The 72,089-nt window shown below is 41.1% G+C and overlaps 1 protein-coding gene across 2 annotated transcripts; it reads left to right on the forward strand.

Annotated features, from left to right (window-relative positions):
• The first annotated feature begins 28,791 nt into the window (after window positions 1-28,791).
• CGRRF1 (cell growth regulator with ring finger domain 1) lies at window positions 28,792-56,775 on the forward strand. Of its 2 annotated transcripts, none has more exons than XM_005561294.5 (6): window positions 28,792-28,982; window positions 41,518-41,657; window positions 48,127-48,304; window positions 48,444-48,591; window positions 55,888-55,995; window positions 56,225-56,775. In XM_005561294.5, exons 1-6 carry the CDS (start codon window positions 28,879-28,881, stop codon window positions 56,543-56,545), a joined length of 999 nt encoding a protein of 332 aa, XP_005561351.1. In that variant the 5' UTR covers window positions 28,792-28,878; the 3' UTR covers window positions 56,546-56,775. The 2 variants fall into 2 exon arrangements, with proteins under 2 accessions (XP_005561351.1, XP_073853522.1); XM_073997421.1 differs by having other exon boundaries at window positions 56,280-56,775.
• Window positions 56,776-72,089: the final 15,314 nt, after the last annotated feature.

The raw sequence follows: 72,089 nt of genomic DNA on the forward strand, positions 1-72,089 counted from the left end.
GCTCTCTTTTAAATTGACTTTGTTGGAACTTTTTCCATGAGGAATCTCAGATGAGACTTTTTAAAGCCTTGAGCAGGCTGGGCTGCAAATACCTGTATAAACTGGGTGCATTCCTCTCCTCTGGACATCCTAAGATTACTTGGAGCTTCTGGGCCTGTTAGAAAGTGACATTATTGGATGGGTGCAGTGGCTCACACTTGTAATCCCAGCACTTTGGGAGGCCGAAGCAGACAGATCACTTGAGCCCAGGAATTCGGGACCAGCATGGGCAACATGGTGAAACCCTGTCTCTACAAAAATTACAAAAAAAAAATAGTGGAGCATGGTGGTGTGCACCTGTGGTCCCAGCTACTCAGGAGACTGAAGTGGGAGAATTGCATGAGCCTGGGATGCAGAGGTTGCAGTAACTGGGTGACAGAGTAAGATCCCCTGTCTCAAAATAAATATAATAAAAAATAAAAAGAAGGTGACATTCTGTACATACCACAGATTGGGAACTCTGTATAGGGACTGCATAGACTATGAGGCCAGTTTTCCTAACGGACTCCTATGGGCTCTATACGTCAACTTTGATTCCCTAGTCTATTTATATTTGAAAGCATGTCATTTCAGTGAAAACCTTGGTAAAACAACCAGTGTTTCCAATTGTGTTCTGTTATCAAAGAAACAGATTCTTATTGCAATTATGCAAATAACTATATTGCCATAAGTTAAGAATACTCAGGAATAGTTTCCAAATTCTGGAGAAGTCAGATAGAAAGAAATATGCTTGGGCGTGGTGGCGGGTGCCTGTAGTCCCAGCTACTGGGGAGGCTGAGGCAGGAGAATGGCGTGAACCCGGGAGGCGGAGCTTGCAGTGAGCCAAGATTGTGCCATTGCACTCCAGCCTGGGCGACAGAGTGAGACTCCATCTCCAAAAAAAAAAAAAAAAAAAAAAGTGCTCCAATTTTTGTTCACAGGATTATACCTTACTCAATTGTTAAAAGCCGTAAAAAGCTCAAAAGAAAAAAAAAGTTTTCTTGACTCCACAAAACAAAAAGGATCAGCAACAGTTCAAGCAAAAACTCATAAAATGATTGTTTTAATCTTTTATTAGTTCCGTCCACGTAATTAACTTCTGTTCTTGATATTTGACACCTTAGCTCTCCATGAGAGCCTTGGAAGTTTTTCCCTCTATTCTAATGACCCAGTCTCCAAAGTTATCGGAGAACCATATTTAAGAGTATCCATCAGTCTTATAGCTGATTATAAACTGCCTTTTGAAAAGGATCAAAACAAGATAACAGGCCAAGTGAGGTGGCTCAAGCCTGTACTTGCAGCACTTTGGGAGGCCAAGACGAGAAGAAAGAATTCAACTGAGGGGCAGAGGCAGAAGTAGAGACCAAGGCAAGTTTCAGAGCAGGAGTGAAATTTTATTAAAAACCTTTAGAACAGTGAGAAAAGGAAAGAAAAGAAGGCACGTACAACTTGGAAAAGGGCCAAGCAGGCACCCTGAGAAACCAAGGGCAGCATCTAACCTTGATCCTAGGGCCTTTATAGGCTGGCTCCTTTCCCACGATTCTTCCTTTAGGGTGGGCTGTCTACACCCGCAGTGTTCCCCTTACCCCGGGAAGTGCACACACATGGTGTGTTTAGGATGTTGTATGCATGCCCATCTGAGGCTTTCTTCTTTTTTCCGGTGGAGTCCCCCCTCCTCCCAAAGTAATACAAAGTAATACTCTAACATTTTGTCTCGTTTTTCTTTTTTTTTTTTTTTTTGAGATGGAGTCTGGCTCTGTTGCCAGGCAGAAGTGCAGTGGCGCCATCTCAGCTCACTGCAACCTCCAACTGCCTGGTTCAAGCAGTTCTCCTGCCTCAGCCTCTGGAGTAGTTATGATTACGGCATGCACCACCACACCCAGTTAATTTTTGTACTTTTAGTAGAGACAGGGTTCCACCATGTTGGCGAGGATGGTCTCAATCTCCTGACCTCCTGATCCGCCTGCCTTGGCCTCCCAAAGTGCTGGGATTACCGGCGTGAGCTGCCCGCGCCGGGCCGCCATTTTGTCTTGTAATGGGCATGCCTAAGAAGTTGTTTCTCCCTGGCGCCTGCATTCAATTAACACTTTAGTGGAACAGTGTGGACCATTAGGAAATAGTCTCTCCCTGGCATCAGCGCCCAATTTATCACTTTTAAGAGGCAATGTGATAATTGTCAAACCATCACTCCAAGTTCCTAGTGGGTGGGGGAGAGCCCTCTCCTGCCCCACCCATGCCAGTCTAACTACCTGTAACAATAGAAGGAGTTCATGACTTTAAAGCATCTAGTAAAGACAGTGTCTGATCTGCCTAATTTAGACCAAATGCCTAAATTTTGAAGATGTTTTTATTTTATTAATAATTTGTAAAACTGTCTGTATTTACCATCGATTACTAAAATAATGTGGACTAAAATGCATTAAAGCTTTTATTTTTTTGACCAAACATTTTATTTAAGCACTAAATTTTCTTTAAGCCAATTGATTAGAGCTCTTTTATATAAACATTACACACACCACATATAAGCACAGACACAGACAGACGCAGGTCTAGTAGGGTTATACATTTTTCATTTGCCAGTTTAAGTTTTTCTTTCCCATTTTAGACTATCAGTCTCTTGATTACCTGTTTTCTGCCTTAAACAATTGTCAGCTAGGCAACCCTAAATTTGCATTTTTCAAAAGACAACTCTTAGGTGAAACAAGATACAGAATTCACCTTTTACTCAAACCAAGAAAAAATGGCATGAGTAAAAGTTAAGATGGCCAAGAAAAGCAGACATTCTTACACATCGAGATTTCCTTAAAGATGTAAATTTTGAAAGTTGGATTACTGGATTTAGAGTGGAGCCTTTTAAGGAACAGGGCCAAGAAAGCATGCAGTTTCTAAGACTAATAGGTGAGCACAGCTGAAAGGCAGAACAGAACCCCAGAAACCAAGGAGCTCATTTTTATACCAAATTTTGGGTTCTCAAAAAGAAGAAACCACTACAGGATGCGATAGTGTAATGCTTTCACAGCGTATTTCATTGTTTTTTGTTTTGTTTTGTTTTGTTTGTTTGTTTTGAGATGGAGTCTCCCTCTGTTCCCAGGCTGGAGTGCAGTGGCACAATCTTGGATCACTGCAACCTCCACTTCCCAGGTTCAAGCAATTCTCCTGCCTCAACCTCCCTAGTAACTGGGATTACAGGCACATACCACCATGCTCGGCTAACTTTTTTGTATTTTTAGTAGAGGTGAGGTTTCACCATGTAGGCTAGGCTCGTCAACTCCTGACCTCAAGTGATCCACCCACCTCAGCCTCCCAAAGTGCTGGGATTACAGGCGTAAGCCACCATACCCAGCCCACAGTGTATTTCATTGTAAGGACATTTTCTGAAGCTGCTGGACAACCAAATACCTATCAGCCAGCTCTGCAATCAGCCCATGTCACATTCCATACCTTCCAGGTGCACAAGAGCCTGTTTTTCTCATCGAAATGTGCAAAGAAAGGGGTATTACCCTGTAATAATAACTGTTCACTGTAAGCAACTGTCATTAGCCATCCCTAAAAGTGTATTTCCTACCTATTACATACAAAAGTTTTCTCATAAAGCAAAATAATTTTTGATGCCCCCAACGGTAAAACAGATCAGGTAACACAATGCAAAACAGAGCAAAGCCTTCGATTTTAAGAGGAACCTGTCTGTTTACAATTCTTGAGGTTCCACGAAGACAAAAAATTTTCTCCCAAAACAGGGTCTGTGGCACCTCTCATGTTTTTCCCAAGGAGTCCCAGGCTGTCAGAAATTACCTTAGGTCCTCTCATGTGGATATACAGGGTGGCAAGAAGACAGAAGTAAATGGAGAAACGATTCAGTCAACTGAGAAGAAAAACTACATTGTTTTTTCCAAAAACAAGACCCAAGAAGAGAAAAAAGCCTAAAAGCCTTATAAAATTAAGCTGACTTTTAACCATAGAACTCTTAAGAACAAAACAAAACAAAAAACTTGGCCAGGTGTGGTGGCTGATGACTGTAATCCCAGCACTTTGGGAAGCCCAGACGGGCAGATCACTTGAGCCCAGGAGTTGGAGACCAGCCTGGCCAACGTGGCAACACCCTGTCTCTACTAAAAATACAAAAATTACCTGGACATGGTGGCGTGCACCTTTAGTCCCAGCTACTCAGGAAAATGAGGCAGAAGAATCACTTGAACCCAGGAGACTTAGATTGCAGTGAGCAGAGATCATGCTATTGCATTCCAGACTGGGTGACAGAGTGAGACTCTGTCTTAAAAAACAAAACAAAACAAAACAAAATAAAAAATGCCAGAGGTATCAGCTGTTTGTCCTAGATAACAAAGATTTAAAAATATACTTATATTTTTTTTTTTTTTTTTTTGAGACGGAGTCTCACGCTGTTGCCCAGGCTGGAGTGCAGTGGCGCGATCTCGGCTCACTGCAAGCTCCGCCTCCTGGGTTCACGCCATTCTCCTGCCTCAGCCTCCTGAGTAGCTGGGACTACAGGCGCCCGCCACCACGCCCAGCTAATTTTTTGTATTTTTAGTAGAGACGGGGTTTCACTGTGGTCTCGATCTCCTGACCTTGTGATCCGCCCGCCTCGGCCTCCCAAAGTGCTGGGATTACAGGCTTGAGCCACCGCGCCCGGCCTAAAAATATACTTATATTTTTTGAGAAGGAGTCTCACTCTGTCGCCCAGGCTGGAGTACAGTGGCGTGATCTTGGCTCACTGCAATCTCTGCCGCCTGGGTTCAAGCGATTCTCCTGCCTCAGCCTCCTGAGTAGCTGAGATTACAGGTGCACATCACCACACCCGGCTAAGTTTCTGTATTTTTGTAGAGATGGGGTTTTGCCATGTTGGTCAGGCTGGTCTGGAACTCCTGGCCTCAAGTGATCCACCCGCCTTGGCCTCCCAAAGTGCTGGGATTACAGGTGTGAGCCACTGTGCCCGGTCATCTCTGTCTTTTAAACCTTTTATATATATGTATATGTCTCCCAGCCCCTACTCCCCCTTCTCCAGTCCCTGCAAAGGTATTTTCCCTAGTGAAACCAATAAGCCTTAACTAAAGCTATGACTTAACCATGAGTGTATGAGGAGTCTTCAAAGAGATGTCAAGTGGTTTTTTACATTATCTAGAATCACCCCAAAGGTAGCTTAGAGAAAGGAAAATTCAAGACACAAAGTCAGAAGTTGTTTATGGAGGGGAAAAGAATCAATAAATAGCAAAGATCAGACAAATAACAAACCAGAAAGGACTCATTCCCTGGGAATTGAGCCCAAGCGGCCCCTGTGAAGGGGGAAAGCCTTAGCTACTGAGCTAACGCATGGGGTAGTTACCATGCTCTTCTCTGAAGGAGCCTAGAGCAATCATTTTCAAGCCTACATAGGATTTTAACTGCTTGACAGGATTTTTTGTTGTTGTTGTTTTTGAACAGAGTCTTGCTCTGTCCCCCAGGCTGGAGTGCAGTGGCACGATCTCGGCTTACGGCAAGCTCCGCCTCCCTGGTTCACGCCATTCTCCTGCCTCAGCCTCCCCAGTAGCTGGGACTACAGGCACCCGCCACCACGCCCAGCTAATATTTTTGTATTTTTTAGTAGAGACGGGGTTTCACCATATTAGCCAGGATGGTCTCGATCTCCTGACCTCGTGATCCGTCCCCCTCAGCCTCCCAAAGTGCTGGGATTACAGGCGTGAGTCACCGTGCCCGGCCACTGCTTGACATGATTTTTAAGGCTAATCATGACATTATTATGTATTCTTCTTTTAATTTAAATCTTTTTGAAAAATTGTTAAGAATACGCGATCTCTGAAGTCCTTTTTCTCTGAATGGTATACTTAGTTCCGATAGAGACTCAATCCAAAAGCCTTTTAGAGCCCAGATGGTAATCTTTCAGTTTTTGTTTGTTTTTTTTTTTTTAAATCATATAAGCAAAAGGTATTTCTAGAGAGACGGTAAAGGAGGCATCTTCATGGTCCCCAACAATTCACTCTCAGAAATGAGCTTAAGATAGCAAAAGATGACAAAAGTCCCATATGGATGGGACATTTTAAGACAAAACTCACCCCAGGGCTTGACACTTTTGGACCAAGAGTGTGCTGACTCATCTCAAACTCCCGGTCCTTTCAGACTGGCCTCCTGACATGAACCCAAAAATTCCTGCCCTCTGGATGGAAGAGACCACAAGAGAGTACCCCCACATGGTCACAAGGTCATGCTCCCAAGGACATAAAACGAGATGAGAGAGAAACTTCATCCGCTTTTTGGTTCAGGGATCCACAGCAAAGTTTGTAACTAACCAGTTTGCCAGGGTGCTGAAAGCAGCGGGCTTTTCTAAGTTCTAAGCCTGCGTTCTATCCTGTGGTATCCTTCTCCTTGACAGAATGACATAGAAAGACAAATTCATAGCACAAAGAACACCAGATTCACTACAATCTAAAACTTGTCACACAAATCCCTGTTCCCATTAATTAAAACCTTGCAGAGAAGACAAATGGTGATTTTCACTATTCACTTAACTGGTTTGCACAGAGAGAGGGAGGCCAGAGGCCTGGCTAGTCAGGAATCCTTACCCTTCAGAGGTTTGGGTTATCTTTCTCTGAATGACTCAGGTGACCCTGCTCTCTGTGCCATACCTGTGGGGGCCAAGGTGCCTATGAAAGAAAATCATCTTTTCTGTTTTATGGAACCATAGGCAAAAGCCTCTTGAATTTAAATTTATGGAGTTAATTTTACTTATCTCTATAGTTGCAGGTTAACCATTTGAGCTCTGAACTTTTCCTATTATGCAGAGAATCAATACTGGCAGTTGCACCCAGGCATCCCTGGTGCCTTCCTGAAGGCTAGATAGGTGTCCCCAGCACTGTTTCAGGCAGTGTCCCCAAACCAGTAGGACTACACATTTGTACAGGCAGACATTCTAAAAGATAACAGGCCTAGGGAAGTGACATAATGAGGGGTTTCAAATAGTTACAAGATCAAAGTTCAGGATGCCAGAGAGGGAGAGAGGAAAACAGAGAAAGAGAATTTTTTTCTTGGGATTTGAACTCACAACAACTTAGGCCAGGGGAGAGGTGTGACCTGTCCCAGTGCCTGCTGAGTTGATCAGACCTGGATAGTCAACTGTTTTTATCCTTCCTGCATGGATGTCTATTCAGGTGACCCAGACCAGTAAAATAGGGAGGCCGTTTCAACCTGTCCCTCACAGATGTTTATTCAAGCAACCCAAACCACTAAGGATTAGGAGAGGAGAGGCAAAGCACCCTGAGTGACAGAAAAGACAGGAAGAGGAAAGAAGATAGAGGGAGAAAAGGTAAGGGAGAAAGGCATTGTCTGTGTGGGGAAGGCAAGGAGTTCCAGGAGGCAGGAGAAAGACTCACCCATCGTGGTGACACTGAATCAAAACTTCAGGCAGCCGCTTGTCAGCCATAAGGGGATCTTTTTTTTTTTTTTTTTTTTTTTTTTTTTTTTTTTTTTTTTTGAGACGGAGTCTCGCTCTGTCGCCCAGCCCAGGCTGGAGTGCAGTGGCGCGATCTCGGCTCACTGCAAGCTCCGCCTCCCGGGTTCCCGCCATTCTCCTGCCTCAGCCTCCCGAGTAGCTGGGACTACAGGCGCCCACAACCGCGCCCGGCTAATTTTTTGTATTTTTAGTAGAGACGGGGTTTCACCGTGGTCTCGATCTCCTGACCTTGTGATCCGCCCGCCTCGGCCTCCCAAAGTGCTGGGATTACAGGCGTGAGCCACCGCGCCCGGCCATAAGGGGATCTTTTCCAGCAGTCCTGTCACCTCACAAGTCACCCTCTCAGATAGAGAAAGGCTCTCCACATCCTGTGATCTTGGATGAGTCCCCAAAGAATATGTTACTGACCACGAGTTTTGGGGCTTTCAATGCAATAGGAATTGACATGAGGCCAAAATAGTTTCCTCAGACAAGGCTTCATTGGAGTTTATGCTCAGGCATAATAGAGGCAGCACAAGACAGAGAATTCCCTGACTCAACCTCTGAAAAGAGCTGGTAGAGTTTTTTTACTAGGCAATACTAAATACATTTATATAGCCTATCTCCAATTAATTTGCCTTTTGTCAGTTGATTTTTCAGCAAAACTTCAGAGGGCAAAGGGGAAGTTTCCCCTTGGCTCAAACACCCTTTTCCTTCAGTTTTTTGGTTGTTTTTTTTCTTTTTTTTTTTTAAATGTTTTCCAGGCCAGGTGCCGTGGCTCATGCCTGTAATCCCAATACTTTGGGAGGCCGAGGTGGGCGGATCATGAGGTCAGGAGATCAAGACCATCCTGGCTAATACAGTGAAACCCCATCTCTACTAAAAATACAAAAAATTAGCCAGGTGCAGTAGCGGGCGCCTGTAGTCCCAGCTACTCAGGAGGCTAAAGTAGGAGAATGGCATGAACCCAGGAGGTGGAGCTTGCAGTGAGCCGAGATCGCACCACTGTACCCCAACCTGGGCGACAGAGCAATACTCCATCTCAAAAAAAAAAAAAAGTTTTCCTAACAGTATAAGCTATAAAATGTCTGGTCTCATACAGACCCGAAACAGGTTTCAGAGACTGATATACTGACAAGGAGGCCAAATTGATGAAAATGTGATTTAGTGTATGAGAGGTGTGAAATGAATATAGACTATTTGAACTCAGTCTATAGAATATATTTAATCAGAAAAACAATATTTCTATTTACAATGAGGTTAGGGAATGTCATTCTGGCTTGGGTTATTGTAGGGTAAGGAGCAAGTTCCAGAATGTTTTCCAGCACTTTTCTGCCATGGAAATAGCCCTAGGTCACCTCTATAACAAACTCAAGAATCCAACAGTATTAAGCTACGTCAAGGTCACCGAAATGTGCTTTATCTACGAAAAGATTTGATGTAAGACAAGATCAGGGTAGAAAGAAAGGAGTATTCTCATTAAAAACTGGGGAAAGATCAGAATTAGATTAATCATTTCTGGCTTGGATTTTTCTAAGTTCTTCATTCTCTGAATTAGCAGCCTTGCTTGTATGTTTGTATTATCAACCTAAAATAATTTGAAAGATCAGGATCCGGTTAAGAGTTTATTCAAGCGCAAGATGTGAGGGTAGCAGGCTGGCCATGGGCACACAGACACCGAAGAATGGTGATTAGTGCTCCTATGTGGGGGAAAGTGAAGATTGTTTGCTTAGGCAAAAAAGGATGTGCTGAACAGAATTATAACATGTTCCATAAAAAGGCTAGCATACAGACATAAGATTTGATTGGCTACTACTGATTACTCTCTAAAGGGGTTCCTTAACATTCTATTGGAAAGAGGTAACAATCACAAAGGTGTCTATCTCCAACGTCATTTAGTCTAGGTTTGAATGCAGAATAGGGATTCTGGTTAATATATAACAATCCAACACAAAGGTTAGGAAGCAACAGTCATGCACTAAAGAAGAAAAACAGCATGTTATGTGACTCAGTTTCCAGGGCTGAGTTTTTCCCTTTGGCATAATAAATTTGGAAAGTCCTGAAATTTTCTTTTCTTTTCAGTTTTCTTTACATATTCCCACACATTCATTAGTTCAACAAATAGTTTTTTTGTTTTGTTTTGTTTTTGATTTTGATTTTGTTTTGTTTTGAGACAAGGTCTGGCTTTGTTGCACAGGCTGGAGTGCAGTGGCGTGATCTCAGCTCACTGCAACCTTCGCCTCCTGGACTCAAGTGATCCTCCCACCTCAACCTCCTGAGTAGCTGAGATTATAGGTGTGTGCCACCACTCCCGGCTAATTTTTTTGTATTTTTAGTAGAGACAGGGTTTCACCATGTTGCTCAGGCTGGTCTCTAACTCGTGAGCTCAAGTGATCAACTTGCCTTGGCCTCCCAAAGTGCTGGGATTGCAGGCATGAGCCACCGCGCCTGGCCAACAAATAGTTTTTGAGGGCCCATTATGTATCCATCCTGGATGCTAAGGTCCAAAGTCCTTTTCTCCTGGAAGTAACATTCTAGTGGAAATGAAGAAGTGATAGACAAGAGCATAGTAAACAATATTGTATGTTAGAAGGTGATTAGTGCTATGGGAGAAAAAATAGGAAAAGGGAGGTTGGGAGTGCAAAGAAGGAGGGATTTGTGATTTTAAATAGGATAGTTGTAGTCCTCACCAGGAAGGTTATGTCTGAGCAAATATTTGAAACTGAGAATAAAAAAGGGGGGACTGGGTGCAATGGTTCATACCTGTAATCCCAGCACTTAGGGAGGCCAGGGCAGCAGGATCCCTTGAGTCCAGGTGTTTGAGATCAGCCTGGGCAACATTGTTAGACTCTGTCCCTACAAAAAAAGAACAGAATTATCTGAGCATAGTAGTTCCAGCTACTCAGAAGGCTGAGGTGGGAGAACTGCTTGGCCCCAGGAGGTCGAGGCTGCTTGCAGTGAGCCAAGACTGTGCCACTGCACTCCAGCCTGAGTGACAGAGAAAGATCCTGTCTCAGAAATTTAAAAAAAAAATTTTTAAAAAGAGAGAGATTTTGAAACTGGGGTAATTAGCCATGTGGATATCTGGAGGAACGTCCTATGCAGAGGGAACTGCACTGCAAAGGCCATGAGGCAGAAGCATGTATATTTTAGAGAATAAGAAGGTAGTCAAATGACTGGAGCGGAATGAGCTGGAGATGAGCTGTAGGACATGAGGTCATATTGGGATTGGAGGGCTGGATCATGTAGGGCCTCCTTAAGTGATCACAAGGACTTTGCCCATCCTATGGTTATGGGGATGGCTGAACACACCCTACCTGACACTGGACAGGTGAGATCAACAGCAGTTTATTGGTCTTATGTACTTCCAGCACAGGGGACGAGGACACAGCATGGTCCAAGAGTGCTGCACTTGGGAACAGAATGAACAATCAGGAGCTGTGGAAGGCAGGCTTTGAAGTGTATGGGATACTCAAGAGGGCGGGATACTCCAAAGGAGTTCAGGGAATGCCACCCCCAAATATGATGCCTTGGTATGCTGATTACTTTGAACTGAGGACACGTGGGGAACAAGCGTTGCAGGCAGAGGCTTTCTCTGAGCATCCCCCAATCTGCCTGAAGATGAATCCTCCAAAGGGAATTTGATTGTCATGAATCCCCTTTCTGGGAATCTTATTAACCATATCAACCAGGGAAGATAAACTTGGATTACAGGGGAGGAGACTAGAGGTTGACCCATGCTCAGACAGATTATCACCTATTTTTTTGAAGGCTGCTTTAAGACAACTTTTATTGCGCAAGGGACTTTTTATCTGTATAACAAGACAACTTTTATTCAGCAAAATTTCCTCCCCTCACTTTTCCATAACTTATATCAACATCACCCCTCAGAAGCCCCAACCCACTATTCCTTTCTGTAGTTCAGGACGCTATATAAGCTTCAATCATCTGACTCTTCTTCGAGTCTCATATTTTGTGGGATTCCATGCATACATCCATTATTAAATATGATATTTAATAATGTCATATTAATCTGTTAACCTGTTAATCTGTTGCATGTCAATTTAATTTGAGGCCAGCTAAAGAACCTAGAAGGTAAAGGGAAGCTATTTTTCCCTCCCCTGCAGCTCTTTGGTTCCTGCAGTAGGATGTGATGGGCTTGTTTGAATAATCCCGTGGGCTGGCAGGGAACTGAAACCCACTACTCAGGGATAAGCAGGCACTGTGCCTGGTCCTCCTGATAAGGATGGCTGTTTGGCTAGGGACTTTATCCGTGGGAGCAGAGTAGGGAAAGGAACTTGAGGTTAAGCCTTTCCCAATTTTACCAGATATGAAGATAGCACATAATATTAGATCTTAACTTCAGGACTTGCACCACAGGAAGTAAAAACTTGCAGAATGACTAGAATGACACCCAAATTTTCTAGTTATTTTTTTCTCCTTTACTGTCTGATTCTGACCTAAGCAGGCTGAATCAGAGAAGCTGACTCAGCAGAGTAGAGACTGAAAACTGAGCTGCCCTTCTGTATCTTGATTGTGATTACAGTTACACGACCTCTATACATCTGTGAAAACTCATAGATCTGTACACCAAACATGGTGAACATTACTGTATATAAATGAAAAATTAAATTTTAAATAAGTGTTTTTTGTTGTTTTTTTGAGACGGAGTCTTGCTCTGTCACCCAGGCTGGAGTGCAGTGGCGTGATCTCAGCTCACTGCGAGCTCCGCCTCCCAGGTTCAAGCGATTCTCTGGCTTGAGCCTCCTGAGTAGCTGGGATTACAGGCACGCACCACCACGACTGGCTAATTTTTGTATTTTTAGTAGAGACGGGGTTTCACCATATTGTCCCGGCTGGTCTCGAACTCCTGACCTCATGATCCACCCACCTCATGATCCACCCACCTCGGCCTCCCAAAGTGCTGTGATTACAGGCATGAGCCACCATGCCTGGCCTTAAATAAGTACTTTTTAGAAAGAAAAAGAATAGACTGTGGAGAGCAGAGGCGAAAGAGGGACACTATTCAGGAGGCTACTGTGGTAACCCAGGAAAAGACATGGCCTGGACCAAGGTGGAAACAGTGATTTGGTGAGAAGTGCCCAGGGTCAATAGAATTTTCTGTACCAGGGTTTCTCAACCTCAGCAACATTGACGTTGGATAATTGGATAATTTTTTGTTGTGAGTAGGCGGCACTGTGCATTGTAGAATGTTTAGCAGCATTCCTGACCTCTACCCACTAGAGGCCAGTAGCAACTTCTTGGTTGTGACAAACAAAAATGTCTCCAGACATTGCCAAATGTTGAAGTGGTAGGGAGGAACACTTCCAGTTGAGAACCACTGTTCTAGATGAATGTCCTAAGCTTTGGGCCATAGACTAAATACCACATTAATCATCAGTGTCAGCTCAGTTGGAGCAGGCTTCAGGTAGCCTCCTACCACTTAGTATGTATACACAATAGAAGCCCAACATCTGAAATCATGAGAGTTTCAGGAACTTGGAAGTTCAATGGGCTATAAAGAGTTAAGCTGTTAGGTTCTGCCAAAGTACTATAAGATTTTTCACAATTCCTGTTATCTATGACCTCATATCAAAATTGCACATTCAATTCCGTTTGCCAGTTTCTCAAGTTTGAAACTCAAAATTAGGACACTTATTATTTATATTCCTACCTATTTATATTTCCAAATTGAGATAAATCTGACCTTCCAGGAAAGCATATGGACTATAGAAAGACAATATGAATGAAAGGGTTGGCAGCTCCAAGACAAATACATAAGGCGGATTATAACTTTCAAAAACATGTTAATATTTTTGCATTTCTTAGCTGGGCCTGGTGACTCACACCTGTAATCCCAGCATTTTGGAAGGCCAAGGCGGGTGGATCACCTGAGGTCAGGAGTTTGACACCAGCCTGGCCAACATGGTAAAACCCCACCTCTACAAAAAATACAAAAATTAGCCGGGCATGGTGGCTCGCACCTGTAGCCCCAGCTACTTGGGAAGCTGAGGCAGGAGAATCGCTTGAACCTGAGAGGCAGAAGTTGTGGTGAGCCGAGATCGTACCACTGCACTCCAGCCTGGGTGACAGAGAGAGACTCCGTCTCAAAAAATATATATATATATATATTTGTATTTCTCTTATGAGACCTTCTCCTTGGTCAGTCAGAAGTATCTATCAGCATCAAAGGATAAATAGAACTGTGATGTCAGAAATTAAAAAGAAAAAGCTAGGCTGGGGGCGGTGTTTCATCACTGTAATCCCAGCACTTTGGGAGGCTGAGGTGGGCGGGTCACAAGGTTAGGAGTTCCAGACCAGCCTGGTCAATATGGTGAAACCCCGTCTCTACTAAAAATACAAAAATTAGCTGGACATGGTGGCGGGCGCCTGTAGTCCCAGCTACTTGGGAGGCTGAGGGAGGAGAATCTCTTGAACCCAGGAGGCAGAGATTGCAGTGAGCTGAGATCATGCCACTGTACTCCAGCCTGGGTGACAGAGCAAGACTGTCTCAAAAAAAAAAAAAAAAAAAAAAGCGGCTTTTGACTTCTAAAATAAGATGTTTGGATCTCGAGAAACACAGTCATCTTGAAAAAGCCCGACACTACCAAGAAGGAAAGGCTTTATAAACTTTTAAAGTTCAGTTAACATTTCAAAATCGAGACCTTGGCAACAGTAAGAGTGGTATTTAATGTATGCCATACGGCAGGGAAAGTGAGGCTATGACACAAGGAAAGTACCTGCTGGGTGGGAGGGAAGGAAAGTCTTCTGCTTGTGATCTGCTGAGTGTGGGGAGGAGAAAGGGCTAGAGCAGGTGCTGCATCATATCCACCCATTCTGGTTTCTGCCTTGTTCCGTGAAATGGCCGTATAGGTAAAGCAGCTCCCAAAAGCCGAAGGAGCAGAGAAACCAAAGGAGGCAGACAAATCGAGTTTGTTTGTTTTGTGTGATTTATTAGGGAAACTTACAGATAGAAATGTTGTCTTGGGCAGCCGCAAGACAATTAGATCTCTGCACTACAACACCCCAGACCCAGGGCTTATATCTTGGGAAAAGAGCATATGTGTTCTTGAAGGAATGTATAGGTGGCTATGGGTGTCAGAGCAGAGCCTGTGATATCTGCAACAACGCGGGTTGTTTTGGAGGAAACTTACAATGAATAGGTGTTCCTGTTAGAGAAACCCCTGCTTTTCAGGCCTCTGGTTTAATAAAGCATGAACAGAGGGACTCCATCTTGAGTGAGTAACTAAGCACTCACAAGGCACCTATAAGGTTAATACTTCTGGTCTGAAAATAGTCACATCCCAAGCGACCACCACTTATAAATGCAGAGTATTTATAACCATACATCTCCCACCAACCCTTCCAAATGTCCAGATGTCCTAAGAGTGCAGCCCACTTTATTTAAAGATACCATTAACTAGGAGCCTTAGGTTGAAGGATTAATGGTCATCTGTAACACCAATAGCCCCTACTTTAGTGAGCATATCTGCATGTTTCAAGTTTATTATTGATCCTTGTAGTTTGGTATAAGTATAGAGGCACTAACAAAGGATGGAATGTTCCTTCTGCTGAAGACTCCTACTTTGTAACAGAGTAGTTTCCAAAAAACTTGCTTATTTCACTGTTCTCTCTGACTCACCTCAAAATCTTTCCTACACGAGATCCAAGAACTCGCTCTTGGGGTCTGGATTTTCCAGCAATGTTTCTACATAAAGAGTAATACATCAACCAGACCCATTTGGAAGGCATTCCTGACTCAGGGTTAGTCAGAAGTTACATGGCAGATTAGCATTTAAAATAAAGTCACTTGGCTGGGCGTGGTAATCACCTCTGTAATCCCAGCACTTTGAGAGGCAGTGGCAGGAGAATCACTTGAGCCCAGAAGGTTGAGGCTGCAGTGAGCCATGATCACGCCACTGTATCCAGCCTGGGTGACAGAGTGAGACCTGGCCGGGCGCGGTGGCTCACGCCTGTAATCCCAGCACTTTGGGAGGCCGAGGCGGGCGGATCACGAGGTCAGGAGATCGAGACCATCCTGGCTAACACGGTGAAACCCCGTCTCTACTAAAAATGCAAAAAATTAGCCGGGCGAGGCGGCGGGCGCCTGTAGTCCCAGCTACTCGGGAGGCTGAGGCAGGAGAATGGCGTGAACCCGGGAGGCGGAGCTTGCAGTGAGCCGAGATCGCGCCATTGCACTCCAGCCTGGGCGACTAAACGAGACTCTGTCTCAAAAAAAAAAAAAAAAAAGAGGCCGGGCGCGGTGGCTCAAGCCTGTAATCCCAGCACTTCGGGAGGCCGAGACGGGCGGATCACGAGGTCAGGAGATAGAGACCATCCTGGCTAACACCGTGAAATCCCGTCTCTACTAAAAATACAAAAAACTAGCCGGGCGAGGTGGCGGGCGCCTGTAGTCCCAGCTACTCCGGAGGCTGAGGCAGGAGAATGGCCTAAACCCGGGAGGCGGAGCTTGCAGTGAGCTGAGATCCGGCCACTGCACTCCAGCCCGGGCTACAGAGCAAGACTCCGTCTCAAAAAAAAAAAAAAAAGAAAAGAAAGAGTGAGACCTTGTCTCAAAAATTAAAATAAAATAAAGACAGTTTTGTCCCCACATCCCTCCAAGCTAGAATCTCAGGGAAGCAGGTGGTTGTAGTGGAAGCATCCAAATAGGTGGGGTATTGGGGGCCCACCTATTTGGCTGAGGCAGGAGAATCACTTGAACCCAGGAGGTGGAGGTTGCAGTGAGCCAAGATTGCCCCACTGCACACCAGCCTGGGTGACAGAACGAGCCTCCATCTCCAAAAAAAGAAAAAAAGAAAAAAAGAAATAGGTAGGGTACTGGAGAAACTGAAGAGATTGGAGCTGGTAGTCCACTTTCCCTCTAGGAAAGGAGGAAAGGCCTTGCATTTGGCTTCGCACCACCTTCACCATGGTGCTAGAGCAATGGCCTTCAGTAGAAGAGGTAGCCTGATTGGGCATCCTGAGATCACTGCTTCTCAGTAGCCTGCATGTGACGTATGCGAGAATCTACATGTTTACATATTGCCCCTGTAAGTAACACTGGAGATGGTGAGCAGTCTGGTGAACTAGTAGAGCTAAGGAGCCATAGCTTATGAGGGTTTTACAACCAGAGGTACATGGCTGGAACCCTGGATCTCTGCATCGAGGGCTGGCCTGGTACCATAAAAAGCCAGATGAAACCCGCTTCACCTTAGTGAGAACCTACAGGTGTCATGCAGAGCTGAGGTCTCATTTTCCTGACCTCCACCATCAGGTCATATGAACACCTTGTACAATCAGATATTGTCTTGGGAAGAATCATAAGAGAGAGAAGAGACTAAACATTTTCCTAAAGGAGACCAGCTTCCTAAAAGGCACAATTAAACTTGAAGAGTCTAAGATAGTTTTTTTTTTTTTTTTTTGAGCCGGAATCTCACTCTATTGACCAGGCTGGAGAGCAGTTACATAATTTCAGCCCACTGCAATCTCCACCTCCCAGGTTCAAGCAATTCTCCTGCCTCAGCCTCCCAAATAGCTAGGATTACAGGCGCCCGCCATCACGCTGGACTAATTTTTGTATTTTTAGTAGAGACAGGGTTTTGCCATGTTGGCCAGGCTGGTCTCGAACTCCTGACCTCAGTTCTCTGCCCGCCTCGGCCTCCCAAAGTGCTGGGATTACAGATGTGAGCCACCATGCCAGGCGTAAGATACTTTTTATTGATAAATTTAAGCTCACATTGTCTTCTCTTTTTACCCCATCTAATAGTAGGGTGGGGCTTCTTTCTTTTACTTCTTTTTTGAGACAGGGTCTTGCTTTGCTTTTTTTTTTTTTCTTCTTTTTGAGACAGCATCTTGCTGTGTCACTCAGGCTGGAGTGTAGCAGCACAATCATGGCTCACTGCAGCCTCAACCTCCCTTGCTCAAGCAATCCTCCTGCCTCACCCAGTTAACTTTTTAATTTTTTTTTTTTTTTTTTTTTTGAGACGGAGTCTCGCTCTGTCGCCCGGGCTGGAGTGCAGTGGCCGGATCTCAGCTCACTGCAAGCTCCGCCTCCCGGGTTTACGCCATTCTCCTGCCTCAGCCTCCCAAGTAACTGGGACTACAGGCTTTTTAATTTTTTGTAGAGACAGGGTCCCACTATGTTGCTCACGCTGATCTCAATTGCTGGGCTCAAGCCATCTCCCTGCCTTGATCTCACAAAGTGTTGGCATTACAGGCATGAGCCACCGTGCTGGGTCTAGAGTGGGGTTTCAAGCTAAATTAGATCAGTTATAGATAACAAAGAACAGCCATTCTTCCTGTTCATCTGAGTCAAACTTTAAAAAAAAAAAAACAAAAAAAAACAACCTAATATAGATACTTTGTGCTTCCAAGTAATCTCATGGAGAAAAGCTTATTTCATTTATTAATTCGGTAATGTGACTACCCAACATATGCTAGGTACCGGTGGCACAAACATCAATTAGGTGTCATTCCTGTGCTCATAGAGCTGGGTACCTAGCAGGCTAAATACACTAATGAGCAGATGCTCACCCAGAAATAAGAGGGCTCCCATACAGTTACATACTGGGTCCTTTGGGAGAGGCATCTCCCCAAGGGTTTGGAAGCATCCAGGAAGGCTTGCTGGAGAAGGGAGCTTCAGAACTGAGTCCTTAAAGGTAACTAAAAGGTAGCCAGGAGAAGGAAGGGGAGGAAAGAAGAAGGGCTTTCCAGACATGGGAAGAAATATGCATGGCCAATTCTGGGATCCACAAATGGCTTAATTCACTAAGTTAAAGATTGGTGTCCTCTTCCCATCCCCACCCCCCAAATTTTAACTTCTCTGAAGTCAGGATGCACCTAAAAATCCATCTTAAAATGTTTAATCTTGGTGATAAAGTAAAGATGCAGCTTAAAATATCCTAGTGTGAATGAAGTTTATTTAAGTTTGGGGGCCCCTCATTTGCCTGGGGCCTTTCCAAGGCCTTATGCTTAATTTTGTAATTGTAATTTTATGTTCACCTTCTTGGAATGGGTCCCCCAAATGGTATGAGTTTCAGGCCTTGAAAATCTACATCTGCAATATCTCTAGTGTTTTAGAAGACTGGTAATTCAGTTGGGCTAAAGTTAGTGTTTGTAATAAGGAGGAGAGGATGCAGGAAGGGGAACAAGGATGAATGGTGAGAGACTGGAGATTTAGAATCCAGTTTTAGTGAAAGATAGACATCCATTGGGACATCTTGGGAAAGAAGCCAGAAACCTCAACTCCTGCCTCTATCCCATATGCCATGTCCAATCAAGCATGAAATCTTATATACTTCTATGACAGAGACTCCTATTTCCCTTTTAAATTTTTTCCTCCATCTATCAGTAATAGGACTCTCTAGTGTAGCCACGCACATGACCATCTTGAACAAAGACTGTGTTTTCCAGCCTCGCTTGCAGTTAAATGCGGGCAAGATGTGGAGTTCAGATATACGGTGTGTCCCTAGAGTATCATCCTTAAATGGAAATGGTGTCTTATTTTCCCTCCCCTTCCACCTCCCTGCTAACAGGAATATGAACCTGATGGCTGGAGCTGGAGCAGCCATCTTGGATCATGAGGTGATCTTAGGAATGGGAGCTGCGCGTGGTAGAGCAAAATAGAAGCCTGGGTCCCTTGCACTGTGGAGCACTACACTGGCCCTGTATTGCCTACTTGTGGACTTTCACTTGAGAGAGAAACACACTTTTATCTTCATTAAGATACTATTATTGTTTTCTGTAACTCACAAATGAAACCATTTCTAATTAATAATTCACTTTGCTGCAAGTCCTGATGACTTTGCCAATCAGAGTTAGTAATATTTCTTGCCTGACCTTTTGAAAGAATCTATTAATTGATGTCCCTATATTCACTCATATCTGCCTCAGCCTCTTTCCAATTAGTTTTTTATACAATAGCCAAAGTGATTGCTACAAAATGCAAATAAATTGCCACACATGAACCCTTCAATCTTGTCACTGGATTCTCATTGTTCTTAGTATAAATTTATGTAGTCAAAATGGCATGACTCCTGTATGGTCTGGGCCCTACCTATCTCTCCATCTTCATCACATACCCTGTTCCTTCTCACTCCCTATGCTTTAGCCATACTAGTCTTTCAGTTTCTCACCTCAGGACCTTTGCATGTGCTGCAGCTTTTGCCCTAAATGCTCTTCCTCCCCTCCTGTTCCTTTGCCTCTCTCCATCAGACCTCATCTCAACTATCTGTTCTTCAGGGAAGGTTTCCTTGTTCTACATTACATCCTCCTCATTCTCCCCATTATATGCTCTCAGAGCTCCATATTTCTCTCTCTCTCTCTCTGAGACAGAGTCTCACTCTGTCGCCCAGGCTGGAGTGCAGTGGTGCAGCGAGTCTCAGCTCACTCCAACCTCCACCTCCCAGGTTCAAGCAGTTCTTGAGCCTCAGCCACCCAAGTAGTTGTAACTACAGGTGTGCACCACCACACCCAGCTAATTTTTGTATTTTTAGTAGAGACAGGGTTTTGCCATGTTCCCCAGGCTGGTCTCGAACTCCGGCTTCAAGTGATCAGCCTGCCTCAGTGTCGCAAAGTGCTGGGATTACTGGCGTGAGCCATCATGCCTGGCTGCCCATGTTTCTCTTTTAAAAAACACTTGTCATAATTCTGTCTTTATATTTTGTTCACGATTCTTTGGTTAACATTTATCTCTTCCCTCAGATACTAAGCTCCATAAAAACAGGGATATGTCATTTTCTGATTATTATTGTATCCCTAATTGTATTCTAGAGTGTCTGGCACATATCTGACACTCAAACATTTTCTGAGTAAATGAGGGAAAATTAGAAGTTGAGTCACGAAGAAGCAAGTATACCAAACAAGGACCTTGGGAACTTTGTCCTCAAGGAAATAAAACATGACAATCAGGGGTTTGGGGAATGGAGTAAAGTACATGCTGTGGAAAAATCATTTTTGTGTATCACTGTGAAGAATACATTGGAAAATCTATGCTGGAACTAGAGAGACAAATTTCAGTGGCCATAGCAGATATCCCAGTGGGAAATGATAAAGACTCTAGTTAAGTTTGTATTAGGTCTTGTTCTTTTTGAGAATTATTCAAAGTAAATCAGTTTGGGTCTCAGTTTTCTCCACAGAGGGTTTGGGATTTGGCTTTCATGTATTGGTTAGTGAATTATCCCTATTCATCATCCCAATATGTTGCTATATTTCCTGTTCTTGTTTTTGTAGATTTATGTTTTTAATCTCTTTACTGTAGTTTTAGTGGACTTGAGGAGGAAGAAAAATTAAATGTATGTGTTTAATGCCACTTTAACTTGGAAATTCCTACATTTTCATTTCATTATAAAAACTTTGGGTATTTTTCTTCATTGTTATCATAAAACTACCTTTCAGATTGGCCAATATTTTTGTTAAGTGATAATATCAAATGATGGCAAAACTGTGGATGAAAGAGTGGAATACAAATTGGTACATTTCTGGAGAGCAGTATCTCTACAAAGTCTTTAAAACACACATTTTTTTTTTAAAACCATAGTTCTGTGTCCAGAATTGGTTCTTTCCGGTGGGTTCTTGGTCTCACTGACTTCAAGAATGAAGCCGCAGACCCTTGTGGTGTTACAGTTCTAAAAGATGGTGTGTCTGGCGTTTGTTCCTTCAGATGTTCAGATGCATCCAGAGTTTCTTCATTCTGATGGGGGTTCATGGTCTTGCTGACTTCAGGAGTGAAGCCACAGACCTTCGCAGTTAGTGTTACAGCTCTTAAAGGTGGCGTGTCTGGAGTTGTTTGTTCCTCCCGGTGGGTTCATGGTCTCACTGACTTCAGGAATGAATCTGCAGACCCTCACTGTGAATGTTACAGCTCATAAAGGTAGTACAGACACAAAAAGTGAGCAGCTGCAAGATTTACTGTGAAGAGCAAAAGAACAAAGCCTCCACAGTGTGGAAGGGGACAAGAGCGGGTTGTCGCTGCTGGCTTGGGTGGCCAGCTTTTATTCCCTTATTTGGCCCCGCCCACATCCTGCCGATTGGTCCATTTTACAGAGTGCCGATTGGTATGTTTACAAACCTTTAGCTAGACACAGAGTGCTGATTGGTACGTTTACAATCCTCTAGCTAGACAGCAAAGTTCTCCAAGTCCCCACCCGACCCAGAAGTCCAGCCTGCTTCACCTCTCAATCCCCCCTCTAAACAGGACAACCCAACTGCTGTTAGGAATTGGGCAATGACTGCTCTAGCTACATCCTGCTGGATGGGGTGAAAAAGGGCCACTGCTGTTATAGTGTCCTCCAGAGGGGAACTCTTTAGGCCAGTGAAAGGGCCAGCGGGTGGGTCCAGGGGTCCTCGGTAGAAGTTGTTAGTTGAGCTCATTTGGGGTTCCATTTGTAAGACCATCTGTAGCTTGATGGCCTCGATTCTAGAATAAACAAATTTGACAAGGAGGTTAAAAATACAGGGCCCAAAGGTGAGTAATAGCAAAATGGCTGTTACGGGACTTAGAAAGGGGAGAAGCCATGTTGCCCAACTCCAGAGGTTTGTATAAGAGTTTGAGACGGGCGGATCACAAGGTCAGGAGATCGAGACCATCCTGGCTAACATGGTGAAACCCCGTCTCTACTAAAAATACAAAAAACTAGCCGGGCGAGGTGGCGGGCGCCTGTAGTCCCAGCTACTTGGGAGGCTGAGGCAGGAGAATGGCATAAACCCGGGAGGCGGAGCTTGCAGTGAGCTGAGATCCGGCCACTGCACTCCAGCCTGGGCGACAGAGCGAGACTCTGTCTCAAAAAAAAAAAAAAAAAGAGTTTGAAAGGCGTTGTCTGATTTCAGAAGGCTTTTCCTGTAAATGCTGGGCGGCATCTCGTACTATCCCTGACTGGTTAGTGTAAAAGCAACCTTCCCCTAAGAAGGTGCAAAATCCTCCTTTTTCAGCAGTGAGGAGGTCTAGGCCTAGGTGGTTTTGGAGAGTCACTCCTTCCAAAGAGTCTATGTTACTATCCTTACTGGATACATTTTGTTATTTCTTGCAAACTGAGAAACCCTTTGAGAGTGTGTGGTAGTGTGATAATATATGTTACACTGTTAACTTTTAGCAAACTTTACTTTAGTTGAAAACCTTGTAAGTTTGGGATTTTAATTTTTCTTTGCTATTAATAAAACTTCATTCAGTACATATTAACTTAGAATTGGTATAGATGGCTCCTTCCTGATTCTGTAAGTACTTTAAGATTTGGCTGAGTGCAAACAACTCCCACATTTGAGCAGACCAATTATTAGGCAATTTTCCTAACTGCTTCTACAAGTGCTCCCTTATCACTTACTAAATACCCATTGTGTCTTGTTTTTTTTTCTCCTTAATCACCTAGGAGGAAGCATCTATCGTCCTGTCCTGAAGGGAGTTCCTCCTAGAAGTGGTCAAACCTTTATATGGTAATTAAGATTTAGATCCCCTGTTAGGAAACATGCTGGGTTAAGGATTTTTGGTAAGAAGGCTATGGGTTGTCAGTGGCCTCAGTGCTTCTGGGCTATGCCCTTGTTCACACTGACAAGGGGGTATTGGAGTGTTATAGGGTCATGTAGAAGATCTTCAATGATCAATTATAGGTTTTAAATTTACCCTGGCTTTTAAGGGAATAGGGTATACTTTTTTCTTTACTACTTCCATCTCTTTCTCTGACTTCTTTGCCTCCCTCTTTCTGACTCCCTCTTTGTCTCTGTCTCTTTCCTTTCTGCTGGTCTTTCCCTGCCTCTGCTAGCTGCTTATGCTGCTGTTCTCCCCTCTCCTTCCCCTTTCTGATGGCTTTGGCAGTGTAAGACTGCCACCTCCTTGGGTTTTTGCACCGAGTGCAATAACTCCGTGATTTCCTTGTGGTATTTAGTGGGGGTTCCCCCAGAGGTTAGGAACTCCCTTTCTTTCCATACTGCAGCATGGGCATGTAGGACAAGATAAGTACACACATTTATTCTTTTTCCTTTTCCCAGTTCTAAGGCTTGGGTAAGCACCACTAGTTCTGGTAACTGGGCACTTGGCCCTGGGGAAAGAAGCTTACTTTCAAGTACGGTTACATCACTAACTACGGCATAACCTGCCCTTTGTATCCCATTCTCCACAAATCAACTTCCATCGGTAGATAGGTTAAGGTCAGGATTAGCTAAGGGGACTTCTAAGAGATCATCTCAAGTGGCATAAGTCTGCTATAATTTGTTGGCAGACATGCTTGATTGGTTCCCCATCCTCTGGGAGAAAAGTGGCAGGGTTGAGGGCCATGCACATGCATATTTGAAGCACCAGTCCCCTAAACTTCCTTTGGCACCTAGTATGCCATTTACATCATGAGTAGTCCAGAGATCGAGATCATTTCCTTGTACTATTTTGATTGCCTCTGACAGTAAGACGGACACTGTCACAACTACCCTTAAACAGTGAGGCCAGCCTTTTGCTACCACATCAGTTTCCTTGCTTATGTATGCCACTGGTTGTGGGGTTGTCCTGCGAGTCTGAGTAAGGACTCCAAGAGCTATCCCTGCTCTCTCTGTGACATACAAAGAAAAGTTTCATCCTATGGGAAGGCTTAAGGCCGGAGCTTGAGTTTGTTCCCTCCAGTGCCCAGACTTCACGGTTGATTCCCTCTTCCAGTAGGGGACAACAAATGGGTAACTTGTTCCCCATATTCATGTAGATAATAGCTCAAGCTTTGGCTAATATGTCCCTCCCTAATAAGGGTGTGGGACTTTCAGGCATAACAAGAAAGGCATGTGGAAAGAGCAAAGTCTCCCAATTACAACTGAGGTGGTGGGAGAAATACCTGGTTACAGGCTGTCCCAGGATTCCTCAGATGGTAATAGACCTTGAGGACAGTCGTCCGGGACAGGAGATTAACACTGAGAAGGCCGCGCCAGTGTCCAGGAGGAAGTCAATTTCCTGGCCTTCAATGGTTAAACGTACTCGGGGCTCAGTGAGGGTGATGACATGAGCTGGCGCTTGCCCCGGGCACCCTCAGTCCTGTTGTTGGATCATCTGGTTGGGGGTTTCTGACCCAGAGAACCATTGCACTGTAGGGCAGTGCACCTTCCAGTGATTGCCTCGGCATAGCAGACATGGACAAGGGGGCAGCTTGTATCTTGTCTTTTTAAAAGTGTCCTTGCAAACCACACTGATAACAAGCCCGACCCGGTGATTGGCCTGCTCCATTTTCTGTCCTCTCTGAACCACCAAGGTTTGTTCGTCTGAGTGCCATGACTAAGGCTGCGGCCTTTTCCTGATCTTGCCTTTCCTTTTGGGCCTGTTCCTCTTGGTCCCTATTATAGAACACCGAGGTTGCTAGGTTTAATAATGCCTCCAGATTTTGTTCAGGGCCCAGGGCTTGCTTTTGGAGCTTTCTCCTGATATCTGCGGCTGCTTGGGTAATAAACTTATCTTTTAGGATCAATTGACCCTCTAGTGAGTTGGGTGACAGGGGAGTATGTTTTCTTAAGGCCTCCCATAGCTGCTCAAGGAAGGCAGAAGGATTTTCTTCCTTTCCCTGAGTTATGACAGATATCATTGAATAATTCATGGGCTTTTTCCTAATTCTCCTTAGTCCTTCTAGAACACAGGTTAACAGCCGTTTACGACTCCAGTCCCCATGATCTGAGTTGAGGTCCCAGTGAGTATCCATACTGGGGACGGCTTGCTGACTGGTAGGGAATTTGTCCCTTTCTTCAGCTGTCATTCTATCATTTACTTAAGACACCAGGTATCTCCAAACTCTCGGGCTGCAGCTAAAACCACATTCTTTTCATTAAAGGCCAGGGTTTGACTTAACAATAGCATAACATCTCTCCAAGTGAGATCGAAGGTTTGCCCTAGACCCTGCAGGACATCTATGTACCTATCAGGATCATCTGAAAACTTCCCCAGGTCTGCCTTGATCTGCTTTAAATCAGAGAGGGAGAAAGGGACACGTACCGGGTTGGGCCAAATTCCCCTGCCCCTACAGCTTGAAGGGGACATAACCGATAGCGGGGGGGGTTTTTGTGGTCCTTTGGAGATTTTTTTGCTTATTTCCTTGTGGGTGGGGGAGACTAGAGGAGGCTTATCATTAACAGGAATGAGAGCTATAGAGATGCTAGGATATGGGGGTAAGCTGAGAGGTCCTCCTGTGGGATGTAAATTGCAAGCTTTGCATAGCTGTGTTCTCCTTCAATGAAAAGAAAGTTTGGACATAAGGTATTTCACTCCATTTGCCTTCCTTCTTACAGAAAAGGTCAAGCTGCAGGATAGTATTGTAATTTATACTTCCCTCATATGGCCATTTTTCCCCATCAGAGAAAGAATATTGGGGCCAAGCCGTAGTGCAGAAAAAAAAACGAGCCGCCTTTTTTTTTCGGGGTTTTCGGGTCATATTGGTCCCAGTGGCTTAGGATGCATTTCAAGGGTGCACCTGTTGATGCCTGAGTGTTTCCCATCTGAAAGACAAAACCGCCTGTGGTTTTGCTTTGTTTATTTCTTCCCCTGCCCAAGAACCCTAGACCACAAGGAGGACCAAGAAAAATCGCATTTAGTGGCCCTTACCAACGCATTCTCGAAAACCTGTTAGAGTCCTAAGCATTCTCCTGTTAGTATTGGGACTTTACCCGTGTCCTATAAAGATGTTATGCCCCAAAAATGAAGTGGAGGGCCATACCCTGAGGGAGGGAAGGAATCTCTGATGTTGGAAGAGTGATGCCTTTTGTCCTCACTTATATGAATACGAAGTATACAATTTTGGAGGCTCCCCATATCCTAGCTTTAGGAATAGCTTTTGTTAGGCCTGCTTGTCTGAGGAGGGATCCTAAAATTCCAGATAGTCCCACCTACAATGGGGCTTTGGGCAAAAATTATGTCTTTCTGATTGGCAAGCCTGGGTGCCTAAAGAAGGTAACAGAGTCCTGAAGTTTATACTAGAAATCATTCTTATAGGAGAAACTAGAAAATCACCAGAGACAGGGAATGGTTTTTAGAAGCAGGACTAGCCTTGGAGAAGAGGCAATGCGAAGTTTGTCTGACAGGCATTAGGACCCACGAGGCAAGGGTCAGGATAGATACCATAGATGGGCCAGTCTGGATTGGGCAACATGACTTTCAGAGTTCTGCTCATGGTCACAGGGGTAGTTAGAGAGCCCTTTCCCATAATGCCTGATACCCATGTCTTTAGTACCACGGCCACGCTAGTTGCTTTTAACTGGCCGACAGGTGCCCGGTATTTAGCCCCCGAATTCTAAGGAAAAATAGGACAGAACAGCAAGCGAAAGCGGTCCGATGGTGCTCACGACTTGGTGATGGTCGATAGTCCTTTTGTGGTCACCAAAATGTGTCCAGAATTGGTTCCCTCCAGTGGGTTCTTGGTCTCACTGAATTCAAGAATGAAGCCGAAGACCCTTGCCGTATTACAGCTCTTAAAGATGGTGTGTCCGGCGTTTGTTCCTTCAGATGTTCAGATGTGTCCAGAGTTTCTTCCTTCCGGTGGGTTCGTGGTCTCGCTGACTTCAGGAATGAAGTGGCAGATCTTCGCAGTAAGTGTTACAGCTCTTAAAGGTGGCACATCCAGAGTTGTTTTTTCCTCCTGGTGGGTTCATGGTCTTATTAACTGAAGCCGCAGACCCTTGCGGTGAGTGTTACAGCTCATAAAGGTAATGCAGACCCAAAGACTGAGGAGCAGCAAGATTCATTGTGAAGAATGAAAGAACACAGCTCCCACAGCACAGAAGAGAACCTAAACAGGTTGCCACTGCTGGGCCTGTGGCTAGCTTTTAGTCCCTTATTTGGCCCCGCCCACATCCTGCTGATTGGTCCATTTTAAAGAGCACTGATTGGTCCATTTTACAGAGTGCTGATTGGTGCATTTTTACAGAGTGCTGATTGGTGCATTTACAAACCTTTAGCTAGACAAAGAGTGCTGATTGGTGCATTTAAATTCTCTAGCTAGACAGAAAAGTTCTCCAAGTCCCCACCTGACTTAGAGGCCCACCCTGCTTCACCTCTCAGTTCCACCTCTAGTAATTTATCCTAAGGAAATACTTTAGCTGTAAGGATGTTCACTGCAGTGTTACTTATAGCAATGAAAAAATTGTCCAACAATTGAAGGCTGATTAAACTATACACTTTCACAAATCCAATATGTAGTAATTAAAAATTGTATTGTAGAAGCAAAATTCTCAAACAGTGCTGCTCCAGAGAATATGTGGTCATTTGCCAAGGAATATGTGAGGCCATAGGACAAACTTAGTTCATCTTTCTCAGGCACGAATTTTATTGGTGATTTGGGAGTGTGACAGAGGCTACTAGTTACCTGTCCCAATGTCCATTCTCTTTCTTCCTCAGTAACAAAACTCTTTATTTGTAGCAGGGTGTGTTGCTGCTCACGAATAATAAGACTACATATCCCCATTCTCCAATGTAGCTAGATGTGGCTTTAGGATTAAATGCAAACCAATGAGGTGTCAATGAAGTGTTATGAAAGACTTTCAGGGAGGCCACCTTGATGGAGCTGACTCACAGGGTTGAAACAAGGGAGTGACCTTTTAGCTACTTTCTGTACTTTTTAAAAAGCTTCTGTGCGGTTAAAAAAGTTTTTAAAAAATTATTCTTAAAGTGGAAACAAATATAGGTTCAAATGTTTGGCTAATTCTAATTTGAGGAGTACAAGAAAAGGAGAAAAAGAGGGGGATATGGGAGGAAGCGGATGCTTTATTTCTAAGAGAATTTTGGATAAGCAATGCTGATTTTCCTCTAAGATTAAGTCCAATCTGAAAAGGCTGACAAGTCTCGTATAAATTGCTTGTGGTAGAGACTCCTTCTTTTGTGTTTTCACTGTACCTATGGTTATTTCATTTTGTGCAACCCAAGATGCCCTCCCTTCTCCTTCTCCTCCTCTTCCTCCTCCACTTCTTCCCAAATTTGCCTACTATATAATAGGCAGGGTTTCAGGATTTAGAAACGGCGCAGGTAGATTTCAGACTGCGCCTCTCTCTGGCATCAGAAAACCTACATTGCCTAAGGCTGGGACAGAGTTGGCCCCAAAGTCTACTTAGAATTTGCCGGCGGAACAGCAATGACCACTGGGCCCTAGGATGCCCGCTGGGTACCAATCGTGGGAGTCAGGAGCGGTGCGAGTCGGGACCCCCACCCCCGGTCTGCGTAGCCAATAGCTCGGGACGGGAGCGGGAGGGGCGTGGCGTGTCATGCAGGCGGTGCCGTGATTGGCACGCCGGCTCCCGCTGCCGGCGAGGGTGCCCTAAAGTCTAGCTTGCGAGAACCCCAGGCGAGTGCGGACCTACAAAGTTTGTCCGCTTCGGCGCACCGTAGTGGCTTTTACCCTGGCCGGGCGGGCTGGGCTCAGCCGGGCTGGGCTGGGCTGGGCTGGGCTACGCGGCTTGAGCCTGGCTCTGTCCAGAGCGAGACCCTGATGGCTGCGGTGTTTCTGGTAACGCTTTATGAATACTCGCCGCTTTTCTACATCGCGGTGGTCTTTACCTGCTTCGTCGTGACCACCGGTCTGGTATTGGGATGGTAAGTGTCCCAGGGGTGAGAGACGAAGGGGCGAACACCCCGGGAGTGGGGTCGCGACGACCTGCAGGGGGCACAGGAGCCGGAGGCCACGGGCCGGAGGACGTCGGGGATTCGGTGTCCCCGGGTACTTAGGACTCCGACTTTCTCTGGAAGGAAAACAAAGTGGACTCTGCACCTGCGTCACTGCCCTGCATCACCGTGTGGTCCGCGTCGCTGGGCATCTTGGGGTGGTACCGCATTGGGGTGTTCTACTCAGCTTTGTTTCTAGGCGATAAAGCAGCCAGGAAGGGCTTGGGCCTGGTGTTGAGAGAAAGTGCTTCTCTAGTAGGCTTCTGTCCTGGATTCGGGCCTACTGTGTGTCCAGGATGAGTCAGTCACCTGTGCTACAGTGCACAGACTGGATAGTAAGCGAGGTTAATAGTTGTGATTCTGACCTGAATGGAGCCCTTAGTCTCAGATCCTTCAGAGTAACTTGTAACTGAACTGTTACCGTTTGAGAATTTAATGGTTTCTATATACATTCCACACCTTTTGAAGTAATATTTTGTCGATAGAATTGTAAAATCATAATTTTAGAGCTGGAAGAGACCTTAGAAATAAGTTACACCGAAGGTGGACAGTTGCCTATTGGAGACAAGGAGAATGGTCTGTTAGATAACCGCTGAGCGATTCTTCTAGCCTAGAGGTTCAATTTCTGTCTTGAGGAGATGCTATTGTATCATGTTTAGACAAGCCTTGTAAATAACAGCGAGTCGAAACCGTGTAACTAGCCCACAACAGTTTTCCTAGGCCGCAGCCTCCAAAGTCCCTTTGAGAAGATAATAGTTAGTAATCCCAGCACTTTGGGAGGCCGAGACGGGCGGGTCACGAGGTCAGGAGATCGAGACCATCCTGGCTAACACGGTGAAACCCCGTCTCTACTAAAAATAAAAAAATGAGCCGGGCAAAGTGGCGGGCGCCTGTACTCCCAGCTACTCGGGAGGCTGAGGCAGGAGAATGGCGTAAACCCGGAAGGCAGAGCTTGCAGTGAGCCGAGATCACGCCACTGCACTCCAGCTTGGGCTACAGAGCGATACTCCATCTCAAAAAAAAAAAAAAAAAATTAGTTACAAAAAGATCAAACAGCAGTTCTAAGTGGATAACAGCCATGGTCTGAGGTCAGAGAGGACTCCGTTGAAGAGAGACATGAGCTGGATTTTAGAGAATGATCATCTTGAAAAATAAATGGAGTCAAATAAATGGAGTCAAAATAGGGAATAAAAGGCATTTCAGAGAAGACAGCATCAACAGAGGGGCAGAGAACATGTTAGTGAATAAAGAAGGCTATGTAAAACGAGTTTTAAAATAGCCTTTGATCACATATACGTGATTGCCTTAAAGAACACGGGCCCGTGTCAGTTTCTGAAAATATATGCCATCTTTAGGAAGTGATCAAAGTTTTAACAGGTCCACACTGCTCCTCACCCTACCAGCAATACAGCATAGAATTCCTTGCCTTGTATGTGGGTGAGGATGGGAAATACCAGTTCCTTACATGTGGCGGTAAGATTGGGAAACAAAGACCAGTCTTAACACAGTTGGTTATCTTGATCCATCAGATTTCATTGCTAATGTTCATTACACAAAAGTTTGTAATTGGAATTAGGAAGGTGTTGCCCATGTGGAAAAAGCAGTCTTAACACAAGATTTTTAAATGACTATAATGTTAGTGTTACTCTCTTAATGAAGCATAATTTTCCTCCACTAAGGAAAATAGTAACTAGTTGATAATTGCCTTATGTGCTTTAATTTTTATTTTAAATAGGCCAACTAGTTAGATATCTTAGCTATCAGTCTTTAGTATTGGGAAGAGGATAGTCAGGAGCCTCATGTTTGTAGTGGTTAACAGACAGATTTTGGAGTCAGACAGACATAGGTTTAAATCCTGGCTCAGCCAGCTTTAAGACTTAGTTTGAACATTTAATAATTGCCAAATCACCCCATGTAGATAAGACTTTTACAAGAGTGGAAGCCCATGTAATCATAGATCGTTTGGAAGTCTGAGCTAAGCACTGCTAAGGCCACAAGACCATGTAAATACCAGTCACTTCCATCCTCATTTAGGCCTAACCAGTCATCTTGTGCCTAACATAACCCTTTTCTCCATCTGAGTTAGCTTTGCCCATGTAGATAAACTTTTTACTGTGGTTTTTTTTTTGTGAACTTAAGCCAAGGCCACATATTTATTGACTAGAAATGATGAAAACTTGGACACCATCTAAATCTCTTAAAAACGTCTAATAGTACCCCATCAGAAGGGTAAACGAGTTAATATGCATGTTTTTTTTCACCCTTGTCATTGTTTTATTTTGTTTTAACCTCCCATAATACCATTCCTACTGTTCATGTGTTTTCTGTCATCTTTTTTTCCTTAGTACTGCTCTTGAGTTTTTCACTGTTTGCTTCCTTCCACTGTTTGCCATGTCCACCTGCACTGTGTGGGAGTGGAGAAAGAACAGGAGCATATGATTATTGAAATCCCAATAGCAATAGCAAAGAAGCATGCAACTAGAAATACAGTATTTTTCTTTCACCGTGTAGTGGTTTCTGTGATCTCTGATAGCTTCTGCCAGGCACTGAGCACAAAGAAGCCCAAAAGTCCATTTACATCCTTTTACAGTTTCAAATAATCAGGGACCATGACTCCAGTAGCTACTCCTGGCATGCTCTTGACTACAGTTTATTAAGCTGTTGACCTCAACTTCATACCACCCTCTGCTTTGTGAATCTAGGGCAGAACTCTAAACTACATTTCTTCTTTGCAAGCTGACTGCCTATGGGGCTTTGCCAACAAGGGAAGGGGGCTGGAAGGCTGGAAGAGGATGAAGGGACTTGCTGCTTCCTGTTGATTCCTTTTCTTGTCTGTCACTTGCCACAATAGTGCCTCACTCTGGCATTAATACTTGGTCCCACTTGTTCCAGTTTATGCTTTCCTACTCTGCTAGAATCAGCCTTATGCACTCCCTTAAAGATACCAGTATCCTTTCCTCAGATCCGAGTCCTGAGCTCCACAGAGTCTCTCCTCCACATTTCTAAACTATAGTAAATTCTCTTTATTCTCTTTTCTCTGTTCCCTTGTCCTAGGAGTGATAGCTGCTTCCTGCTGTTACTACTTCTTATTACATAAGTAGTAACTCAGCGTCCTGTTTTTGCCTTTTCAGTTCTTCAACATATGGTTAACATTTTTCATACGAAAATTTCTCTTGATGTTGATGCTGGCAACTTTAAAAATCAAATCAAATCTCCCTGTTAAAATAATGGATGCATTTTCAGATTCTTGCCTGGACCCTGACTGATAAAGAAATTATCACTAAGAATGGGATCCTGGTGAGAAAGCTTTCAAAGATAGAATTTGGGGGTTGGTTTGGTAATTTCTTTAGCTCTTTGCCAATGGGAAATAATCTAAGTAACCCACAACATGTAGTGGCATCACAATCAAATTAATACATTTGGTTGACTGTGACAAAATTATTTCTGAAGCTGTGTGCTGGAGGACCAAGTGGCTAAAGTGCTTGACTGTTATGGCAGTAATGATGACTACAGGGACTGAGGAAGAAGTGAGATGGGTGCCTCTGTGTTCACTGGAGCACTAACAGAAAGAAAATGTCAAACTCAGATCTTCAAAACATTAGATCGGTCAAATCTTAGAGAATCATAAAGTTTCTGTGGTTCTAAAGCACTTTATTTTGTGTAGCCACAGAAAGACTTGCTAAAAATTGAACACAGTTTTATTTTATTTTATTTTTGAGACAGTCTTGCTCTGTCATCTGAGCTGGAGTGCAGTGGCATGATCTTGGCTCACTGCCTATAATCCCAGCACTTTGGGAGGCTGAGGCGGGAGGACTGCTTGAGCCCAGAAGTTCGAGACCAACCTGGGAAATATGGCAAAACTCGGTCTCTACAAAAAATACAAAAATTAGCTAGGCATGGTGACAGGTGCCTGAACACAGTTTTAACTGCACTAGTAATAAAATTACCTGATCTTTGTCAGTGTCTCATTTAGAATATTGATTGGAAAGAAGTAGAACCCTGAGACTTGGAATGGGGACATCTAGGTAGATGTGGACAGAGCTGAGAATCTTGAAAAAAACTCCAGTCACTCTGAGCCTCCATTGTTGACAGAAGCTGCTTACTTTCCATGTGTGAGAAAATTAGCCTTCTCTTGCTTGAAGATCCTGTAGTAACCTCACCTAGGGCAGTTGCTTTGCAAAGGGCTATCCACACTTAAGACCTGCCTCTATTTTCTTGTCATGAGGCCCAGATCTCTGCATGCTGCCTAGTATAGGGACAAAATCTGATCTGACTGGAAATAGTCTGTCCTTGAAAAGAATTGCAAAATTTTGCTAACTTATATCTGTGGTATCCTGCGGAATATATGTGAGGATGGATTGTAAGCCAGAGAATAGAATGTAACTCTAGATCAGATCATATTTATTGATCTGGGTATATTCTCAAGAAATTCTGCATCTAAAGCGTTAACTCATGCTTGTTTGGTTGATTGAAACTTGGACTCATTGGTGATCTGTATTTTGTAATGTTGAGATTTCTGTTGTTGTTGTTTTTAAACATTTAGGTTCAGAGGTACATGTGAAGGGTTGTTATATAGGTAAACTCGTGTCATGGGTTTGTTGTACAGATTATTTCATCACCCAGGTATTAATCCCAGTACCCAATAGTTATCTTTTCTGCTCCTCTTCCTCCTCCCAACTTCCACCCTCAAGTAGATCCCAGTATCTGTTGTTCCCTTCTTTGGGCTCATGAGTTCTCATCATTTAGCTCCCACTTAAAAGTGAGAACATGCCGTATTTGGCCATCTCTTCTAGGAGATGGAACAGAAATGTTTAGTGCCTTCCAATTTCCCTGTGAGTACTGCTTTATCAGCATTCCCCACATTTTGACACGTCTTCATTTTTATTCGGGCCATGATTTAAAATAATTTCCCTTTTGATTTTTTTCTTGACCTCTAAGTTATTTAGAAGTTTGTTATTTAGTTTCCAAATATTTGGAAATTTTAAAAATATCTCTTATTGATTTATAATTTGATTCCATTGTGGTTAGCATACTTTTTATGATTTGACATCTTGTAGATTTATTGAGGGTTGTTTTATAATCCAAATATATTCTCTCTTTTGTAAATGTCCTAGTGCACTTAAAAATAATATGTGTTCTGCTATTGTTAGGTGAGTTTTTTTTTTTTTTTTTTGAGATGGAGTCTCGCTCTGTCACCAGGCTAGAGTGCAGTGGCATGATCTCGGCTCACTGCAACCTCCGCCTCCTGGATTCCAGCAATTCTTCTGCCTCAGCCTCCAGAGTAGCTGGGACTACAGGTGCGCACCACCACGCCCAACTACTTTTTTTTTTAAATTTTTAGTAGAGATAAGGTTTCATCATGTTGGCCAGGATGGTCTCGATCACTTGACCTCATGATCCGCCCATGGCCTCCTGAAGTGCTGGGATTACAGGTGTGAGTCAACGCGCCCGGCTGGGTGAGATGTTTTATAAGTGTCAAGTCAAATTGGTTGATAGTGTTATTCAAGTTTTTGATGTCCTTAATGATTTTCTATATATTGGAGCTATCAATTATTGAAGTGTTGGGGAGTATTAGAATTTCTGACTATAATTGTGGATTTATCTATTTCTCTTGGCAGTTATATCAGTTTTTGCTTCATATTTTGAAGTTCTGTTAATAGGTTCATAAACATTTAGGATTATTTTGTGTGCATGATGAATTGACCCTTATATCACTCTGAAATGGACCTCTTTAATCCTGGTAATAGTCTTTGCTGAGATCTAGTTTTGTATTAATGTAGCCACTTCAGCTTTCTTTTGATTAGTGTTAGCAGATACATCTTTTTTTCATCCTTTTACTTGTAAACACTTTTTGTCTTTTTATTTAAAGTGGGTTTCTTGTATGCACCATATAGCTAGGTCTTATGTTTTTATCCAATCTGATAATCTTTGTCTTTTAACTAGGGAGTTTAAAACATTTACATTTAATGTGATTATTGATATTGTTAGATTTGATTCCACCATCTTGCTATTCGTGTTTTGTTTTGTCTGTTCTTTATTTCTTTTCCCCCCTCTTATTTTGCTAGTCTGTTTTTTGTTTCTTTTTCCCCTTTGTTCAGCCCTCATTTGCATGAGTTAAATAATTTATGTGATTCCATTTTTATCTCCTTTGTTGGTTTATTAGCAATAACTTTTTTTAGTGGTTGCTTTAAAGTTTATTATGTGTCTCTAACTTATCACCATCTGCCTTCAGGTCATATTTTAAAGAGATATAAGAAAAGTGTTATAATTCCTCACGTAGTTACCATTTTGCTGCTATTTATTTCTTTGTGTCAATCCAGATTTTTATTTGGTATCATTTTTCTTCCCAAGGCATACTTTAATTTTTCTTGTTGTCCAAGTCTGTTGGTGATGAATTCTTTTAGCTTTTGTTATGTTTGACAAAGTCTTTATTTTGCTTTGGAAAAATATAGGTATAGAATTCTAGATTGACAAGATTTTTTTCCTTTTAGTTCTTTAAAGATATTCTGCCTTCCATTACTTCTTATTAATATTAAAAAGCTGTCATTCTTATCTTTGTTCCTCTATGTGTAGTATATCTTTTTTCCTTTTCTTTGGCTACTGTAGTGTATCTTCTTTCTTTTTCTTAGGATTTTCTCTTTATTACTGGTTTTAAGCAATTTGATTATTATGTGCCTTAGGTAATTTTCTTTGTTTCTTGTGCTTGGAGCTCATTGAGATTCTTGGGTCTGTAGGTTTTCATAGTTTTCAACATGTTGGGGAAGGTTTTGGCCATAATGTGTTCAAATACTTTATCTGTCCTCTGCAAACTTCAGTGATATGTTAAGACTTCAGTTACATGGCTGTCTAAAAGTTGGCTTACTGATGCTTTTTGTTGTTGTTGTTCAGTCTTTTTCCTTTCTGTGTTTCAATTTCAGTACTTTTTATTATGTTGTCTTCAAGATTACTAATATTTTAGTGTGCATTATCTAATCTGCTGTTAATCTCATCCACTATATTTTTAATCTAAAACATTATCTTTTTCATCTCTAAATATTGATTTAGGCCTTTTAAATATCTTCCATGCCTCTATATCGTATGTGCAGTCATTACTTTTCTTCTGAAACATATGGAATATAGTTCTAGGAGCTATTTTTATATCCTTGTCTACTAATTCAAGTATCTGTATGATTTCTGGATCTATTTCTATAGAGTTTTGCTCCTCATTGTGGGTAATATTTTCCTGCTTCTTTGCATGCCTGGTAATTTTTTTTTATCAGATGCTATACATTTTGAATTTTACCTTACTAAGTACTGGGTATTTTTGTATTCCTCTAAATATTCTTGAGCTTTATTCTGGGTCACTGTTAAGTTACTCAGAAATAGTTTAGTCTGTTAGAGGCTTGCTTTTCAGCTTTGTTAGGCAGGACAGAGCAGTCTTACCCAACTCTTTTATAAAATCAGAGTCATCGAAAGTGAATTTTTATTCCATTTGTTAATTTTATTGGTTGTCTCTCAGTGTTAGACTTGTGTGTTTTGAAACTTTAGTTTTCAGCCTAAATTTTAGTGGAAGATTTGTTTTGTTTTGTTATTTTTCTCCCTTTGTTATCACCCTCACTGTTTATCCACTTTACAATTATTATTATTTTTTTTAGTTGAGCATTTTATTTTATTTTATTTTTTCCTTCAACTTTTAAGTTCTGGGGTACATGTGCAGGGTGTGCAGGTTTGTTACATAGGTAAATGTGTGCCATGGTGGTTTGCTGCACAGATCAAACAGTCACCTTGATATTAAGCCCAGCATCCATTAGCTATTCTTGATGCTCTCCCTCCCCCAACTCCCACCCTGATGGGCCCCAGTCTGTGTTGTTTCCCCTCCATGTGTCCACGTGTTCTCACTGTTCAGCTCCCACTTATAAGTGAGAACATGCAATGTTTGGTTTTCTGTTCTTGCGTTAGTTTGCTGAGGATAACGACTTCCAGCTTCATCCATTCTCCTGCAAAGGACATGACCTTGTTCCTTTTTATGGCTGCATAGTATTCCGTGGTGTTTATGTACCATAGTTTCTTTATCCAGTCTACCACTGATGGGCATTTGGATTGATTCCATGTCTTTGCTATTGTGAATAGTGCTGCAATAAATATATGCATGCATGTATCTTTATAATAGAATGATTTATATTCCTTTGGGTATATACTCAGTAATGGGATTGCTGGGTCAAATGGTATTTCTGCCTCTAGATCTTTGAGGAATCGCCATACTGTCTTCCACAATAGTTGAACTAATTTATATTCCCACCAACAGTGCAAAAGTGTTTCTTTTAGGCCAGGTGCAGTGGCTCACGCCTGTAATCCCAGCACTTTGGGAGGCCAAGGCAGGCAGATCACCTGAGGTCGGGAGTTTGAGACCAGCCTGACCAACATGGAGAAACCCAGTCTCTACTAAAAATACAAAAAAAAAATTAGCCAGGCGTGGTGGTGCATGCCTGGAATCCCAGCTACTTGGGAGGCTGAGGCAGGGGAATCGCTTGAACCTGAGAGGTGGAGGTTGTGGTGAGCTGAGATCGTGCCATTGCACTCCATCCTGGGCAACAAGAGTGAAACTCAGTCTCAAAAAACAACAACAAAAAAAAAGTGTTTATTTTTCTCCACAACTTTGCCAGGATCTGTTGTTTCTGGATTTTTGAAAAATAATCGTCATTCTGACTGGCATGAAATGGTATCTCATTGTGGTTTTGATTTGCATTTCTCTAATGATCAGAGTGATGTTGAGCTGTTTTTCATATGTTTATTGACTGCATGAATGTCTTCTTTTGAGAAGTGTCTGTTCATGTCCTTTGCCCACTTTTTAATGGGGTTTTTTTTTCTTGTAAATTTGTTTAAGTTCCTTATAGACTCTGGATATTAGACCTTTGTCAGATGGATAGATTGCACAAACATTTTATAGTTATTTATACCCAGATTCCTAGACCTCCAGACCAGGACTAGGTTTTTGTTTTTTGTCTTGTTTTGTTTTGTTTTTGAGACAGAGTTTCACTCTTGTTGCCCAGGCTGGAGTACAATGGCGTGATCTTGGCTCACTGCAACCTCTGCCTCCTGGGTTCAAGTGATTCTCCTGCCTCAGCCTCCCAAGTAGCTGGGATTACAGGCATGCACCACCATGCCCGGCTACTTTTTTTGTATTTTTAGTAGAGATGGGGTTTCTCCATGTTGTTCAAGCTAGTCTTGAACTCCCGACCTCAGGTGATCGGCCCATCTCGGCCTCCCAAAGTGTTGGGATTACAGGCGTGAGCTATTGTGCCTGGCCTTTTTTCTTTCTTTGAGACAGAATCTCTCTGTGTGGCCCAGGCTGGAGTGCAGTGGCACAATCTCTGCTTACTGCAGTCTTGACCTCCCAGGCTCAAGCAATCCTTCCACCTCAGCCTCTTACGTAGCTGGGACCACAGGTGTATACCACCATGCCTGGTTAATTTTCTTTTCTTTTTTTTTTTTTTTTGTAGAGATGGGATCTCACTGTTGTTGTCCAGGCTGGTGTCAAACTCCTGGGCTCAAGCATTCCTCCCTCCTCAGCCTCCGAAAATTCTGGGATTATAGGCAGGAGCCGGTGCACCCAGCCTAGGACCAAGTCTTATAACGACAGTTCTGCCTATATTGGTATCGACCTAATCCAGCTCCTGGTTCCAAGTTATAAACCTGGCTCTGGCCCTTGTCTGGAGTAGACAGCCTATGCTGGTCTCCTTAATACATGAAGGCTTTGTTGCCACTGTGTGCTGCCAGACTGAGAACCATGAAACCATGGCATAGCCTTACTCGTTACTTTGTTTCTTTGCTTTTTTTGGATCCATAAAGGTATTTGTTCCCAGCATTTTATTATAAAAATTTTCAAACATACAGAATACTAGAATTATACAGTGAACACACATGTGCCCATCACTTAGATTCTACCATCAGCATTTTATTGTAATTTCTCCATTACATGTCTGTCCACATTAATCCACTTGTGTATCCACATATTGGTCTATCTTCTTTCATGATGCCCTTCAAAGTAAGCTGTACTCTTCACCTGTAAGTTCTAAAACATTACATATTACTGACTAGAGTTCAGTGTTTGTTTTTGTTTATAGTTTCTTGAAGTAACATTTACATATAAGATATACAAATCTTATTATTTATTTATTTATTTTTTGAGATGGAGTCTCACTCTGTCGCTCAGGCTGGAGTGCAATAGTGTGATCTCGGCTCACTGCAAGCTCTGCCTCCCAGGTTCGCACCATTCTCCTGCCTCAGCCTCCCAAGTAGCTGGGACTGCAGGCACCCACCACCACATCCGGCTAATTTTTGTATGTATGTGTATTTTAGAGGTGGGGTTTCAGCATGTTAGCCAGGACGGTCTCGATCTCCTGACCTTGTGATCTGTCCGCCTCGGCCTCCCAAAGTGCTGGGATTACAGGCGTGAGCCACCGCACCTGGCCAATCTTAAGTGTACCATTTACCAAGTGTTACCAAACACATCATCTATACAACTTAAGCCTCTGTCAAGATAGTGAACATTACCATCAATTTTCTTACACTCTTTCCCAGTCAGTCCTACTCCTGTAGTTCCAGAAGCAGCCATTGTTCTTATTTTTACTTCTACCATAAATTTGTTGTGCCTGATCTAGAATTTTATATTAGAGAAGCATACAGCATTTATTCTTTTGTGTAAGGCTTCTTTATGCATAGCACGAGTTTCTGAAATTTATCCATTTGGTTGTAGCAATAAGTGGTTCCTTTTCAGTGCTGAATACTTCTATTCTTTTGTTTAAATATACCACAGTTTGTTTACTCATTTCAGCGGGGTCTTTTTTTTCTTAAAGCGTATGAGACTTAGGTATCTGTGGGGTCTCTTTAGTTTTTCTTTATTTTTTATCTATCACTGATATGTGTTTGGAGAGAAGGGAGTGCATCAAATAGGCCCCTAACTGTGCTGTCTTAAACTAAAGTTTCTTAGTTTAACTGGTGTATATTAATTTTAGATTATTTTATGTAAATTGAGTAAACTAGCTGTTTTTTAATTTTTTTAGGAATCGAATTCAGCCCCTTTCATTTTCCTTTGAATTCTGTTCCATGTGCATTGTCAGAGTTTACATTTTTACATGAAATTTAAAAGTAGAAGATACATAAATGAAGAGCTATAGTTGGTGCTTTGAAAGTTCCATTATCCTGGCTGGGCGTGGTGGCTCGTACCTGTAATCCCAGCACTTTGGGAGGCTGAGGCGGGCAGATCACCTGAGGTCAGAAGTTCAAGACCAGCCTGGTCAATATGGCGAAACCCCGTCTCTACTAAAAATACAAAAATTAGCCAGGCTTGATGATGGGCGCCTGTAATCCCAGTTACTTGAGAGGCTGAGGCAGGAGAATCATTTGAATCCGGGAGACAGAGGTTGTAGTGAGCCAACATCGCGCCATTGCACTCCAGCCTAGGCAGTAAGAGTCAAACTCCATCTCAAAAAAAAAAAAAAAGTTCTGTTGTCCCATAAGTCATATTAGTCTGCGTTTTTTTTTATTTTTATTTTTTAACAGACGGAATCTTGCTCTGTTGCCCAGGCTGCAGTCCAGTAGCACGATCTTGGCTCACTGCAACCTCTGCCTCCCGGGTGCAAGCGAGTCTCCTGCCTCAGCTTCCCAAGTAGCTGGGTCTACAGGTCCACGCCACCATGCCCAGCTAATTTTTGTATTTTTATTAATGATGGAGTTTCACCATGTTTTGGCCAGGCTGGTCTCGAACTCCTGACCTCAAGTGATCCTCCTGCCTTGGCCTCCCAAAGTGCTGGGATTACAGGCATGAGCCACCACACCCGGCCAATAGTCTGCCTCTTGAGTATATATTTCTTTTTCACATTTAAAAAAAATCAGTAAGTTCATGTGTTTGCTGTTATATTAAGTATAATTTATCTATAATCTCCATTCTCCTTTGTTGTTATCAACCGTATTAACAATAGAACTCTTTGTTTTCAAGAATATGTTGATTCAGCCAGCTGAACAATACATAGTCCGTCCTTGATATCCAAGGGGGATTGATTCTAGGGTCCCCACCCCCATATTCTAGGATGCCTAAGTCCCTTATATAACATTACATAGTATTTACATATAACCTACACACATCCTTCTGTATACTTTAAATTATCTCTAGATTACTTATACCTAATAAAATGTAATACTGTGTAAATAGTGGTTATACTGTATTGCTTTTGAATTTGTATTATTTTTTATTGTTATTTTTTATTCTTCCCCCCGTCCCCAAATATTTTTGATGTGCAGTTGGTTGATACAGAGGGCCAACTGTTTTGCAGTTCTGTGGGATCTCTAAAATAACATAAATTGAGAAATTTAACCTCTTTTTCTGACACTTAATGCTAAAAGGAATAGCCAATGAAGAACAACAGATTTTACACATAACAAAGTTTCAACATTTGTTAAAATAATTTTATTTTTTACCTTTTTTTAGGTTTGGTTGGGATGTTCCAGTAATTCTGAGAAATTCAGAAGAGACCCAGTTCAGCACAAGAGTTTTCAAAAAGCAAATGAGACAAGTCAAGAATCCTTTTGGCTTAGAGATCACTAATCCATCTTCAGCTTCAATTACAAGTTGGTGGCCATTTTCCAAAGATTTTCTCTCATTGTTTGCCCTCTTTTTTTAGCCCTTTTATTTTCTTTCTCTATTTCTTTCCCTTCATTAGACTTTTAACAAACATTTGTTGGGCAACTATTTTGTTTCAGGTGCTGTACTGTATATGACAGATATAAAGATAAGATTAGGAAGTTACAAACTTTACTCCTGAAGAATTTATCACCTAGTAAACAGACGTAGAGGTGTATACAAAGGAGCAGAATGAAGTATTACAGGTGTTAATAGTGAAGTCTGTTAGGACACTATGCCGTTTTTATTGGTGTGTAGTAAAGTGAGAAATGATGTGTTATATCTAAATACAGCTAATGTAAGGTTGCTAACCTTTTGAAGAACAATTGCCTTTTTTTTTTTTTTTTTTTTTGAGACAGTCTTACTCTGTCATCCAGGCTGGAGTGCAATGGCACAATCTCGGCTCACTATAGCTTCCGCCTCCCAGGTTCAAGCGTTTCTCCTGCCTCAGCCTCCCAAGTCGCTGAGATTACAGGTGTGTGCCACCATGCCTGGCTAATTTTTGTTTTTTTAGTAGAGACTGGGTTTTACCATGTTGACCAGGCTGGTTTCAAACTGCTGACCTCAGATGATCCACCCACCTCAGCCTCCCAAAGTGCTGGGTTTACAGGTGTAAGCCACCGCGCGTGGCCAGAATGATTGTCATTTAATCTGAAACTATGGTATTTTGGTATAAATTATTTTGATACAACATGTTATTTTGTAGATGGTAGGTAATAGATGGCAGTTGTTTGCTTTTGTACTTGCTTAGAAAAATAAGTTGTCTGCAGGACCATATAGGAACCATTAGAATTGTAAAGAAAGAAATGGTTAAATTTGTTAAGGTGAAGAGGCATATTCAGGAAAGCCTTCATAAAAAAGAATATGCTGGGTCTGTCTTATTTTTTTTTCTTCATTCCTCCTTTTTTTTTTTTTTTTTTTTGAGCAGAATCTTGAAAGATAAGTGTTTACCTCTTGGGTGAGAAGTGGAGTGATACATTAAAGAAACAGTCAGTAGTTATGGCTAAAGCATAGGATGGGACAGGTAAGAGAGGAGTCTAAGAAGACTCAGGTTCTTCCTGTGGGTGCTCCATAGCCAGATCCTTTTACAAAATGAAGAGTACAGAAAGAATAGCTAGTTTCAGAAGAAAGGCAATGAATTCAGTTTTGAACTTTTGGACTTTGAAATTCTTTTGTGACAGTTCAATAGAAATAAAGAGTAGGCAGTTCTAGATACAGTTCTGTAGCTTTTTTTCTGGACCGAGACCCTGTCCCTTCTATACTTGCTTACATTTCAGGTTTCTTGAAAACAAATAAACCAGATCTTTCTCTGCTTTTCGTCCTATTCTAGCTACTGCCGTATTTCTCTTCTTCCCCTCACAGCCAGCTTCTTAGAAGCTGTTTGCATTTGCCTTCTCTTGGCCTGCTTCTTTCTTACCCTTCAGTGCAGTGCAGTGCAGTCTGACTTTTCCCTGTATCCCTTTACTGAAATGGCTTTCTACGACTTCTGCCCTGCACTTTCGACCCCCAGCAGTCATAAAATCCAGTGGGAGTCTTTCAGGGCTGAGTTAATGCTCTCTCTCTAGTATTTTACAGAGTTGACCTTCCTTTGCAATATCCTGCTCCCTTGCGTCTATGGACCATTCTTGTCTATTCATCCTTCCTGCCTCTAACTCTCAGAATCTAATAACTGGTCAGAAGTCAGTTTACTTAGTCAATATAGATCATCAGGCTTAAGTAAATCTTGATTTGTAAGGAAAAATATATGTTGGTTTTTTTGTTTGTTTGTTTTTTGAGACAGGATCTTGCTCTTCCACCCAGGCTGGAATGCAGTAGTCTGATCATAGTTCACTGCAGCCCCAACACCCTGGGCTCAAGTGGTCCTCCTGCCTCAGCCTCCCGAGTAGCTGGGACTACAGGTGTGCATGACCATACCTGGCTAAATTTAAAAAAAAAATTTTTTTTTGAGGGGGAATGGGGTCTTGCTGTGTTACCCAGGCTGGTCTCAAACTCCTGGCCTCAAGCAGTCCTTCTGCCCCAGGCTTACAAAGTGCTGGGATTACAGGCGTGACCCACCGTTCTTGGCCTCAAAAATTACAGAATTTCTTATTCATCCTCTTTAGCTGTAAATACTATTACCCTGTGAATTGATGGAAACTAGGATCTTGGCCACTCCTCTCCCCACTCCATCCCTGTAATAGATAACAGTTCATTCTGACATTTTTCACGTGAGAAAACCAAATTTTAAGATATGACACAGAGAAAACTAATTTGTTTAAAAGATAGTTGGTTGTGCATGCCTGATTACTGATTAAAGTGTACACCCAGCTACCAGCTACTCAAGAGGATGAGGTGGGAGGATCGCTTGAATCCACAAGGTCGAGGTTGCAGTAAGCCGTGATTACACCACTTCACTTCAGCCTGGGTGACAGAGTGAGACTCTGTCTCAAAAAATAAAATAAAAAATAAAGTGTACAGAATAGTGGCGGTTGGATAACCTCCCACCTCTGTGGCCATAGGCTAGAAACTGCTACAGTGTCACATCTGGCTCTTGAGCAGGACCCACAATGAAACACCTACCGGCTGCAAGGCCTTCCTTCCTGCAGTACAGTTCCACAGGTCTGAAACTACACTGAAAAACTAAGAAGAGCTGATACATTATGAGCAAAACACAGGGCACTTGTGAGGCAGAAAGTGTGAGGAAATCCATCAATCTGCTTTTCAGGCAGAAATAGTCACAAATAGAGCCAGCCCTGCAAATGTTTGAGGCAAATAAAAAGTTAGCCAGTAAGTAGCCTTCTTAGCTATGCCTGCACACTAGGTGCTAACCAACAGTAGTGTTACTGAAGTCATGAAAAATTCTTTAAATATGTGGACGTACAGCATGAATACTGAAATATTTTAATTTTTAAAATACCAATGCATATCATTTATTATCTTTCTCGTATGGGGAAATAAAGAGAAGGATTTTGATAGGAATTATACTTAGCAGAGTAAAATTCATTTGTTTAAACTGTGGAAAAGTGGGTATCATTAAAGATGTCTACACAGAACATTAAAATAATATTGTAACAATATTTGTGACATTTAAAAAAGTTATTTCATTTGGTGTGTAGATAGTTTAAAAATCTTTTTTTCACCACTGTACCCAAACTGCCTGACGTATAGCAGAGAAGACTGAATAATCTAGAGACCTGATTTAACTTGAAAATAAACCAGAGGCGGCACATGGTGGCTCATGCTTGTAATCCTAGTACTCTGGGAGGCTGAGACAGGTGGATCCTCGAGTCCAGGAGTTCAAGACCAGCCTGGCCAACATGACAAAACCTCATCTCTACTAAAAATACAAAAGTTAGCTGGGCATGGTGGCACATGCCTGTTAGTGCCAGCTACTCAGGAGGCTTAGGCTGGGGGATTGCTTAAGTCTGGGAGGTTGAGGCTGCAGTGAGCTAACGCCACTATACTCCAGCCTGGGTAACAGAGTGAGACCTTGTCTCAAAAAACAAAAAAAAAACACACGTGCTTTTTATTTATATTTAAGATTTTTGTTTGTATTTATTTATTTGTTTTTGAGACGGAGTCTCGCTCTGTTGCCCAGGCTGGAGTGCAGTGGTGTAATCTTGGCTCACTGCAACGTCTGCCTCCCAGGTTCAAGCAATTCTCCTGCTTCAGCCTCCTGAGTAGCTGGGACTACAGGTGCATGCCACCATGCCCGGCTAATTTTTTGTATTTTTAGTAGAGATAGCATTTCACTGTGTTACCCAGGATGGTCTCAATCTCTTGACCTCATGATCCACCCGCCTCGGCCTCCCAAAGTGCTGCGATTACAGGCGTGAGCCACTGTGCCCTAGCCATACTTTAAAATTTATAATTTAAAAAAAAAGAAAACCAGAGAATCCATTTTAATCTTAGTCATTTAGTTCTGTTTACCTAGGGGTGGGTTGTTGGGATTTTGTTGTTGTTGTTATGTAATGATATATTTGGATTTGTGTTTCCATGTCTGCCATATAGAGTCTTTAATGAAATCGTAAATTAGATACTTAATATATATTAGTTGAGTTGAATTAATTTGATTCAGAAATTCTGCTATCTTTTTGTAAATAGCTTCCTTATATTTTAGCTTATTCACCCTGGTAAGAGCTAACATTAAAGCAAAAGGGTTAGGAAAAAAACACAATGTACATGGCATGTTTGGAGGCGTTTGTGAACCTCCATTCCCTACAACCTAACACTTTCTTTTTTTTTTTTTTGAGATGGAGTCTCGCGCTGTTGCCCAGGCTGGAGTGCAGTGGCACGATCTCGGCTCACTGCAAGCTCCGCCTCCCGGGTTCACGCCATTCTCCTGCCTCAGCCTCCCGAGTAGCTGGGACTACAGGCGTCCGCCACCTCGCCTGGCTAGTTTTTTTTTTTTTTTTGTATTTTTTAGTAGAGACGGGATTTCACCGTGTTAGCCAGGATGGTCTCGATCTCCTGACCTCGTGATCTGCCCGTCTTGGCCTCCCAAAGTGCTGGGATTACTGGCTTGAGCCACCGCGCCCGGCCACCAACCTAATACTTTCATCTCCCAATACCCTGGCTTTATTATCCTCATGAATGGTCTCCTTGTTTTTATTACTTCTTCTCTCACAGGGATACTTCCTCAAGAAGGTTTGTGGCTTTTCCGCCCCATCGTTTCTCCCTTTTTTAGTGGCGTATTTTCTAAGGTCCTTATTTTTTCACTTTTTTGCAAGGCTGTCTCTTAAACCCCACTTTATTTGCTTGTTATAGATAGTCTGGGTGAGGACAGTTTGAGAGATGCCACACCCATGTGCTTCACTTATTTTGATTCTGAATTTTCTGGTTTACAGCTGTGTCCCAATTTTGTTAAGGCTATTCATCTATTGATCTCAAATGATGTTGTGTGTGTACTGAGTTTTAGAAGGCAAAAAAAAAAATACATAAAAATGGAAACTCTTTGCAAAAAAAAAAAAGTGGAAAAAGTAAAGGGAGAATAGTTTTGATGGGGTACTGACACTATCTTCTGATAGTGGAAATCATTACATTCTCCCCTCAGTTTATGTAATGGACAAGTTTGTAAAAGATTATGGAGAGTATAATTTTATAGATTCTGTAGTTTTTTAAAATTAATTTCAGAGATATTTTAAAATCTGATTAATCTCCAATTGTCAAAGGTCTCTGACGCTCTTCCCACTTTAATTAAGTATACAAAGTCTATAAACAAGTCTTTTAAGTAACTCTGGCTTTTTTTTCTTTTTACAAAGCAAGTAAACAGGGTAGTTTTATATGTTCTGTAAGCTGTAAGTTGAGTTTTAAAAGGCTTATCCTTCCATTGTTCTTTTTTTTTTTTTTTTTTTTTTTTTGAAGCAGGGTCTCACTCTGTCATCCAGGTGGGAGTGTAGTGGCGTGATCCTGGCTTACTGCAGCCGTGATCCTCCTACCTCAGCCTCCCAAGAAGCTAGGACCACAGGTGCATGCCACCATGCCCAGCTAATTTTTGTGTGTTTTGTAGAGACATGGTTTTGCCATGTTGGCCCATGCTGGTCTCAAACTCCTGGCTCAAGCGATCCACCCATCTTGGCCTCCCAAAGTGCTAGAATTACTGGCATGAAACACCACACCCAGCCTGTTCTTTTTTAATGTAAACAAACACATATATGGGTATCCATTCTTGTGAGATAAACAGTAGCATGTATATTTAATTTTCTCTACCTTGCTTTTTTTTCATTTACTAATATATTCTGAAGATCATTTCATAATAGTATGTGCAGATATTCTGATATGCTTCTGATATGCCTCAGTTCTTTTTTTTTTTTTTTAAAGACACAGAGTCTCGCCCTGTTGCGCAGGTTGTAGTGCAGTGGCACGATCTCGGCTCACTGCAACCTCTGCCTCCCTATTCACTTTTAATAGCTCCTTAGTACTTTATTGTAGAGTACTAAAAAAGCTGGAGGTAGACGGGAAAGGAAAAAACAGAAAATGCATATTTTAAAACGTTGAAAAAGAAAAAAACAAGAAACACAAAATGATTATTTATTATTGTATTACCAGCAAAAATGTGAAAAGATGTATGTATAAGGCTATTCATTGTAGCACTATTAGTTGTCATAGCAAAATACTGGAATAAACCCAAATGTTCATCAATGAGGATTAAATGAATAAAATATAGTACTCTACTATAATTTGAAATTACAACCTGCTCCAATTACCTATGCAAAGTTCCTACCAATTAAAATTTTTGCTTAAGTATGATTAGAAATGGTCATGTATCAATGCTACTAAGACTCTCAGACATTTATAGGAGGCATACCCTTTAACAGGTTCTTTTAACTGCCGTCATCCTGGCCAGCATCAAAAAGGAAGCTTTTGTTACTCACCCTGTATGATTGTATTAGAAGTTACATTAAATCACTTTCATTCTTTCTCCTTTGTATTTTACAGCTGGCATAACCTTGACAACAGATTGCCTTGAAGATAGTCTCCTTACATGCTACTGGGGGTGCAGTGTTCAAAAATTATATGAAGCTCTGCAGAAGCATGTTTACTGCTTCAGAATAAGCACTCCCCAAGCGTTAGAAGATGCTCTGTATAGTGAATATCTCTATCAGGAACAGTATTTGTATCCTTTTATCTGATATACCCATCAGCACTGAAACTTAGATTTCTTATGGATAAAGTGTTGCTAACTTACTGATCATTTTTGGTATATTTTTGTTCTTATGGTTATAGTGGCAATTTGCCTTTACATTTTCAAAAAGTATTAAAAAGGATAGCAAAGAAGAACTATATTGCCAGTTACCAAGAGATACTAAAATTGAAGACTTTGGCACAGTGCCCAGATCTCGCTATCCATTGGTAGCGCTATTGACCTTAGCTGATGAGGATGACCGGGAAATTTATGATATTGTAAGTAACTGAAAAATTTGGAAGCATTACCTTTAAGTGATTTGAATAGTGGTTCTTCATTATTTGATAAATAGAAAAAGTTTTGTTTTAATTTCTGAGGATGTGCATTTGGCTTACAAACTATATACCTATTTAGTTTTTATATGTGTAACAGTACCTTCAGAGTATGACTCATTTTTGCCTTATGGATCACAGTAATATGACTTTATTTGGAAAATAAAACATATATAATGGTTGAATTAAGTTAATTTCATCATTAACACCTATTTGGTTGTATACACCTATTTGGTTTTTATATGTGTAACAGTACCTTCAGAGTATGACTCATTTTTTGCCTTATGGATCACAGTAATATGACTTTATTTGGAAAATAAAAGATATATAATGGTTGAATTAAGTTAATTTCATCATTCTGTATTCTGTCATATTTGCTGTGTAGAAACATGTTTATTCTGAACATGTTTAGCACTGAATAAATAAGCATAATAATGATCTAAAGTGCTCAATTTTAAGATAGTATCCACTCTTTTTTTTTTTTTTGCCTGCTTGCAGTCACCTTGTTTCCATCAAAGTCCCTGCTGCACGTATATCTTATATGTCTGGTGCCTGTATTTTCAGTAATTATAGTAATCTTCTTTTCTCAGTATGTGCTAAGTATTTTTTCAGTCTGGTAGTTGATTCCTATTAGGAAATTAAAAGTATCTTAGAGATCTAAGAGGACTGAAACTTTGACAATCATCCGAGTATAATAGAAACTTAGACATGAAATAAACTTTTTTTTTTTTTTTTTGAGACGGAGTCTCGATCTGTCGCCCAGGCTGGAGTGCTGTGGCCGGATCTCAGCTCACTGCAAGCTCCACCTCCCGGGTTTACACCATTCTCCTGCCTCAGCCTCCCGAGTAGCTGGGACTACAGGCGCCCGCCACCTCGCTGGGCTAGTTTTTTGGTTTTTTTTTTAGTAGAGACGGGGTTTCACCGTGTTAGCCAGGATGGTCTCGATTTCCTGACCTCGTGATCCGCCCGTCTCGGCCTCCCAAAGTGCTGGGATTACAGGCTTGAGCCACCGCGCCTGGCTGGCATGAAATAAACTTTTAATGAAATTGTATCATGGTAAAAATGTCCTTACACACAATTGACTACTTTTTAAAAGTGTTTAATATAGATTATTCATTAATAAACATATGGTAACATTGTTTTGTGATACTTCGTAATATGCAAAGTACGTTCACAAACATTAACTTATTTTTTTCTTCCAACAACGTGGTTTCTTAGGACAAGGTAAATATTCTCCTTTTACAGACTGAAACAGAGTCAAGAAAAATCCCAGTCATTCAGGCAGTAAGATATGGAACAAGGGCTTGGCTCTGAGCATTTTTTGTTTATTTGTTTGTTTGTTTTTGTTTTTTGAGTGTTTTTTTTTTTTTAGCAGGAATATCTTCCTGCTACAAGTGTACATTGAGCTTTGGAAGGTGCAGACTCCGGGAAATCTGGACCCTCCTTACTCGTTTGCAGTTAAGCATCTAGGTTTTTGGTTTTTAATATTTTCAAACTGAAGTTCCATTTTTTTCCAAGTCATGGGGAGCAGAGGGGAAGGAAATGGGGATATGTAGGTCACTAGAGACAAAGTTGCAGATATATAAAATGAACTGGTCTAGAGATCTAATGTACAGCATAAGGACTATAGTTAATATGGTATTGCTTTTGGGATTTTTGGTGCTCTTGCCACATGCAAAAAAATGGAAGTAACTATGTAAGATGATTCATATATTAATTTGCATTATTATAGTAACCATTTCACTAGGTATATATATATCATAACATCCTGTTGTACACCTTAAATATATACAATAAAAATACAAAAGTCATACCAGCAGTAGTGTATTTCCAGAACCTAGTACAGTGCCTAGGACACAATAGGGGTTCAATAAATATTTGATAAGTAAAAGAAAAAAAAAAGTCATACTGGGCAGTGTTAATGAACCTCACAGAGCTTGACAGCAAAACACCTTAGCTGTACCTTGCATGCACCTTAGTGTGCATGACAGGCCTTCTGGCTTCCTCCCTCCTTTCTCTCCGTTTCAGTTAGAGATAAATAAAACATGTTAAGTTGGTGTCTCCTATTTCCAGCTTCTTTGTTCTTGACCCTGTGTGCTTGGGTAAGGAAGCCCTTCTGCCCCCACTGTGTGTGCCCTCTCTTCTAAGTTTCTTGGGTTCTGTTCTCGTTTTTCCTTTGGTTCAACACAAAAGGATCATATCGCAGTCATTTTCCCTCCCAGCTTCCCCCTTGCATTCCTTTTCCCTTCACTGATAGTGCTGTCTAGGTGCTCAGGGTCTTTTTTTTTTCTAACTTTTTCCCCCTGTCCAAACAGGGAGTGATTGTGTATCTGTGTGGTAAAATATATGTAACATAAAGTTTGCCATTTTAACCATTTGTGTGTGTGTGTGTTTTCAGTTCAGTGGCCTTGTAGGCTAGAGAAGGGTTTGTTATCAGGTCCCTGATCACACTGGATGAAGGCTGTGTGGCCCAGCTGTAATTATGGGAGGCTTATTCCCATAGGGGAGCCTGAGTGTCTCCCAAGGGTTAACAGCCGCCTTCTCTTGTACTTTGTGTATGTCTCTGTGTCTGGGTCCTTTTGAATGTCTTTTATTGTCGTCTGTGGGCTCCCTCCTTTTTTTCTGTTAATCCTTGCTTCTCTTGTCTCTTATTTCTCAGATTGGGGGTAATATTGGCACTCAAATACATTTATTAGTGTATTTTGTATTAATGTTCTCTGTTTATAATTTTAAAAGCAAATGGACCATTTCCTATTTCTTTTGCATATGTGTTTTTTGAGTATTTTATCTGTGGGTCAGGGACTATATATTTTTTTAAAAACTTATTACTAAAATATTATTTTTATTTTAACAGCAAAGAATTATATTTAGGTAGTACAATTAGGAACCAGTTTGTTGTTTTAGGTTAAAAAAAGGAAAGCAGGAATTGTTACTACAAAATTTTGACTTTAACATTTTTTCATTTTTACTTAATTACATTGGCTTTTATTCTGTATTATTCAGATAATACATTTGTGTCAGGAAAAAAAATTAGAAAGTGTAGATAAGCCAAAAGGAGAGAAGTATAATAATCTGTATTCTATCATCCAAAAATAATAACTGTGAATATTTGTATCTTTCCAAATCTTTATATATGTAATTTTAAGAAAACAGGCTAAAATGATACATTTTATACTATTTTGTGACCTGCTTTCACTTAATAGTATATTCGAACACTTTTTTCATATCAAATATTTACCCACAGCTACAAATATAACTAGTATGATAATAGCTTCAGAGGCTTTTAATATTAAATCAAATGACAAAATTGGTTTGTTTTTTTGTTTTTTTTGTTTTGTTTTTTTTGTTTGTTTTGAGACAGAATCTCGCTCTTTCGCCCAGGCTGGTGTTCAGTGGCGCGATCTCAGCTCACTGCAACCTCTGCCTCCTGGGTTCAAGCAATTCTCCTGCCTCAGCCTCCCAAGTAGCTGGGATTACAGGCACACACCACCATGCCCGGCTAATTTGTGTATATTTAGTAGAGGTGGGGTTTCACCATGTTGGCCAGGTTAGTCTTGAACCCCTGACCTCGTGATCCACCCAACTCGGCCTCCCAAAGTGCTGGGATTACAAGTGTGAGCCACTGCTCCTAGCCAACAAAATTGTTAGTATGAAGTGGTAACTACTATTTTCTACTAACCCTGTCATTTTGATTTAGTATTAAAAGCCTCTGATGCCATTACTAAATTAATAAATCTTTATAAGCTTGTAAAGAATATTGTGTTTTTGCAACTAATGTAGGGTTTTAAAACTTTTTATTTGTACATAATTTCAAAAAGTTGCAAAAATAAAAAAATAAAAAGAACACCCACATACCCGGTACCTGGATCTCCTATTGTTAACATTTCTGTCCTTTGCATTATTGTTCGCTCATTTATGTATGTATGTATGTATGTATGTGTTGATTGATTGAGAGAGAGAGGGTCTTGCTCTATCACCAGGCTGGAATGTAGTGGCACAGTCATGGCTCACTGCAGCCTCAACCTCTTGAGCTCAAGTGATCATCCTGCCTCAGCCTTCTAAGCAACTGGGATTACAGGAATGCACCACTGTGCCAGGCTAAATTAAAAAAAAATTTTTTTTTTGTAAAGACAAGGTCTTACTGTGTTGCCCCGGCTGGTCTCAAACTCCTGAGCTCAAGCAGTCCTCCCACCGTGATCTCCCAAAGGGCTGAGATGACAGGTGTGAGCCACCACACCCAGCCTGCTCATATGTTTATACATACACATATATATGATTGTATATATATTTTAAATCAATGATTTGAGAATAAGTTGCATACATGATGCTTCTTTACCCCTAAATACTTCAGTGCGTATTTCCTAAAAATAAGGATGCTTTCTTATATAACCACAGTATAGTCATCTTCTTTATAAATTTAACATTGTACAGTATTTTATCCAATTCACAACCAATTTTCTTCTCCAGTTCAGGTTCTAGTCTAGAGCCAGACTTTGTATTTGTCATGGATCTTTAGCTTCCTTTAGCCTGGAACATTTCCATACTCTGTCTTTTATGATATGAGCATTTTTTAAGGATATAGTCACACACACACACACACACCCTTTTTGTAAATTAAAAGATTCTCATTTTGTTTGTCTGATTTTTCTTACGATCAGATCAAAGTTATGCAGCTGCAGCCAGTGAGCTGCCCGGGTAATGTGTTGTTTTCAGAGTGCCACCTCTAGAAGCATGCAATGTTCTTTTCTCTAACTGGTCATGTTAATTTTGATCTCTTAGTCAAGGTGTTATCTGATTTCTCCACTCTTCTGTTTTTTTCTCCCCCTTGGTCTGTGAGGAGGCACTGTAAGATCATGTAAATATCCTGCTTTTTATTAAAAGAAAAATGTTTGTCCTAGATTTAACATCCATTGATGATTCTTGCCAGATTTCATCTTTACTGTGATGGTTGCAAAATAATTATTTTCCAACTCTAGCCCTCCCTCCAGTCAGTTCTTGGCATTCTACAACAAGCAAGAGACTTCCTGTCTCTCCCATTTGTTTGTTTGCTTATCTGTTGTCTCTATGGCCTCATGAATTTTTCCCCCAGTGTTTTATAACTCATGACTGAATTTAATTATTTTGGTGTTCAAACTGCCATTTCCTTGTGCTTCCTGCCAAAACTGAGGGTTTGTAGTCAAACTGTGTCCATAGATTACTTGGATTCTCTCAAAAGTCAGAAAACCTTACAAAGAAATATATTCATGTTGTTTTCTTCTGTATCCCTTCCTCTCCATTCCCACACACCCCAGTCCTTAGAGATAATTGTTGTTTTCCGATTTATCCACCGTTTTTTATTTTCTCTTCTTTCTTACACAAAAGATAGCACATTCTCTATGCTATGTATGCTGTTTTGTACTTTGCTTTTTTTCACTTCAGAAAATCTGGAAATCACTGCACACCAGTTTGCAGAGATTATCTTCACCTTTTTTTTTTTGATAGCTGCATAGCACCTCACTGTGTGTATGCTGTGCATATTCCATAGTTATTCTGCCAGTCTCCTGTGCTTGGACATTCAGGTACTTTCTAATATTCTGCAGTAACAAATAATCTTATGCTGAATAATCCGTATATACATATCTTAATATTGTTGGAATTGTATGGTTGAAGTGTAAATTCATGTTGTTTTGTTAGATGTTGCCATTGGAATTGTACCTTTTTGTAAAAAAACATTTCCACCAACAATATATGAGAGTGTATTTACACAGAGTTCATTGACAAGCTTTTGAATTTTTGTCACTCTGATGAGTGAACAGTGGTGCAGTATTAATTTTAATTAAACATCTTTTAATATGGTCATAGTTCATGTTTATATCTTTTTATGAATTGTCCATGTCTTTTGCCCATTTTTCTATAGGATTTTGGCCATTTTTCTTCAGTTTTTAAAAGTTCTTCATAAATTAGGAATATTAACCTTTAATCTGTGACACACCTTATGAATATTCTAGTTCATCATGTGTTTTGACTTTGTTTATGGTGCTTTTTATCATGTATATTTTTAATTCTTATATAGTCAAGTGTATTTACTCTGGGTTTTGAGTCATAGTTAATGTCTTTCCTTACACTGAGACTAAAATGGAATTTATTCATTTTCTTCTAGTACTTGTACAGTTTTATTTTTTACATTTAGATCTCTTATGTGTCTGGAGTTTATTCTTACGTATGGTATGAGGAATGCATCTAATTATATATTTTTCCCATAGCTATCCAGTTGTCCCAATACTGTTTATTAAAAAAAACTCTGGTGATTTGACATGACACCTTTATTATATTTTTACACATAACTAGGTCTGTTTCTGGACTGTTTATCCTGTTTCATCCATCTGTCTATTCATGTGCCAGTACTATACTGTTTTAATTTTAAAGACTTCGTAGTCTGTTTTATTATCTGACGGGGCTAGTCGCCTTCATGGCTCTCTCTCTTTTCAGTATTTTTCTAGCTCTTCTTTTGTGTTCATTTTTCTGTATGAGAATTTTAGAGTCAATGCATGTAGCTCTCTAAACAAAAGTGTTTTCTCTGGTCCCCATACGTCCAAGCTTCTTAAAAGACTGTTTAATACTGACTTTAATTCCTCTCCTTCATTTCCTTTTTTAGTCCTCTCAAAGATTCCTTTGTCCATTGTGATCACATTAAATTTGTAAATTTGAGTACAATTAAAATAACTGCCAAAAATATGTCAGTAACTGATTCCTCTGTAGTGATTATGATTTAATCAGATCGATGCAAGTTTTCTAATTTATCAGCCTTTTATTTTTGAGAAGCATTTTTTTTTTTTGGCAGAAGACAAAATGTCTAGAAGCAGTTGAAAATTATTTTTCGGCCGGGCGCGGTGGCTCAAGCCTGTAATCCCAGCACTTTGGGAGGCCGAGACGGGCAGATCACAAGGTCAGGAGATCGAGACCATCCTGGCTAACCCGGTGAAACCCCGTCTCTACTAAAAAAATACAAAAAACTAGCCGGGCGAGGTGGCGGGCGCCTGTAGTCCCAGCTACTCGGGAGGCTGAGGCAGGAGAATGGCGTAAACCCGGGAGGCGGAGCTTGCAGTGAGCTGAGATCTGGCCACTGCACTCCAGCCTGGGCGACAGAGCGAGACTCCGTCTCAAAAAAAAAAAAAAAAAAAAAAAAAAGAAAATTATTTTTCACATATATGTGAAATAATGTAAAGATTTTAAGTACTGACCAGTGTTCAATTTTTATTTTAGATTTCCATGGTGTCAGTGATTCATATTCCTGATAGGACTTATAAACTACCCTGCAGAATATTGTATCAATATTTACTCTTGGCTCAAGGTCAATTTCATGATCTTAAGGTAAGTCGTACTCTGTAGTCTTATCTCTGTCTCTTTTGTTTACAGAGTTTCAAAGAATGGCCATTTATGAAAAGATGATTGTATTTTTCAGTTAATAATTATAGAAGATAACTATTCTTTACAATTGGATTTGCTAGCTCATAAATTTTGAGCATCTTCTTATGACCCCCAGTTTTAAAGAGTAATTGTTATTTATAATAATCTTTAAACTTATGTCTTTGATTTTCAGCAACTTTTCATGTCTGCAAATAATAATTTCACTCCCTCCAACAATTCCTCTTCAGAAGAAAAAAACACAGACAGAAGTTTGTTGGAAAAGGTGGGACTCTCTGAAAGTGAAGTTGAGCCATCGGAGGAGAACAGCAAGGACTGTGTTGTTTGCCAGAATGGGACTGTGAACTGGGTGCTCTTACCATGCAGACACACCTGCCTGTGTGATGGCTGCGTGAAGTATTTTCAGCAGTGCCCAATGTGCAGGCAGTTTGTTCAGGAATCTTTTGCACTTTGCAGTCAAAAAGAGCAAGATAAAGACAAACCGAAGGTTCTTTGAAGACATTGTAACACTGAAAAGTACACTTTCTACTAAAGATGCAGAAATTGATGATCTTGGAATTCATTATAACATGGAATCTACAGTATGGGCCATCAATGAAAATTCTATTTTAACTTCATATTTGTATGGTACATGGATGACAAAAATTGGTTATTCCTTTCTGCTTAGTGAATGAATACTGAAATTCATCTGTGTTGATACATAAAAATTCATTCAACTCTTGAAAAGAATCTATGAGTTTGGCCTTTTATTAGCTAGATTTCCTCTCACGTTAATTAGAAAAATCATTCTGAAAGGCAATCCATTGAAAATTTGAGGAGGTTAAAGTCTTAAGATCACTACATGTTTTACCTTTGATGTAATCTGGAGAGCAATTAAGAAAAAACTTAATTCTGCTTAAAGTAATTGTGTGTTCTCTAGTTTATACAAAGGAGTTGGAATGAGCTTCTTTAAATCTTTTCCTGAAATACCAGTTTTTATAAATATCCATCTGTTTGGTTTCTAATGTCCCTTATAGTTACATAAATACAGGTCATAGTTTTTAAATACTCGTTCTTAAATCATAAATACAAGATATAATTCTTGACTGTTCTCAGTGAATTATAAAATGGTACTCATCTATAGGAGGCAGATATATAAAATTTGGATAATAAGATTTTTTGGATAATTAAATTTATTAAGTTGATAGTCAAGTGTGATTAGATTAGCAGAATGTGATCTACCAGGGAAGACCTGCGAGACCGTTCATGCCTTGCCTTAGGTTTCTGCCTGCACAGCAAATCCATCCAGAACTGAGGTGCGAGGGGGAAGGTTAGAGAGCTAGAAAAATCACTAAAACAAACAAATAACTATTTTTCTAGTGTATTTTTATTCCAAGTAAACCCTGTATCCTTCTGAATAGTAAATTACTTTGTTCATCCGTTGTTCTGTCTTTGTAAGAATTGAAAAACTTGGTAGGCAGAAAGACCCCACCCTCTTCTCTTTCCAAGATGACTAAAAGAAAAAGGTAAATCAGAGCCTTCCATGTTTTCAGTGAGAATTATCCTAACTCACCAAGAAAGCAGATCATGGCAAATAAACTGTGACCTTCAGGGAGATTTTTCAAGCCTCTTTTTGTCCTGTTTGTATTAAGAATAATGCCTTGCCTTTATATCTGTATTTTTATATAGTTCTATTCCAACCAGGTATAGCACTCTGAAGACGACGTTATCTATTCTCCATTTTATAAACCAAATCAAACTTTCATCTACATTCACTAGCTATGTAATAAATACCTTGTAATAGCCAGATACTTGTTGAAAGTCTGGGCTACAAAGAATCAGTCAAGACTCCTGATGTCAAGTATTTGAGCATAAAAAGAGCATTGATGGCTAATTAGAACCCCCCCTCCACCCCGCCTTGTGGCCTCCCCCGCCCCCAACCCAGAAGTTCCTAAGACTGTTCCAACCCTGCCACTGGAAGCAGGGTAGTCCAAAGCTGCAGTCCCTGCTGCTCTTAACTAGCAGTATAACAATCTTGAAAACTCTCTTTGTCATGTAAATTGGGGGAATATTCAGACTCCATCCTAGCTCTGCTGCCTCTCTATAGATCTCTCTGTACCTTAACTGTCCTAGACACATAGTTGGTTTCTCATCAGAAGTAGATTCCACCAAGCCTGCATTCTTATTGCATGTTTCATAACTACTTTTGTAGTAAAATATACGTATATAAAACTTTCCTTTTCAACTATTTTTAAGTGTAAAATTAGTTGACATTAATTACATTCACATTGTTTCACAACATTCACCAGTATCCATCTCCAGAAACTTTTCATCATCCCAAACTGAAACCCATGCCCATTAAACAATAACTACCCATTCTCCCTCCGCACCAGCCTCTGGCAACCACCATTCTATTTTCTGTCCCTATGAATTTGACTATTCTAGGTACTTCATGTAAGTGGAATCATACAATATCCTTTTGTGTCTGTCTAAACTTAGCATTTCTTAAACATTCATCCACGTCATAGTTAACATCAGAATTTCATTCCTTTTAAGGCTGAATAATATTCCACTGGATGTGAATGCCACATTTTGTTTATCGATTTATCCATCGTTTTCATAACTTAAAGATAACTTGCCTTTAGTTCTTGTTGCAGCTGAAGTAATTGTAAATACAAAGGATTTGGTAGGTCGTCAAGTAAAAACAAGTACACTGATTCCTAGGGGCTTGTGTCAGAATTTGTCAGATGTGAGTAGTGACATTTTGTGAGAACAACTATAAATTTATTTCAATGGATTATTAGATAAAATATTTGCTTTATATAGATGCTATTTTTCAAAAGTAGCAGCTTTTGGAACCAGGGCAACATCTAAGCCGACTTGACAGGTGAGTAGCCACCTCCTCTTTCTGTGGCCCTTTCTTCCCAACTTAATGGAGTCCATTGCAAAACCATATAGTTTAATTGCACCAGGTCTTCAATGCTTCTCAACAATTCTTTAGTTTAATGGACTCCCTACTGAACTCCCAAATAGTTATTTCAGACCTCTTCTACTTTTTTCAAGTTCTGTATCCCACCACTATTATACCACCCTCAGTAAAGGACCTTCAAGATGTAGTATGGTGTGGAGGTTATGATGGACCCTGAAGTCAGATAACTTGATTTTTATTCCAGCTCTGTCACTTAATGGCTAGTCACCTTGGAGAAGTTACTTAACCTCACTCTGCCTCAGTTTCCTTATCTATAAAATGATGATAAAAGAACCTGCCTACAGGCAGTTGAGAGGATTACACCCATGAATGTGTATAAAGTGTTTACACTTGTGACCTCCATAGTAAGCCCCATGTAAGATTGGTTCTACTGTCATTTCTTTGCTTAGATGTTCAAAATCAGTAGACATTTTTTTTTCTCTTCCCCAAGAGAAGAGATGTATTATATCTCCTTTTGAGGCTAACACTTTACTTATGGTCTTGATTTCATCCCTGCTTGCCCCTGAACTCATCTGATTACTCAGTCAATGACTAAACAAATAATTATTGAGTGCCAAAGATACTACACATCTTTGGTCATTGGGGATAAAGGAATGAATAAAATAGGCAAAACTTACCTTCATGGAGCTTACACCCTAGTGAGAGAGAAAGAGACCAATTAGTAAAAGAGGATCAGGTGGAAGTGAGTGCTTTGGAGGAGATCAAAGCTGGGATGGGTAGGTAGGGAATGTGAGGGACACAGACTGGGTTACTCTGTATTTGAAGGCCTCTTTAGGAATTTTGGTGGAGACCTGAAGGGGGCCAGGGAGTAAGCCAGTTTGCAGTGAAGAGGTCTTATAATGACTGCAAGGCTGGGAGTTGGAGTTGACTGAGATGGGGATGATTGGAAAAAGCAAGTTTGGAGGAAAAGAACAACTGTGTTTTTGTTAAGTTTTAGATGCCAGTTAGAAATCCAGTAGAAATGTCTAATAAGCAGGTGAATATACTAATCTAGAGTTCAGAAAAGGGGTCCAGGCTGAAGATATAAATTTGAGGGTCATTAGCATGGTACTTAAAGGCAAAAGACCACGTGAGAGCGCCAAGGGAGTGAGCATAGGAATAGAAGTGGCCCATGGATTGACACGGGATACTCCAACATTCAGGGAGATTAGGGAAGAACCAATAGACTGAGGAGTAGACAGTGAGATAGGAGAAAAACTAGAAGAGTGGTCTTTACAGTGATGTATTTCCTCTTAACAGAATTGAATGGGTAAAACAACCACCATTTTATCGTGCTGCGATATTCTGTGGTCAGGTATTGGGACAGGCTTTGGTGCAGATCGGCTTGTCTGGAACCTTATTTGGGAAGATTTGAATGGCTAGTGCGGTAACCCAAAGGCCTGAAGGCTAGAATTATCTGAAGGCTTCTTTACTCAGGTATTTGGTGCCTGGGCTGTGACAATGAAAAAGTTGGGCTGAGCTAGGACAACACATGGCCTTTACATGTGGCTTGGGTTTTGTGACAGTCTGGTGGCTTTAGGGTAGTCAGGCTTCTTTAATGGAGGCTCGGGGCTGTAAGATCAAGTGTTTGCAGTGAACAAAACAAAAGCTGCATGGCCATTTTTGTGTGTCTTTTTTAAAAACAGCATTGTGGAGATCTAATTTACATACCATACAATTCCCCCACTCAAAGTGTACCATTCAATAGTTTTAATGTGCTCACAGAATTTTATAATCATCCCCGCAGTCAATTTTGAACATTTTTATTACCCCCAAAAGCAACCCTGTGCCTATTAGCAATCATCTCCAAACCCTCCATCCTCCCAGCCCTAGGCAAGCACTAATCTACTTTGTCTTTATAGATTTGTCTATTCTGGACAGTTCATGGAATGGAATCAAATGTAGAATCATAAATCACACAATATAAGATTTTTGTGACTGATTTCTTTCACTTAGCATGTTTTCAAGGTTCATCCATGTTGTAGTATGAATCAGTATTTTATTCCTTTTTATTGCTGGATGAGACTTCATTGTGTAGCTGTACCATGTTGTGTTTATCCAGTCAGCATTTGATGGGCTCTTGGGGTTTTCCACTTTTGGGCCATTATGAATAATGCTATGAAGATTTAGGTACAAGTTTTGGTAGAGACATATGTTTTCATTTCTCTGGGTATATATTGTGGGGAAGAAAAAACTTTTAATCTATTTTTTAGATTTAGTCATTGGAGGCCTGCAAATTAAATGGACAAATGCAAGATTAGCAAAAGAAAAGACATTTTAATCACATACAGACCGGAGTTCACAATGGAATGGGACTCAAAGGGGTGATTATTTGGGGCTTATATACAGTCATAATAGGGGAAGGCAAAAGGGAGAAGGGCACTTGTGGGAAAACAGTGACTTTCAGGAAAGATAAATGGGCCCTTGGGAGATTACATGGAAGATATGATAGTTTTCATGACAAACGTCTATTTAGGTGTGATATGGAGACATCTTCTCTCTAGTGATAATAGTTAATCTTCCCTGGTTGTTCCTGAGATGGGGATTTATGACGTTTCGGTTATTTTGACTTCTTTTGGAAGACTGTTAGGCAGAAAAGAGACTTCAGGAACTCAAATACCTTCTGCTTAAAATAATTTTTATGTCACAGCGGTTTATTCCAGACCTATTCAATACCTACAAGTGGAATTACTGGCTCATATGGAAACTCTATGTCGAAGCTTTTGAGGAAATTCCCAATTGTTTTCCAAAGCAGCTGTACCATTTCACATTCTTACTAGCAATGCATGAGGGTTCCAGTTTCTCCACATCCTCCCCAACACTTGTTATTATCTTTTAATTATAGCTATCCTATCCTAGTGGGATAGGATACCTATACCACCTCACTTCACACTTGAATACCCTTGAAGTAGTATAATTGTGGTGTATTTTTAAAATTGTGGTTAGAAAAAACACATAACAGAAGTTACGATCTCACTTTTAAGTATACAGTTCAGTATGTATTCACATTCTCGTGCAATAGATCTTCAGAACTTTTTCATCTTGCCAAACTAAAATCTGTATCTATTAAACAACTCCCCATTTCTCCCCCAGCCCCTGACAACCACCATTTTATGGTATAACTGATTTTGACTTGCGTTTCCCTAATGGTTAATGATATTGAACATCTTTTCATGTTTTTATTAACCGTTTGTAGATCTACTTAGTTCTTTAACCCTTTTGTTTTTCAGACGGAGTCTCACTCTTTCACCCAGGCTGGAGTGCAGTGGTGTGATCTGGACTCACTGCAAGCTCCGCCTCCCAGGTTTACACCATTCTCCTGCCTCAGCCTCCCGAGTAGCTGGGACTACAGGCGCCCGCCACCACGCCAGGCTAATTTTTTGTATTTTTAGTAGAGACGGGTTTCGCCGTGTTAGCCAGGATGGTCTCGATCTCCTGACCTCGTGATCCGCCCGCCTCGGCCTCCCAAAGTTCTGGGATTACAGGCGTGAGCCACCGCGCCCAGCCAACCCGTTTTTAAATTAGGTTGTAACAGTTCTCTATTATTGAACTGTAAGAGTTCTTTATATATTCTAGACACAAGTCCCTTTTGGTACATGATCTACAAATATTTTTCTCCCATTCTGTGAGCTATCTTTTCACTTTCTTGATAGTGTCCTTTGAAGCACAAAAGTTTTCAATTTTGATGAAATCCAACTTATCTATTATTTCTTTTGTTACTTGTGTTTTGGGTGTCATATCTAAGAAGGCTTTGCCTAACTCAAGGTCACAAAATTTACACCTATATTTTTTATAAGGGTTTATAGTCTTAGCTTTTACATTTTGATCGGTTTTGAGTTAATTTTTAAATTTGGTGGAAGAAAGTGAATTCCACTTCATTCTTTAACATGTGGATATCTAATTATGCCAGTACTGTTTGTTGAAAAGACTACTCTTTCTTCATTGAATTGTCTTGGTACCCTTGTTGAATTGACTGTAAATTTGAAGGTTTATTTCTGGACTCTCAATTCTATTCTATTGATCTATATGGCTATGTTTATGCTTGTACTGTAGTTTCTCACTTATAGAAGCTTTGTGGTTTCAAAATGGGTAAACAAAAATCCTCCAACTTCGTTCTTTTTTAAGATTGTTTTGGCTATGCTGGGTCCTTTGAATTTTAGTATGAATTTTAGGATCAGCTTGTCAATGTCTGCAAAAAAAAAAAAAAAAAAAAAGCCAACTGGGATTTTGTTAGCAATTACATTGAACCTTAAGATCAATTTGGGGAATATTGCCATATTAACAATATTAAGTCTTCCAATCTATGAATATGGGATATCTTTTGTTTATTTAGCTCTTCTCTAATTTTTTAAAATAATGTTTTAAAGTTTTCAGAGTATAAGTTGTACTCGTTTTATTAAATTTATTTCAAAGCATTTTGTTCTTTTTGATGCTATTGTAAATAGAATTATTTTAATTTCATTTTCGAATTATTCATTACTGGCATATAAAAATAATTTGATTTTTGATTATTGATTTTTGGATATTGATATTGTACTCTTCAAATTTTAGAACTTGTTTATTAGTTTTAATACTTTTTTAGTGGATTCCTTAGACTTATATACAAGATCATGTCATACGCAAGCAGAAGTAAATTTTACTTTTTCCTTTCCAGTTTGAATACCTTTTATTTGTTTTTCTTGCCTAATTTGCCTGGCTAGAACTTCCTGTCTAACTCTTTCCTCCTAGCCTCCATTATCCTTATATGTCATTTACACATGTCAATGTTGAATAGACATAGGCAGAGTAGACATCCTTGTCTTGTGCCTGATCTTAAGGGGGCATGGCCCTTTAATGACCCACCTTTGGAAGTCACACAGTATCATTTCTATTGCACCCTGTTAGTCAAACAGTCACAAGCCCATGCAGATTCAAGGAAAGCAGATACAGACTTCACCTCTTGATCAAAGAAGTACAAATGAATCTCCACCCATATTTTAAAACCAGCACTATTTAGTTTCTTAGACACCAAGTGAATAATGTATTTCAGAGAGGAGAGAGTGATCTATGTCAAATGATACCATTAGATTATGTGAAATATGAGAATTAGCCATTGGATTCAGCAATGCAGAGGTCACGTGTGGCCTGGATAAGCCCAGTTTTGGTTATGTCTGTGGTGAAAACCCAAGTGAGTATGGGCAGAGAGGAATGGGAAGCAGAAGATAGAATCAACTCTTTTGAGAATTTTGTTATAAGGAGAAACACGGAAATAGTGTGGTAACTGTCAATATGGGTTTAACAGTGTTTAGTTTTAAGATGAGAGAAAATAGCAGCATGTTTGAATGCCCATGAGAACAAATCAGTGGAGAGGGAAAAAATGATAATGCTGGGATACTAGGAGCAATTGCAGGAGTGATGTCTTTGAGAGAACAAAAGAATACTAGCATATCTCCTTTCTCTTGTATCTTCAGTCTAACTTATTTCCTTCTGCCTCAAATTATGCTAGATATTACCAGTACTAAAGAACTCCCCCACCCCAACCCTGTTTCTTATTCCACCCTATAACTCCTATTTAGCTTCCATCCTATTACTGTTTCTCTTAGTTCCAGACATCTTGAGAAATTCTGCAACAATGATTCCCCAGTGCTGGTAATTAGCAGAATCACAACTCAGATCTTAGACATATTGAGTCAGAAGTTCCCCAGGTAATTCTAATACTACTGAATCTGGGACCCTCTGAATCCTACACTATGGTCATTTTTGTTTTCTTGTTTCTTATTCACAATTATGCCCCCTCTTTTATATTCTGATTATTTGACTTAAAGTGATTTCCCAAGGGTGCCCAGTAAGCTCCTGTTTACCCCATGCCATGACCTTTCCTTGCTCCTCATTCTTCATGGCCCCTCTTTGAAAGATTCTACACGTAACTATTTTTCTCCTCCTAGAAAGTTACTTTTCCTGGTTTCTGAGTCACCATGTTCCACTGCATTTCAATGGTACTTAAGAACTGCTTTTAGGGGAGAGGTAAAAGTGCAGATCCCCAGATCTATCTGTCTTAAAATTCTGATTTAATAGGTCTAGGATCTCGCCCAGGAATCACCCCTCTAACAAGCCTTCAGATGATTTTTTTTTTTTTTTTTTGTACATGGAGTTTCACTCTTGTTGCCCAGGCTGGAGTGCAACGGCGTGATCTTGGCTCACTGCAACCACCACCTCCCAGGTTCAAGCAATTCTTCTGCCTCAGCCTCCTGAGTAGAGTAGCTGGGATTACAGGCGTGCACTACCATGCCAGCTAATTTTGTATTTTTAGTAGAGACAGGGTTTCTCCATGTTGGTCAGGCTGGTCTCGAACTCCCAACCTCAGGTGATCTACCTGCCTTGGCCTCCCAAAGTGCTGGGATTACAAGTGTGAGCCACCACCCGAAGCAGGTGGTCCACAGATATCACTGCCATGAATTGAATCTTTCCCTAGGTCTCTACAGGTCTCCCCTCATGCATCATTCATGGGACCAATGCCTTGTTAAGGACCATTTCCACAGAGTGGCAGTGCATGGAATAGACACTGAGGAGTCAAGCAAAAACCTGCTATTCTCAAAGAGTGCACTGTCTATGCTGTCTCTTATTTATTGAAATCAGCCCTTACTTCTAGACTGATTCTTCTCAAATCAATTTATGTATTTTTGGTCTTTCTGCTGAGTTTGAAACTTTCATTGCTAAGTGGCTAGTGGATGTTTCCACTCATGTTTCCCACAGGCCCCTCCACCATGTCCAAAGTAGAACACATCTTCCTACAAAACCTGTGTATCTCTCACTTTCCCCTCCTGAGTTAGTGATATTGCTATCTTCCCAAAATCCCACATTCCCCTTCTTCTGGCCTCTTGTCTCTCCCCCAATATTCGATCAGTCAGCAAATCTTGATTCCACTCCTGTATTATTAGTTTCTTTCTCTGTCCCCTTTCCCTGCCTGCTAAACCTGACTTACCCCATGCTCCTAGACTCCACTATACCTTCCTCAGCCTGGTTCTTTAAAGGTAGGTGTACCTCAATGCTCAGGCCTCAGCAATCCTTTGGCTGATTCCATCCATTCCCATGTTGGCAATTCCTAAACTCTCTATCTTCAGGCTAGAACTTTCTTTTGAACCCTAGACCCATGTATCTCCACTCTGTCTTATAGGTTCCTCAACCCTCAACATGTCCAAAGTTCAACTCAGCACGTTCCCCATAACTCTGTTTTGCTTCCTGAGTTCTTCATCTTGATGAATGATACCATCCCCAACCCTGTTGGCCAAACCAGAAGCATGGCCATCATTTCTTATCACTCCTCTTTCATACCCTCTTCTAAATATCTTTCAAGTCTTATCTTCACCCCTGCCTCTCTCCCCACCTCCATTCTAGGCTTCTCACTACCACCATTAGATGACTTTGTAGCCATCTCCTAGCAGTCTCTTGGCCTTCTGTTTGAGTCTTCCCATCATACCCATTCATTCTCCACATCCAACCAGGTAGCTCTTGATAAAAAAACTAATCAAGTTACTTCTGATTAAAACCCTTCAGTGACTCCCATTTACTGTCAGGATAAAAGTTTAAATCTTATCAAGCCCTTTTCTGATTTTGCCTCAGTCTGTGTTTGCAGCCTCTGTACCTTTGTTTTCCCCTTTCACACTCCACACTCCAGCTAGTCTGTACCATTTTCATGTGCCATAACATACCATGGTTTTTATTTGTTTTTTTCTTTTTTTTAGAGACAGGGTCTTGCTCTATCACCCAGGCTGGAGTGCAGTGTCACAGTCATGGCTCACTGCAGCCTCGAATTCCTGGGCTCAGGTGATCATTCTGCCTCAGCCTCCCGAGTGGCTAGGACTACAGGCATGTGCTACCATGCCTGGCTTTTTTTTTTTTTTTTTTTCTGAGACAGAGTCTCACTTTGTTGCCTAGGCTGGAGTGCAATGGCGCAATCTTGGTTCACTGCAAGCTCCGCCTCCCAGGTTCAAGCGATTCTCCTGCCTCAGCCTCCCGAGTAGCTGGAATTACAGGCACGTGCTACCATGTCCGGCTAATTTTTGTATTTGTAGTAGAGACGGGGTTTCACCATGTTGGCCAGGCTGGTCTTGAACTCCTGACCTCAGGTGATCCACCTGCCTTGGCCTCCCAAAGTGCTGGGATTACAGGTGTGAGCTACCATGCCTGGTCACCTGGCTATTTTAATTTTTTTTTTTTTTTTTTTTTTTAGTAGAGACAGAATCTCGCCGTGTTGCTCAGGATGGTCTTAGACTCCTGGCCTCAAGTGATCCTCCTGCCTTGGCCTCCCTAAGTGCTGGGATTATAGGCATGAGCTACTGTGCCTGGCCAATATAACATGCTTAAACCCATCTTAGCACTCACCACATTGTGTGTTATTTGCTTGTTTAATTCTCTCTGTCTCTCAGTAGACTAGAAACTACTTAGGTTAGGAGTTGACTTGTTTCTCCATGTATTCCCATTGCTTTGTACAGAGTTTACCATTTAACAAATATTTTTGAAATGAATAAATGAATCTTAAAAGTATTGAGGAATCACTGCGGTAATTTTAAATACAGCAATATAATCAGATTTGTATTTTTAAAATATCAGTATGGGAAGTGGTTTGAAGTGTAACAGTCTACAAAGTGATGTGTGGGAAAAGTATTGGAACTCATATTTATTTTTAGCTACATAGAAAATTAAATTTTACTAATATTCAATTAGCTTTAGGACATGTCAATCATTTATCAATAAACGTACAAATTTGGAGGATTGTTTAGTATTTGAATTGGGGGACACTAGAGGTAGGAAAATTAGGATCAAGATGCCACTACAGTAATACAGTTGAGGAACAGTAGGGCCAGAAGACTTGATTTTTGATAATGGAGAGGAGTGACTTAGGATAATTCTTATGCTTCTGACTTGGGTAAGGTGAATGATAACAGTCAGTGAACCTTGGAGCACATGTACACTTTTTCCATTAGAGTGTTGCTCCCTGGAGGCAAGACTGTCTTAGTCATATTTGTGCCTCTCTCCTGAGAACACCCTTCATTCATTCATTCAAGCACTCATTCATTCATTCAGAAAATACTTTGAAGGTCTACTTTGAATGAGCTGCTGTCCTTGGTGCTAGAGAGAGGATGAACAAGATACCAGAGGTCCCGGACCTCGAGCAACTCACATGGATGGGTAAGGGTGAGGGGAGACTAGCAATAAACAGTAAGCAAAAAATATCATGAAGACACCATGAAGGATACAGACAAGTCAGGGAGTAGTTGTAGATAGGAGAGTGTCAGGGAAGGTATCTCTGAAAAGCCTTCAGTTGAGCTCAGCCCTCAGGATTAACAGAAACCTAGCTTTGTCAAGAGCCTGTCTGTAGCATTTTGGGTGGAAGGAACATAAAGTACAGTGGTGCAAAGTGGAAAAGAGCTTGAGGTGTTAGAGGAACAGAAAAGAGGCCTGTGTGACTGGAACTGAATAAACAAGGAGGATCAACATGGATGGAGTTGGAGAGAGGACAGGTCTTACTGGCTGTGGGTAGGAGTCGACATTGTCTTCTATACAGTGAGAAGACATCGGAGAGTTGAAGCTGGGAAGTGACCTTTTCTGAATTCCACTTTTAAAAGACTGAGAAAGAAATGTATTTGGAGGAATCAAGTGTTCAGTTTCAGACATGTTAAATGTGAGATGCAATGTTGAGCCTACCTCGTTTATTTAACTAGTTGAACCTCCAGGCATTTAATTTCTTCTGTCTTTATCATAGCTAGGTCCTCTACAATTCTGCAGATATGTACCAGGCGTAAGACTGAGTTAATGAGTCAGATTAGGAGGAGGAGGGGGAACAGCCATCATATGTTTTCTCTGCTCTAAGCACTTTGTGTTTGTGCCAGTGGTGCAGCTCCAAACCCACCTGTCAGCCCCAAACCCACCCTTCTATACTTTGCTTAGTGATGCTGGGACTAGGACTCTGCAAACCACATTAATGCTTTCCCAGCTGCTCCTATGAAGCTTTACAAATCAGAGCAATGGAGGGAGACTGGAAGATAGATAGGAGGAAGGAGGGATTTGCTCTTTCCTGTTTGTTTCCCACGAGCTTCCTGTTTGCTTCTCATTCCTGTGAGCATCACCCCCCAGCCTCACTTCTGTACCTTGGCAGTTGTGGTTGATTCCAGGAGCAACAGCTGAATCCAGGTTGCAGTTTTTCCAACATTTGCCAAACCTGCCTCCTCACCCCCTCCCAGGACCCAGCCCCAGGCCCAGCAGCACCCCCTCTTCAGAGGTTTCAGTGTTTCAGATCTGTCGGGCTCCTCCAAACTTCTACGTTTTTGTAATTCCAACTTCACTTTGTTTCCCCAGCTCTGTGGATGGTAGCCGCTTCCTGCAATTGCTACTAGTGTTATACCTTAGTGTTTTCCTTTTGATTTTTCAGTTAACAACTCTTTGTGTTAATCTCTGATAAAATAATTGGTGTGTTTTTTGTCTCCTGGCTGGATTTCAATCGATATAATTAGATATTATCTCCTATAATTCTGGCACAATTTCCTAAAGTAGACAGAAAATTGAAACCAAATGAGGTTAAATAATTAGCTCATATTACAAAGCTACAAGGTGGCAGAGTTGGGATTTGAATCCAGTTTTGTTTTGCCTGAAGCTTGTGCTCTAAAAACTAGTCACCTTCCTACATTGCCTGAAAAATACATGGTTTTTAAACATCAAACTGTAGGTATAATTTCCAAATTCTTTCATTATTTTTATTGCTTTTCTATAACCTATTATCAGACTCAGCATTTCCCAAAATATATCCCAAGTGACAATAGCACTACAAGAAGACCTGTGAAATGTAGATTCTGGACTCAAGTCAGCTCAAGAATGATCACACGGTGTACTCTTCGGAAGAGTCACAATGAACATTAGCATAAGAAAGTCTCCGAGAAATCTTGTAATAAAATTTACATTTGCTCTCAGTTTCTTATAAATGTCCTGACTGGGAACATCCCAAGGATGTGGAAATGGGAGTTAAACAATATGAAATCTCATGTGTCCCGTCCAATAGTAGTGCCTGGTTAGGAGAAACCTGATGGTGCCAGCTATTGTGGGATGCTCTCATCATACAGAAGTTGCTTTTAAAAAAATCTCGGGGAAGGGGATTCTGGTCTTTGTTTATGTTGGATTGGTACTTGTTTGCATTTAAATTATTTCAACCTGTGGATACATTTCCATTTCACCTTCAGTTGAAAAAGATATAAGCAATTCTTGGATCAATAACCAAGGTAAGAATAGGTATTTGATGACTTCCAGTCTAAGCAACTTTTATTTCATTTCTCTCATGTCAGCCTGGGAGCAGGTTATCTCTGCACAAGATCTGAAGTCCCGCTTTTGTAATCCTGACCTGTATAAATCCTCTAAATAGGAGTGATTTTGCAATGCTTATATTTAACTTTCTGAATGTATTTACTTGAAAATTTATCTATGATACTTTATGAGACATTCTACTGTAAAAACAAAAACCCTACAATTAATACTTCACACATTTGCTTATTTTTAAAAAGTGAGAACCCATCTGCATTTCTGTTTGAAATTGTGGTTCATTTTATATTTACATTGTATTTGAATAACTGTGTCAGTTAATTGGTTTGAGTTAATTTGACTATTTAAATTTTGATTTAAAAATCAGTCAAAAATACAGTGTCCCTGACTAAAGCAAGTCCAAAAAATTAGTTAGCCCCTGTCATCTGACTCCATTCCAGAGAAAGCTGCCTCGAAAGTTTTCTTCATGGAATATTACGCTGCCTTAAAAAGGACTGAAGTACTTCCTGCAGCCAGACACTGCTTATTACTGCATGGGGGGTGAGCACATCTTCATTTACTTAATTGAGTTTATTGAGTATCTTCTATGTGCCACTCACTGGGCCAAGTGCTACAGACAACAACAACAAAAGGAACCAGGTGTGGTGGCTCACACCTGTAATCCCAGTTACTTAGGAGGCTGAGGTGGGAGAATAACTTGAGTCCAGGAGTTGAGTCCAGTCTGGGCAACACAGTGAGAATCCATCTCTTTAAAAAAGGGCGGGGGGGGAAAGATGGCCAGGCACAGTGGCTCACGCCTGTCATCCCAGAACTTTGGGAGGCTAAGGTAGGAGGATTTCTTGAGGCCAGGAGTTTGAGACAGACTGGGCAACATAGTGAGACCCTGTCTCTACAAAAAATAAAAATAAAAATAATTAGCTGAGTGTAGTAGTATGCACCTGTAGTCCCAGATACTTGGGAGGCTGAGGTGGGAGGATCGCTTGAGCCAGGGAGGTCGAGGCTGCAGTGAACCATGATTGTACCACTGCACTCCAGTCTGGGTGACAGAGCAAGACCTTGCCTCAAAAAAACAAGAAAAAGAAATGAGGTACTGATACATGTTACAACGTAGATGAACCTTGAAGACTTTATGAGAAGTGAAATAAGAAGCCAGTCACAAAAGAACAAATATTTCATTTACATGAGGTACCTAGAGTATTCAAATTAATAGAAACGGAAAGTAGAATGGTGGTTGTTAGGGGCTGGGAGGAGGGAGAATGGGGAGGTACTGCTTAACGGATACAGAGTTTCAGTTTGGGATGATGAAAAAGTTCTGGAAGTGAATTGCAGTGATGATGGTACAACATTGTGAATGTACTTAATGCCACTGGAATGTATACTTAAGAATGGTGAAAAGGGTAAGTTTCATGTTATGTGTATTTGAACACAATGAAACATGTATTTTTCTTCATGGATTCAGCATGCTTGTCTAATTCACATTCCAATGTGACTCCTAAAGAAGAAGAATCACAATTGCTCAGGGCTGGGCAGGGTGGCTCATACTTGTAATCCCAGCACTTTGGGAGGCCAAGGCAGATAGATTACCTGAGGTCAGGAGTTCAAGACCAAACTGACCAACACAGTGAAACCCCATCTCTACTAAAAATATAAAATTAGATGGGCCTGGTGGTGCACACCTGTAATCCCAGCTACACAGGAGGCTGAGGCAGGAGAATTGCTTGAATCCAGGAGGCGGAGATTGCAGTGAACTGAGATCATGCCATTGCACTCCAGCCTGGGCAAAAAAAGCGAAACTCCGTTTCAAAAA

The sequence above is a fragment of the Macaca fascicularis genome, chromosome 7 (assembly GCF_037993035.2).
Source record: "Macaca fascicularis isolate 582-1 chromosome 7, T2T-MFA8v1.1".
In the NCBI taxonomy this organism is placed as follows: Eukaryota; Metazoa; Chordata; class Mammalia; order Primates; family Cercopithecidae; genus Macaca; species Macaca fascicularis.

Excerpts from the sequence above, each read along its gene's own strand:
- CGRRF1 (XM_005561294.5), top strand. The coding sequence starts at position 28,879 with ATGGCTGCGGTGTTTCTGGTAACGCTTTATGAATACTCGCCGCTTTTC. Across the intron at positions 48,592-55,887 it reads ACCGGGAAATTTATGATATT|ATTTCCATGGTGTCAGTGAT; the intron begins GTAAGTAACTGA and ends TTTTTATTTTAG. Across the intron at positions 55,996-56,224 it reads GTCAATTTCATGATCTTAAG|CAACTTTTCATGTCTGCAAA; the intron begins GTAAGTCGTACT and ends TTTGATTTTCAG.